A 72089-nucleotide genomic window follows, 5' to 3' on the forward strand; every position below is an offset into this window, starting at 1 on the left:
TTAATAAATTAGAGAATTTATATAAATAATGATAAAATAGTTTTATTATTATTTATTTCTACTACCGGCTTAATATTGAACCTACAGGGTCACACCATAAAAAGAGAATGATTTTATGGTGGAGGAATTAATTAATAATGGCTAATAATTATTTATTTTTGAAATAAATAATTAATTGGCAAATTTAATAATTGATTAAATGATATTTAATTGATTATAAATTAATTAAAAAAAGTTCTTAATATTATTAATTAAGGATTTAATTTTTGGAAATTAAATCAAGAGAGAGAATTATTTCTAAAGTATTTAGAAAAAGGATTAATAATTAAAAGGTGTTTTAATTATTAATGAGAATAATAAATGGGATAATAATAATATTTATGGTAAAATTTTAGCTGAAAATTTTGCCTATAAATACACTATTATAGACCCTATTTTTATTCGAACCGACGAACCCCAAAAACCCAAAAAGTTTGGAAAACCCAATTCTCTCCACCTCCTTCCTTCTCCTTAACATCGTTTTCTTGGTGAATACCGGTGGAGTGCTTGACACTTGAGGAGCAACTGCTAAGGATCTCTGATCGTTGTCTCCAAATTATTTTAAAGGTTAGATTCGATCCCTATGTTTTTACCACGATTTATATGCTTTTATTTGGATTTTATATGTGTAAAAGTGTTTTGTCATGCCCCCGCTGCGATTAAAATCCAACAGAACGGTGGTAGTTCAAGTAGTATTTGGGAAAGATATAAGTATATTGGGGTATCTTGTTACTTCATCTTTTCAACTTATATCTGGTTATTGATTATCTTATGCATGATAAAGATTTTCAGAAAAACGTTGAGACAAGGTTAGATGTATGTGATCACCTTGCAACAATATTTTATACAGTTATAAACTGGAACTCTGTGTATATTATACAGGTCAGAGGATTTCAAAGATTGTGAAAAGTATATATGTATATATACTGAATATTTTGCGACTTGGTCGCATAAGAGATCAAACTTGGTTCATTTCTTTCGACCAAGACTTTCATGAGTACTATGAGCATGCTCATATATTGTTAATTATTCTACATATTATTTTGGTGGGTTTGTTGCTCACCCTTGCTTTCTTTTTTCATCACACAACAACAGATAGACAAGATGAACAGGACCAAGCTCCCAATTCGTGAGCAGATAGGAAATGTTCCGCAGTTTCCTGTAGGCGTTGATGTCGTTGTAGCTGAGGTAGGATCTACCAATAGGCTAGGTTTTCAACTATTGATGTACCAGACTTATGTATATTATGAATTGTAATAATGGCAAAGAATATGTAAATTTATTCAGAAACCCTTTTGAGGTGTAATGACTTATAATTGTGGAATAAAATGACTTGTGTTATTTTTGGTATTCATCTCTGAGACTATAACTTGTGGTGTGTGTATAGTGGGGTCACAGTATGCAGTAGTTGGTTGATTATTAAGATTATGTATTATTAAGGGAAATGGAACTCGTGACAATCCGGATCCCTGACCCCGGATTTGGGGGTGTTACATATAGTCTAACCTTCATGATGAATAAAAGACGTATGAAAGCATAATATTGAGGAGGGAAATGCCATAACTCGTAAAGATGGACTACTTGACAGAGACATTGCCAATACGTAAGGAGGATTACGACAAGAGGGAGACGACACCTCCTAAACGACTCCCCCACCTTCGCACTAAAAAATTCTACGTCTCCATAGATGAAGATGTTTGTGTTCACTTCGTCATATCATCGGGGCCAAAGAGTGCAAAAAAATCATTTCGATGACTTGTTGTGTTAATGACAACATGACACTACAAGAAACAGAGCAAAAGACATCACCCTTTTAACAAGGTCCACCGATGTTAAAAGGTTTTTTAACATCGCTTCATTTTAAAACAATGTTAAAGTGTATCCAGACATCGATTTAAAATATTTCCGTTGTCTAATCTTTATTTATTAAAATTAAAAAAAATTGGTTACATCAGTTTAAAGTGTCACCGTTGTCTAATCTCATTTAAAAAAAATTAAAAAAATGGCTCAGTACAACTATCGTATTATATCGATATTCTATTTCGTCTGTTATAACAAAAATCCCCCTAACCAAAGTTCTAATTCCCCCCTTTATCCCCAATAATGTTCCTCATTTCCCCCTTTCTCCTCGATCTCCGCTCTCTTCCTCTCTAACTTCACTGACTCTCCACTCTCCACCCCCTCTCTCTCTCTACCACTGTCTCTCTCACACCGCTCTCTCCCTCTTCAAGATTTAACCATAATTTTAACCCTAATTCCACTATACAACGATCATTTAAAGAATATATAAACCCTAATTTCAATTAAGTTCAAATCAAATTTGATTCAACATTAGTTTTTTCATTTTATTTTATCTCTACACAATTTCAGAGTATGGATTTTTAACGATTAATGTTCTTTGGCATTATAGAGCTTCGATTTGTATCTTAGGGTTCATTTAGATTCGAGTTCGTGTTTGTTTGCTTCGAGTTTGGAGTTCAAGGATGGAGTTCTTTGATTTCAGTTTTTTGTTTACTAAGGTATTTGGTTTGGATTTACAACTTTTTTCATTATTTTCAAGGATGTATTTATATGTGTATTTGTATGTCCATATGTATGTGTAGTATGTTTAAAAGTGTTTTTTTATAGTTCTAGGAGAGATATGTATTGTATGTGTTTGTTTATAGTCCCTTGAGAACTATGTGTTGTATATATGTACTTGAACAAGAAAGAATCTTTATTCACTAGGAAGAATCAAATAAACTTGTAATTCATATGTATGTTACTTTGTCGACTTCGTCTCAATTAAAGGTGAGATGCTGGTTGGACCATTAAGGGCTCTTTTATGGGTTATATATCTATTGTTTTGGACTGTTCAACAACTTTTCAGATTGTGAATCACTAAAGCACAATGTTCATATTATGCAAGGAACTGCTCTATAATCTCTCTCCTGCAGCCTGCCCCTGAAACTTTTGATATGTTTGACGAAATCATTTTCCTTACAGATGGCCATATAGTGTATCAATATCCTCAGGAACGTGTTCTTGCGTGTTTTGAATTTATGGTTTTTGTAATAACCCCAATTTTTGGAATTTTTGAAACACGGATGAATAGTAACTTTTGTTGATGATGCTGATTAAGGAAAATTATCAGACCACGCTATATAGGAGTACTGTTATGGAAATTCTAAGATCGTATTAGTATTCCATAAAGTAAATAAGTGTATGTAAAGATCGTCAGAATCCAAATTCGAACACTTTGATTTTTCCCGAAAATCCACCAGATACCGAAAGAATTGAGTATAAGGTAACATGATTAAAAGGAGTTAATTCAAGGATTATAAGAGAGGATCATAAAAGAAATATAAAATATTGAGAAAGGTTTAGGGGAACCCAAGTAATAAGATCCCGGGTATGATCCCTCAAACGATAAAAGAGAACGAAAGTTAAGCGAACCGTATAACTAATCAGTGGTCAATAGCCAAGTAATTAGGGGTTAATCAAAGAGGTTAATGGACGATGATGTCATCACACCAACAAGAGGAAGACAAGTGTAACAAGATGACATAAGCAGATGACATGAGCATGACAAAGTGGGAAGGATTGGTTGGTTGATTGTGAGCCACACAATTTTTACCATGGTAACAATTTAATTAACAAACAAAAGGTAGCAACCAAGCCAAGGCAAAATAAATCACAAAACACAAATTAGAAGTTGACTTTTGCTTTCCAAGACCAAAAGCTCTCGGCCAAAACCAGAGCAGCAACTTCAAACTACCATATCTCCTTCAATACTCACTCAAATAGTATGTTCTATAGCTCTTTGGAAAGGTATTGAGATGGCCTACAACTCTTGTTCACAAGTCTCGTCCAAATAAGTAAGGTAAGACCCTCGTTTTGATAGTTCTTTCAATCTGACTTTTAGAAACTTCAAAACCTAACTTTGTGTTCTTGATTTCTTTGGAAAGATCAAGCTTGTAGGAGGCTCCCTAAGACTTCCTAGCTACTCTAATCACTCCAAGGAAGGTATAACACCTCCAAACCCTAACTTTACTTTGAGTATTATGATGGTTTTGATGGTTATAGTAAATGAGAAATATGATGCTTGTGTGTTTAGAGTTTGGATTGGATTTGTAGTGATTTGGATGTTGAAATCTTATTTATAGTTAATGAAACTTAAGTATAGCTAGTAGTTCATGTGTGGGGTTGTATAAATTGGAAAATCTTGAGGTTTGGGGACTGGTGTAGTAAGGTTTGGATGAGGGTTGGTTGTATTGTTGGTTGTGAGTTGAATGGTTGTTATTTGGAGTGGTTTAAAACTTGGTAATCGCGTAAACATAGTCGTCGTAATGCCCAATTTCATACAACTGCTTGTTCTTAGTATTCGGGATAGAGAGCTAACTATTGAATCTGTGACTTTGCCATGTTTAGTTAGATTATGTCGTAAGCTTCGTTTTGATATGTGGTTCGCTTGAATCCGATGTACGGTTTAGGAGAAACGACCGTTTTAAGTAACGGCATTTCACGAACGAATCATTACCCCTCGTCTTACTTTGAAACCTTGGTTAAGGTCCTTAAATGACTAATTGGAGTATGAAACAATTATGTAAAGTGCAGTTGGTAGGGTACTCGTGAAAGAATCGCCTTAAAATTTTTAATGGTTAATTTATTAAAAATGGTGGAGCCGAGGGTACTCGAACGACTAATGTGATTTGTTAAGCGTAGAAATGATCATAAGCGAACGTTAGGGTTCAATTGGTTAAAGTCTAGTTTCTTAAGCGACCGAGGTTTAATTCCGACTTATATTGTTGTTCATAGGTTATCGGATCCACTCTAAGCTTAAGTCTATCCGGGAACACTCAGGCAAGTTTTCTACCCGTTATACTGTTGTTGTGATGTAAATATATGTATATGCATTATCTTGTGATAAATGCATGATTATTATTAGCAAAGTCTTGCGATATATTGGAGCATATGATATGATATTTATATGCATGCCTGTTTCGTAATCTTGATATCTAATTGTTGATTCAAATGCTTATAAGTTGCATAATACCTATGCTAGAGATAAGCAGTAGTTGCGTATACCCTTAGCATAGGGGACCCAAAGGTGAACATTTTCTAAACCGGGAGTCGATGTTCCCGAGTATAATATATATATATATATATATTTATTTATATATATATTGATATAGTTTTCAAAACTATTAATCGAATAAGGTTTATTCGATAACTTTATTTTATTTAATGAATATTATTTTGAATATTCATTCGAGGACTTATGACTCTCCTTACTTAATTTAATGAATATTATTTTGAATATTCATTCGAGGGATTATGACTCCGCTCCTTTTATTAAATATTATTCTTTATTTTATTAAAGAATAATATTTCGATAATCAAACTTATTTTCGATTATTCAAATAAAGATCGTACTGTCATATAAGTATATCTTTGGTTATTTATTAGTCATTTCAAGTATGAGTCTTAAAACTTCTACTTCAATTATTTTTATAAAGATTATCCTCTATGAGAATATTATTTAAATAATAATATTCAGATATTCTCCAACATATCGGGACTGAATTATTTTATTAAATCAGCATTACTCCAAACATTCTCAAAAATGTTTTCGAGTCTTCAAAATAATTTTGAAAGTTAGAGCGGATCCCAAAACTCATTTTTATATTTAAGATCTTCCTTTCAATCGGGATTTAAATACTCGCTCAAAACCCGAGGGATCCGGCTCTGTGGTGTATTTTATATTCACAACAAGGTTGCTGTTTTGAGAAAATATTTTGATTACTTGCCCAACGTTCGGGAAGTAAGTCCATCTATTTGAGTCGGCATAAGCAACATGGGCTCAGTGGGCGTCCATGAAAGTGTAAGTGGCTCAGTGGGAGTCCATCAATGCGTAAGTGGCTGAGTGGCAGTCCATCATAGGTCCTAATGCGGCCAGGGTGATGACCAGTGGGGAATTCGTCCATCTACTAGTAGAAAAGGTTACTTATTGGTATCTTTGCCTGATCAGCAAGATATCAGGTTTATGCCAAGGTTTTCTTCTTTCCAAATTCATTGGATATTATAACTCTATTTATATTTTTAATAACAGAGGTTTCCAAGGAAAGTATGAGATATATATAGGTGTATATATATCGGGACTTAATGAAGTATCTCGTAACTTCATTATTTATAATGATATATCAAAGATTGAATCTATTCAAGTCTTTTCTTGTAGTCTCATCTATGTGATGAACTTTTGAAACTGATGATACCTTGAACGGTGGTAGTTCAAGTAGTATCCGGAAATGATATAAGTATATTGGAGTATCTTGTAACTTCATCTTTTTAACTTATATCTGGTTAATGATTATCTTATGCATGATAAAGATTTTCACAAAAAACGTTGAGACAAGGTTAGATATATGAGATCACCTTGCAACGATATTTTTATACAGTTATAAACTGGAACTTTATGTATATTATGCATGGAAGAGGACTTCCAATATTTTGAAAAGTATATATACATATATACTGAATATTTTGCGACTTGGTCGCAATAAGATATCAAACTTGGTTCATTTTTTTACTTGACCAAGACTTTCATGAGTACTATGAGAATGCTCATATATTGTTAATCATTATACATTATTTCAGTGAGCTTGTTGCTCACCCTTGCTTTCTTCTTTCATCACACAACAACAGATAGACAAGATGAACAGGATCAAGCTCCCAATTTGCGAGCGGATAGGAAACGTTCCACAGTTTCCTGTAGGCGTTGATGCCGTTGTAGCTGAGGTAGGGTCTACCAATAGGCTAGGCTTTTAACTTTTGATGTACCAGACTTATGTATATTTATGAATTGTAATAATGGCAAAGAATATGTAAATTTATTCAAAAACCCTTTGAGGTGTAATGACTTATAATTGTGGAATAAAATGACTTGTGTTATTGTTTGGTATTAATCTCTGAGACTATAACTTGTGGTGTGTGTGTATATTGTGGGGTCACCGTACGCAGTAGTTGGTTGATTATTAAGATTAAGTATTATTAAGGGAAATGGAACTCGTGACAACCCGGATCCCCGACCCCAGAGTTGGGGGTGTTATAGAAATGGTATCGGAGCTAAGAGTTATAAACCTCAGAGATGATGCGACGTTAAGATAAGAAGTTTAATAAGATAATAAGAACTCTTGCCAAGTTCATAGTCAGACTACCTAACGTAGTCCTGACAGTTAAAACCCTCATGAGAACCCTTATAAATATCGTGATAGAAGCGTAGTTCATTATCGTATATGGTAGCGGGACTCAGAACCCTGAGGTTGAGGAGCAACAACGCGATGATGTTTTATTAATTATTGGATATCAGATTGTGGATCTGATAGAGCGTCCTAACACGGGACCGGATGATGTTCATATTGAGGATGTTGCGGTTGAGGATGTTGTCCTAGAAGGGATTATTGCTGAGAAGGATCCCGTGGAGGATCCTGACAAGAATGAATAAAGGACCACTGAGGAATTGATAACCATAGTTAGGGCGACTACCAGAGGTAGGATTGGCCGGTCACTACCGGAGGTTCGTTCAAGTTTGTAAAGATAGTAGCCCCTTTAACGTGGCTTACTCGTAAGACTGAGAAGTTCGAATGGACAGAGAAATGCGAGAACGACTTTTAAGAACTGAAGCAAAGATTGGTGACGACCCCTATGTTGGCGTTGCCAGATTGAAAATGAGATGTTGTGATGTGTAGTGACGCTTCGCATAAGGAATTAGGGTGCTTCTTATACAGCACAGCAAGGTAATCGTGTACGCGTCAAGATAATTAAGGGAATATAAAATTCGATATCCCCACCCATGAGCTTGGGCTCGTGGCAATAGTTTTGCCCTAAAGATTGGAGGTACTACTTGTATGGAGAGAAGTGCGAGATTTACACAAGCCATAAGTGCTCTAGTACATTTTTCACGCAAAAAGAGCTCAACATGCGCTAGAGGAGGTGGTTAGAGCTAATCAAGGATTACGATTATGAGATTCTTTATCATCCAGGGAAAGCCAAAATGGTGGCTAATGCCCTTAGTATAAAGGAGAGACTCAAGATGAAAATGTCTTTGGAAAAGTTGATAAGAGATTTTGAGAAAATGGAAATAGAAGTGAAGGTAATCGGAGTTGGTACCGAAACGCTGTTTGAGATTGCAATACAACCCGAATTATCGAAAAAAATCATATTGTGCCAAGAAAAAGTGATGAATGAAGGCAGAGAGTCAATGACTGGAGAAGAGATTAATACCAAGAAAGATGATAAGGGAATAACGAGGTATTCCTATAGAATTTGGGTTCCAAACGTTTAAGAGCGTAAGGACTGGATCTTAGATGAAATCCATAGCTCGAGGAATAAGGTTTAGGGCAAACCCCGAATGTGATAGTCAGGGAGGTTGCCATTAAGAAAGAAGGAGCCCATAACATAATGAAGTGGAAAACAAGGATTTTAACGTATAAGATAACCCCAAGTATGGGAGAAGGATGAAACATTTCATACTAAGGAAACAGAAAGTCGAGTAAGGAAAGGAGACCCGAGACGGTACTCCTATACGGCAATTCATGGACCTGTCTAAAAAGAACTTAGACTATTATCCCCAACCACCACCCTGAGGAGACAGTGCGGTGGGAAATTCTTTCAGGACCTTTAAGTCGCTAAGCTCTCAGAGTTCCAAGGAACAAGCAAACCCAGTAGAGGAGAGAGCCTGGCTAAAGGAAATATAGGAATCATTTAAGATTCTAAATGATGGACGAATCACAAAAGACTGTTTTTGTCACTTACCCTCGTAAGAGAGAGGCCACCCACTGGTGAAAGACCAAGAAAGGCACGGAGCCAGAGGTTATAATATACTGATTAAAGTTCAGTCAATTGTTTCGGGAAAGTACTTCCCAAGGTTATGGAAATAGTGTAGAAGCTTTAGAGCCGAAACAAAGGCGGACGAGTATGATAAATTATGAATCTAAGATTGTAAAAGTTGTCAAGATTTGTTCTGAGGACTAGAATCCCAGAACGACGTGATGTTTGAAGTCAATGATTAGTGGGTTCATGAAATGATTGCAAGAGAGAGGTAGATAAAAAGAAAAGGAATATAAAGGCAATAGAGTTGGAGGAATGATAAGGGAGTTGGATATGAGGAAACCCTAAAGACTCGTAGAAATAGAAATAGAAAAGTATGTAATCATCAGGATGAGAGTGATTCACCATGAGTTAAAATTGATGGTTGAAGGCATAAGAGATACATATATTTTATCCCCTTTAAGTTGGGAGGATTCGAGGAAACCTTGAGATAGTTCGAAGGATAAATAATGAGACGCGGATAGACTGAGGAGACAAGAAAGTAAGAAATTAGGAAATTGGATGAATGAAGTGACCTTCAAGAATGTGAAGTGTGAGTAACACATGTGAATTGATACCCAAAAAGGGGGACGCCAGGCATAAAAGATATCCCAGCGTTGAGATGACTGTTGAGATAAATAAAAGAGGTAAATGAGTAGTTAAAACTAAAAGGTTCACGTTGAACACGACCAATATCTTCTAGAACATCGCTGTTATCATTACTGAATCAGGCCAGAAAAGCGGATAACCGTTGTTATCTTTTGGAGGCCATATTGATTAACCTCATTTTGAATACAGATGTTATTGTCAAATTAGGCATATACTATCGAGGTGGGAATGATTGAATAAGATACCCTTATCAGGGATATATGACTTGATTTATCCATGAAAGGATGCATGTACCTTTTGATAGATGGAATTAATAATAGAACCTCGGTAATTTAAAATGAATCCTAGGGGAATGCATAAAGGTTGGCATTTCACCCTTAATAGGGATAGTATGAGTTTTGATAGTATGAATTGGAAAGGATTAAGGTAACAACAACCTTTAAGGATCAGTGGAGAAATTTTTTCAGAACTATATGGACAATGATTCTGGTATTAGTAAATGGTATCTTGATATGCCATGTACCTAGGGTGTACTTGATGAAGGATTTAAGGATAACCTTAGAGGTTTTACAAGGAGAAAGGTAGTATTCAAAGTTCTCAAGCATAGAAATTTTGGTAAAGGAAATATGACGTAATTATAATAATGCCAGGAGGGGCACGTGTTGAACCATAAGAAAGTATAGATCGATCCAATGAGGGTCGAGATTGGTGAAAACAAGAAGGACCCAAGATAAGAGACATCCTAAGTATGATCGAGAGTCAGTCGTGACAATGTTAACCTCAAAAAGACCGAGGCAATAACTTATGGAAAAAAAATGGTGATATTTTTTTTTTCTCACCAAAGCGTAAGGAAGAGCATTTTCAGACAAGCAATGATTGGAAATGAGGTAGAAAATTTAGTTGAAGATCATTTAAAATGACATTGATTGTAAGGAAATTTTACTATTAGGAAAGGCCAAAGAGGTGGCCGACACTCTAAGTATAAGAGAGGAATTATAGGCGCTCGTGCCAGAGGAATACAATGATGATGGTTGAAGCCGTGAAGGTTGTATTATGGTTTGGAAGATTGACATTCCTTCTGATGAATGTGCAATACCCAACCGTAATAGTAGTTTGGTAAAGGTTTAATTCGTGTAAACGCCATGAGCGGGCTATCCATCTTAGAAGGTACTATCTTGAGAATAAGCCAGGACCATATTTCAAAAGGACTAAACAAACCTTTGAGTTAAGTCTTCTATTGAAGGCATATGATTAAGAATGGTATTAACCTGCTATAGTTGCTTTTATTAAAACTCTTCTGCAATTTTATCTGCTTCATGTCATATGTACGTCAAGTTTAGGAGTGTTCTTCATGAATCATGACGGTGATCATGTTACCTCCTTAGAAGAATTCGATACGATATGTATGGACTCCATATGGTTAGCTATTAAGACTTCATGGAAAACGAATGACTACAGTAGGTCAACGGTGGACCATAGTAATGCAGGAATGATTCTACGAGTAATGAGCCGATTACTTACAACCGTGAGAGTTGTATTGGAATGTATGTTGAGATTGAGTACCACTAATCGGGTCATGGTGGTGTATAAGTTATCATTGATAGACTAATTAAGTCGATTATTTACCTATTGAATACATATTCCTTCTTATCAATAGAGAGTCGTATTACTATACGAGGAAGGTTGCGGTGCAAGCATAGAATTCTAGTAACGATGATGTCTAGAATAAGATCCCAGATTCGATTTTCGATGTCGAGGAAGTTTCAAAGGTGATTGTGTATAAGCTCGCGCAAGAGCATGGGTCCATAGAATGATGGACGGAATAGCAAAAATATTTAGGCATGTGAAATACGATGCGATAATGCTTGATGTTGAGATATATACATATATATGTTTTGTTCTCCTATGACAAACCTCTATAGTTCAGAGGTAGATTCCAAGTCAGATATTTTGTGGCAGTATATTTTTTTTCATATATACAATTCTCTTCAATTCACTCTTTTCTCTTCTTTTTATTTCATGTAAGCTGAGAAGAACAACCCTTCCAGAAGGGGAGGTATTGCCGAATGACTACCTATCTGTGTGATAGAAGCCTAGTAGGATACCACATGTTGTTTAATTGCTTGTCAAGTACTAAAGGCTGACCACCTTCTGTACTAACTATGCAATAGAACAAGTGTTCATGATCATAGTGATCACTCAATAAATTCTTTTACTTCTATACGAAGGACCAAGCTTTCGAAGATGGAGGCAGCTAGAGATGAAGTGGTACCAAGTACAGTGGTATTCCGATTCTAACGTGTTCGTGATACTAAGGTTGACGCGATTATTAAAAGGTTATAAAACTCTAGCGAGTAAAGGTATATCTAGAATAGTATTTTGTACGGAAGATAATACCGATTGCGAAACAGAAAAGAAGGAGTATTGAGAAGCAAAAGCTATAATGCTAGAACTATGATGAGAGTCTGTGCAATAGACTTGAAAAAATTTGGAATGATCACTTAATGCGGATTGAATTTTCTTACGACAATAGATTATATGTCATTATCGAGATGTCGCCTTATGAAATCCTTGAGGGAAGACAATGTCGATCTCCCTTATGTTTGGATGAAGTTGCAGAGCGCAAGAGGCTCGGACCAGCAGTGGTCCAAAGGACCAGGGATATAATAGATCTAATCAGAAAACGGCTGGTAGTAGCCCAAGATGGACATGAGAAGTATGTTGAATTGACACGAAAGGACAAGGAATAGGAAGTAGGGGACCTAGTGATGTTATGGGTATTCCCTTGGAAAAGATGGATGTGGTTCGGAAAGAAAGGAAAGCTAAGCCCACGAAGTGTTGGACCCTTAGAGATATTAAGATGTATTGGGAAGTTAGCATATGAGCTAGCCCTACCCCCAAACCTGTAGCAAGTTCATAACGTGTTCCACGTATGAATGTTAAGGAAGTGTAATTCGGATGCCAGACAAATAGGGGCATATGAGCGCATATACATGCAACCAGACGTAACCTATATGGAGCAACCAGGAAGGTTTATAGATTGAAAAAAAATAAGTGCTTAGGAGAAGGGTTATCAAACTAGTCAGAGTTTGATGGTAGAACCACAATATAGGAAAATTTACTTGAGAGTTAGAAAGTGCAATGCTAATAGAATCCCTATTCATTTTCTATCCGATTCCGGGACGGAATCCTTTTAAGGAGGGGAGACTATAATAACCCCAATTTTTGGAATTTTTGAAACACGAATGAATAGTAACTTTTGCTGATGATGCTGATTAAGGAAAATTATCAGACCACGCTATATAGGAGTACTGTTATGGAAATTCTAAGATCGTATTAGTATTCTATAAAGTAAATAAGTGTATGTAAAGATCGTCAGAATCCAAATTCGAACACTTTGATTTTTCCCGAAAATCCACCAGATACCGAAAGAATTGAGTATAAGGTAACATGATTAAAAGGATTTAATTCAAGGATTATAAGAGAGGATCATAAAAGGAATATAAAATATTGAGAAAGTTTTAGGGGAACCCAAGTAATAAGATCCCAGGTATGATCCCTCAAACGATAAACGAGAACGAAAGTTAAGCGAACCGTATAACTAATCAGCGGTCAATAGCCAAGTAATTAGGGGTTAATCAAAGAGGTTAATGGACGATGATGTCATCACACCAACAAGAGGAAGACAAGTGTAACAAGATGACATAAGCAGATGACATGAGCATGACAAAGTGAGAAGGATTGGTTGGTTGATTGTGAGCCACACAATTTTTACCATGGTAACAATTTAATTAACAAACAAAAGGTAGCAACCAAGCCAAGGCAAAACAAATCACAAAACACAAATTAGAAGTTGACTTTTGCTTTCCAAGAACAAAAGCTCTCGGCCAAAACCAGAGCAGCAACTGCAAACTACCATATCTCCTTCAATACTCACTCAAATAGTATGTTCTATAGCTCTTTGGAAAGGTATTGAGATGGCCTAAACTCTTGTTCACAAGTCTCATCCAAATAAGTATGTCAAGACCCTCGTTTTGACAGTTCTTTTAATCTGACTTTTAAAAACTTCAAAACCTAACTTTGCGTTCTTGATTTCTTTGGAAATATCAAGCTTGTAGGTTGCTCCCTAAGACTTCCTAGCTACTCTAATCACTCCAAAGAAGGTATAACACCTCCAAAACCTAACTTTACTTTGAGTATTACGATGGTTTTGATGATTATAGTAAATGAGAAGCATGATGCTTGTGTGTTTAGAGTTTGGATTGGATTTGTAGTGATTTGGATGTTGAAATCTTATTTATAGTTATTGAAACTTAAATATAGCTAGTAGTTCATGTGTGGGGTTGTATAAATTGGAAAATCTTGAGGTTTGGGGACTGATGTAGTAAGGTTTGGATGAGGGTTGGTTGTATTGTTGGTTGTGAGTTGAATGGTTGTTATTTGGAGTGGTTTAAAACTTGGTAATCGCGTAAACATAGTCGTCGTAATGCCCAATTTCATACAACTGCTTGTTCTTAGTATTCGGGATAGAGAGCTAACTATTGAATCTGTGACATTGCCATGTTTAGTTAGATTATGTCGTAAGCTTCATTTTGATATGTGGTTCGCTTGAATCCGATGTACGGTTTAGGAGAAACGACCGTTTTAAGTAACGGCATTTCGCGAACGAATCATTACCCCTCGCCTTACTTTGAAACCTTGGTTAAGGTCCTTAAATGACTAATTAGAGTATGAAACAATTATGTAAAGTGCAGTTGGTAGGGTACTCGCGAAAGAATCACCTTAAAATTCTTAATGGTTAATTTATTAAAAATGGTGGAGCCGAGGGTACTCGAACGACTAATGTGATTTGTTAAGCATATAAATGATCATAAGCGAACGTTAGGGTTCAATTGGTTAAAGTCTAGTTTCTTAAGCGACCGGGGTTTAATTCCGACTTATATTTTTGTTCATAGGTTATCAGACCCACTCTAAGCTTAAGTCTATCCGGGAACACTCGGGCGAGTTTTCTACCCGTTATACTGTTGTTGTGATGTAAATATATGTATATGCATTATCTTGTGATAAGTGCATGATTATTATTAGCAAAGTCTTGCGATATATTGGAGCATGTGATATGATATTTATATGCATGCCTGTTTCGTAATCTTAATATCTAATTGTTGATTCAAATGCTTATAAGTTGCATAATACCTATGCTAGAGATAAACAGTAGTTGCGTATACCCTTAGCATAGGGGACCCAAAGGTGAACATTTTCTAAACCGGGCGTCGATGTTCCCGAGTATAATATATATATATATATTTATTTATTTATATATATATTGATATAGTTTTCAAAACTATTAATCGAATAAGGTTTATTCGATAACTTTATTTTATTTAATGAATATTATATTTTGAATATTCATTCGAGGACTTATGACTCCGCTTACTTTATTTAATGAATATTATTTTGAATATTCATTCGAGGGCTTATGACTCCGCTCCTTTTATTAAATATTATTCTTTATTTTATTAAAGAATAATGTTTCGATAATCAAACTTATTTTCGATTATTCAAATAAAGATCGTACTTTCATATAAGTATATCTTTGGTTATTTATTAGTCATTTCAAGTATGAGTCTTAAAACTTCTACTTCAATTATTTTTATAAAGATTATCCTTTATGGGAATATTATTTAAATAATAATATTCAGATATTCTCCAACATATCGGGACTGAATTATTTTATTAAATCAGCATTACTCCAAACATTCTTAAAAATCTTTTCGAGTCTTCAAAATGATTTTGAAAGTTAGAGCGGATCCCAAAACTCATTTTTATATTTAAGATCTTCCTTTCAATCGGGATTTAAATACTCGCTCAAAACCCGAGGGATCCGGCTCTGTGGTGTATTTAATATTCGCAACAAGGTTGCTGTTTTGAGAAAACATTTTGATTACTTGCCCAACGTTCGGGAAGTAAGTCCATCTATTTGAGTCGGCATAAGCAACATGGGCTCAGTGGGCGTCCATGAAAGTGTAAGTGGCTCAGTGGGAGTCCATCAATGCGTAAGTGGCTGAGTGGCAGTCCAGCATAGGTCCTAATGCGGCCAGGGTGATGACCAGTGGGGAATTCGTCCATCTACTAGTAGAAAATGTTACTTATTGGTATCTTTGCCTGATCAGCAAGATATCAGGTTTATGCCAAGGTTTTCTTCTTTCCAAATTCATTGGATATTATAACTCTGTTTATATTTTTCATAACAGAGGTTTTCAAGGAAAGTATGAGATATATATATAGGTGTATATATATCGGGACTTAATGAAGTATCTCGTAACTTCATTATTTATAATGATATTTCAAAGATTGAATTTATTCAAGTCTTTTCTTGTAGTATCATCTATGTGATGAACTTTTGAAACTGATGATACCTTGAACGGTGGTAGTTCAAGTAGTATCCGGAAATGATATAAGTATATTGGAGTATCTTGTAACTTCATCTTTTCAACTTATATCTGGTTAATGATTATCTTATGCATGACAAAGATTTTCACAAAAATGTTGAGACAAAGTTAAATATATGAGATCATCTTGCAACGATATTTTATACAGTTATAAACTGGAACTCTGTGTATATTATGCATGGAAGAGGACTTCCAAGATTTTGAAAAGTATATATACATATATACTGAATATTTTGCGACTTGGTCGCGATAAGATATCAAACTTGGTTCATTTTTTTATTTGACCAAGACTTTCATGATTACTATGAGAATGCTCATATATTGTTAATCATTATACATATTATTTCGGTGAGCTTGTTGGTCACCCTTTCTTTCTTCTTTCATCACACAACAACAGATAAACAAGATGAACAGGATCAAGCTCCCAATTCGCGAGCGGATAGGAAATGTTCCGCAGTTTGCTGTAGGCGTTGATGCCGTTGTAGCTGAGGTAGGGTCTACCAATAGGCTAGGCTTTCAACTTTTGATGTACCAGACTTATGTATATTTATGAATTGTAATAATGGCAAAAAATATGTAAATTTATTCAGAAACCCTTTTGAGGTGTAATGACTTATAATTGTGGAATAAAATGACTTGTGTTATTGTTTGGTATTAGTCTCTGAGACTATAACTTGTGGTGTGTGTATATTGTGGGGTCACAGTACGCAGTATTTGGTTGATTATTAAGATTAAGTATTATTAAGGGAAATGAAACTCGTGACAACCCGGATCCCTGACCCCAGATTTTGGGGTGTTACAGTTTTCAAATGTCTTCAAAGAAAAGGTGTTTCTGAGTATAAGTCAAAACAGTAATTACAAGTATAAGTCAAAACACCGGTTGACTGTTAAAATAACAAATCAAATACATTTATTTTTTTCTAAAACTTTTGTCATGTCACTAAAATATATAGATCTTAACATCCGTACGGTTGGATCATCTATAAATATTTTTAAAAAAATCAAAATATCAATACGAGACTAAACACTAGTTACAAGTATTGTTCAAACAAGTGGTTGATTGTCAAAATAACAAACAAAATAAATTTATTTTTTTCTAAAATTTTTATCATGTCACTAAAATATATAGATATTAACATCCGTACGGTTGGATCATCTATAAATATTTTTAAAAAAATCAAAACATTAATACGAGACTAAACACTAGTTACAAGTAAAGGTCAAAACACCGGTTGACTGTTAAAATAACAAACCAAATGCATTTATTTTTTTCTAAAACTTTTGTCATGTCACTAAAATATATAGATCTTAACATCCGTACGGTTGGATCATTCATAAATATTTTTAAAAAAATTGAAACATTAATATGAGACTAAACACTAGTTCTAACAACTATTCAAACAATTGGTCGATTGTCAAAATAATAAACAAAATAAATTTATTTTTTTCTAAATTTTTTATCATGTCACTAAAATATATAGATATTAACATCCGTACGGTTGGATCATTCATAAATATTTTTTAAAAATTGAAACATTAATATGAGACTAAACACTAGTTACAAGTAAAGGTCAAAACACCTGTTGATTGTGAAAATAACAAATCAAATACATTTATTTTTTCTAAAAATTTTGTCATATTACTAAATAATATAGATATTAACATCCGTACGGCTGGATCATTCATAAATATTTTTTAAAAAATCGAAACATTAATATGGGAGAAGTACTAGTCAAACTACTAGTTTACCGTTAAAATAGCAAACCAAATATATTTATTTTTTCTAAATTTTTTATTATATCACTTAAATATATAGATCTTGACATCCGTACGGTTGGATCATTTATAAATAATTTCAAAAAATCGAAACACCGATCAGGAAATAAATACTAGTTACAAGTAATAGTCAAATCACTTGTTAATTATTAAAATATCAAATTAAAAAATTAATTTTTAATATCTGAATTTTTTCAAATTACTAAAATATATATTTTGACATTCGTATAGTTCAATAATTTAAAAATATTTATAAAAAATCTGAATAAAATTCATAATAATTAAATATATAAAAAATAATTTTTTTTTAAATTTTTTTTCGAGCCGAACGGAGCCGAGCTCGAGCCGAATCGAGCCGAGCCGAGCTCGAGCCGAGCTCGAGCCGAACATGCCAAAAGCTCGGCTCGAGCTCGTTTTCTTAACGAACACATTTTTGTGTTCGAGCTCGAGCTCGAGCCCTTAACGAACCGAGCCGAACCGAGCCCTTAACGAGCCGAGCTCGAGCTTGTTCGCGAACGGCTCGGTTCGCGAACAGCTCTATTTCTGACTTTTTGCAAGAGGTAAAGCTTTGACTACAAGAGATATTTTTCTAATAAAGAGAAACTCATTTTTTACTTATTCAGATTGTGTCAAGTGAGTGCGCAGTAGACACACAATACACTTTGATATCTTGTGTAGGTTTTATGTTAAATCTTGGTCTACTATCATTATAATTAATAATCATCTTATGTCAATTTTTTCATCTTAGTGCAATGGCTATGCTTTACATGACAGTGTTTTTAAGAACAGAGTTAGACCACGACAAAATTATCGATGGAGGATATACATGGGTGCTCTATTTTTTGCTGTGATGATTAGTGTTTTAAATTGAATGGTCGAGCTAACTGTGGTAATATCAACTAGCATGAAGTTTTAAACATATATGATATATTGACAAAGCAGTGCTGCTTCTAATTTGAAATTGTTCTACAAGGGAAATAGGATACTGATGGATATGGGCTTACAATTTTCACTGGGCATATGCAATGAATACAATTATAGTAAATAAATTTCTAGGGCATCAGTGGAACCACGTAACTTTCCTACTATGTTTCTTTGCTAATCATTTATCTTATGTATCTGATATATACTTTCTAGATATAGGCTGGAGTTTTCTATCATATTCATGTTATATTTAACTGTCAATGGTATTGAGACGCTAAGAGTTACATTCCTAAAGTCTAAAGGCCGAATTACTTAATCCATTACAAAGACCGATAATTAAGTGTCAATTAGTTATACGTCTTTATAATTATTTTGAGTTGTTAAGCATATTGTGCTTGATGAAATTATGCAGTGTTGGAAATGGATACCTCTTTCTTTGTAACTAAAATTTTGAACATGACCATCTCATCTTTAATCTCTATCATGACTTTATAGAGCTATATATATATATAACCTTGAAAACACTTCCTGTTTCTTTAACCTCAAAATGCAGAACAATCTGGTAGCTCGATTGATGTTTCTTCTTCTGCTGGTTGCTCTTATCATCCGGACCATAGCTCTTCAGAAATGCCCACAACTAATCATGCCTCTAACAAAACGGGTATCGAAGAATCTACAGAGAATAAAACATTAACCACTAATGGTATTGTGGCAGAAGATGATATACTTTCCAATTGCTTTGGTAAATCAGAAAAAATATTGCAGGTTGCTGATGTTTGTAGTAGTGATGGAACTATAGTACCTACAAAAAGTTTAGGTGATCTAAGATTCTCCTCATCAGAAAATCATCAGGATAAGGCAGAGCCTCTAAAAGAAGACTTTCCTCCCTCACCTTCGGACAATCAAAGCATCCTGATGTCTTTATCAACACGTTGTGTGTGGAAAGGAACTGTCTGTGAGCGTGCACAACTCTTTCGGATTAAGTACTATGGAAATTGTGATCGGCCATTGGGGCGGTTTTTGCGAGACCATCTGTTCGATCAAGTACTCTTTCACTCTCTCTCTCTCTCACACACACACAATACTATTTTCTGAGCCTTTTTACCTATTTGTACAACTTAAGATTAAAATTGAATATTATACCTTTAAAACAGAATTACCAATGCCGCTCATGTCAAATGCCTTCAGAAGCACATGTGCATTGCTATACACATCGGCAATGCAGCCTTACAATCTCCATGAAGAAGCTTCCGAAGTTTCTCTTGCAGGGAGAACGAGAAGGCAAGATCTGGATGTGGCATAGATGCCTGCGATGTCCTCGAATTAATAAATTTCCTCCAGCCACCCGGAGAGTACTAATGTCTGAGGCTGCATGGGGTTTATCATTTGGAAAATTTTCAGAGCTCAGCTTTTCAAACCATGCAGCTGCAAGCCGAGTTGCAAGTTGTGGGAACTCACTTCATAGAGATTGTCTGTGGTATTACGGGTATGCTTATTTCAAATTAAAGTTTAGAAAATTATAGTACCTATGATACAATATCCATTAGATAAACAGTGTGTTCTATGAGAGAATAGAATCTAAACATATATTAGATTAAAGTGATTTATACTGAGGTTATTTGTCTGGGAAACTGAAAACTATCTTACGTGAGATGTTAGATGCAAGGAGACCTCTAGCAATAGATTACAAGAGATTCTGTTTGGAGAAGTTAACAACAGTTTATTGGAGTTGGCATAAACTGGATAAGTATGTGTATTATGATTTTCAAAAGTCAGCCAAGTAATGTAATTGTACTACCTAATGTAATTGTCCACTAACCCACCTCCTCTATCAAATGGATTCTGTTATAGCCAAAATTTGGTATTGGATCATCTCGGGTCAAATACGGGTCAATTGAAATTGAATTGGGGCAAGAAGATGAATAATTAGGTTTTGGTCTACATTGTATGAAGCGAAGACGCGCCCTGTATATGTAGGATGCATCCATGATTGTGTAGGCTGTATTTTGGGTTGTCATGTAAAGAGATGAGGAGGAAGATATTGAAAGGAGGAGGACGCGCCCAAGGCGCATGACGCGCCCTGATAAGTGAAAATAATGAGATGAGCTGTACAGGTAATAAGGTTGTCATGCAAGGAGAATATGTGTATTTTACAAGGGGAGGACGTGTCCTGCCTCCTGGAGATGCACACTTTGGGATGGTTGAGCTTGTTCTCATTCAAGACAAAGCAAATAGAGATACTTGGAAGATATAGCAATATGTGGAGTTCGTAGGGTCAGGACACGCCCAATCGTTCAGGACGCGTACTATGTGTGAAGAATGCATGATCAAGAGTAAGTTTAAAGCAAGACAAGCGTGGAAGGAGCAATGGAGGATTATTTTCACTAACATATTTGTTGCAGGTACTCTTTGAAGAATTCCCTCCTTGAGACGGTCAAGGAGGGGGATGTCCGTCCGTGAAAAGCTTGAAGGCCTCCAGGGGTATGTGTGATGATTGAAGGCCTCCTCCTGTATTCAACGGGTGTCCTCGTTGGGGGTGTGCTTTGAGAACTCTGTTCTTGTATTCAACGGGTGTCCTCGTTAGAGAACTTTGGAGTCATCCTGCACTTTGCACCCAAGAGCTTGGGATCACCTGTCCTGCTATCTGGTGGGTTATCCTCATTCGGGGGACAGGGACGTGTCTGGCATTTGGGGTGAACCGTGGCTATACCTGCGTTCGTAATTCAAGGGAGATAGCTGTAGCGGAATGTTATCCTTGCACAGGGAGATGCATTATCCGTGAAGTCCTGCGATTACAAACGAGCCTTGGGCCTTCGCGGTTGGGCCTCATAGTTGGACATTCCTAAAACTAGCGGAAGATGGATTCTGGATCGGGCCTGGGAATAAGAAGTCTAAGCCCATTAGATTTCTTATTCCCCAAGAACTACGTGGGCTTGATTCCCTATAAATAGGGATACGTAGGCAAATTGTGAGGGGTGGGAAGCGAGAGCCATAAGGAGCCACCACCAACCCTAAGCAATCTCAGCCCCCAATTTATCACAACCACCATACTCCGCTCACTTCAGGCGAAGAACCACCATCATAGATCTTGATTCCGGCGACGAACCTCAAATTTTGTTGATACCAAATTCCTCCGTCAACAAATTGGCGCTAGAAGGAGGGGTGCTCATCAAGATCATAATCTCAGGAGGAAGAGATGTCTCGTCATGATGAAGGTTCTTTGACGCAAGAATTGAAGGATAGCCACGGAGGAGTTGCATACAACGGCCACGAAGGAGATCTGTAAAATAAATATTTTTGGCCAGGGGGGTCGAAGGAGATTTGAATGTAGTATCCATGGCCACGAGGGAGATCCATGGATGATGATTTCCAGCCATGAGGGTTGAAGTTTACAACCATGGCCACAAAGGAGCAAAGTTAGATGAAAAATTCGGATTTGGTGGGTTAAGCGATTTGCTTACACTGTTTGGGCCGTATCTCGAGTTCCGTAAGTCAGATTTGAACGATCTTACAGCCTACGCGAAGCTTATTGAATTCTCTTTAATTCAGAGATGATATGGATAGGACAATCCAAGTTGAGAAGCCCGGAAACAGAGGAAAACAGCAGCTACGAATTTTTACCTAAAAATCCTATTTGGCTTAGAAGATTGCAAGAAACCCATTCCATTAAGAAGATTGGGAGAAACCTATTTGGTATAGAAGATTGAAAAATCCTATTCTAATTAGAAGATTGAAGAATTCTATTCTATCTAGAAGATAGGAGGATCATGTTCTAATTAGAAGATTGGAGAATCCTATTCCATTTAGAAGATTGGAAAATCCTATTCCAACGAGAAGACTGAACAATTCTATTTGATTTAGAAGATTTGAGAACACTATTCAGTTCAGAAGACTTAATCAGGCGCAAATCTGAGGACGATCGGGAGGAGAACACTCCAAGAAGAAGGCATTACTATCATGAGCTAGTCATCGCCTTTAACAAGATCCCTCAAGGTAACACTCAACTAGTTTCGTTGTATTTTCCATTACTTATTTTTGGGAATTGTGCAGGAAGAGGATTGAGAAAGAGATTTGGCATGGTGAAAATCCCCAAAAACTCTTAGGACGCGCCTTGATTAAAAAATTTGGGGCCTAGATGACTTTCAGCAAATTCCAGGAAAATTCACCGACTGGACACGTCCGTCCCTCTAGGACGCGTCCTCCAGGTAACATTCCAAGCTCCATATTAATTGTGTTTATTGTAGGTAGGAAATCTTATCAGGAAAAAATCTCATGAATTACCAAGTGCGGCGTCACAATATATTAAGGTGCGCCCTCTGCATGTGAAACATTCAGTGGAGAATTGCCCTCCCAGGGCGCGCCCTCAGAAGAAAAAGTCTATGAAAGTTTTCAATGAAGATGTCATGATAATCAGATGAGTTATAGTCACTACTTGAAGAATGGCTCGACTGGAACTAATTCCTCATCTTTCAAGACGCGCCCTTTCTTTAAGGCGCGCCCTCGAAAAAAAAAATATTGATGGTGAGGTGAACTTTATTGACCACAAGGAGAATCTTAATATTGGAACTTCAAGAGAAAAGAATCTATCAGATTAGAGGTACCATGAATCCTAGGACGCGCCCCTTGATTGTCAAGATGAGGCCCCAGGACATGAATGAGCTCCTCCATCTAAGGATATAATGTTATATCCTCAACAGTTATAAGTAAACTCTCCAAGGCTATCTCTCTCATGGCGCGCCTTCATTGAAATACCCATGTGATCTTCCTCGGCATTACATACATGATTTATAAAGAAACGAATGAAGTACAATGATCTTCCTAGTATGTCGAGAGTTTAGTTTCAGCGAACGCGGCCTCACATCCTCAATAATCTGAGTGAGTTTTCAGGACGCGCCCTGAGCATATCTGGCTCATATGTTAAGGCTTCTTCTTTCGATATGACTACCAAGGTCATCTGGTTGTCTTTAGCAAAAAGGGAATGTGGGAGTTGTATTAGTTCAGATGAGGAAGATGAGGCTACAAAGTACTTTTGACAAGGTGCACGCTCGGGGGGTAGGTTACCTCTCATTAGATCTGTGGTGTTACATATTGCCACATGAGTAAGGTACATGGCTTTTCCTAAAAAGAAGAGAGATGCTTAAGGTCGTAAAAATACTCATGTTTAAGGAAACGCTCAACTTCAAGAAAATATCTCTGAGAGGGAGATGCCGTTTATCAGATGCCACTTCGTGAGATGCCTCGTTGGGAGATGTTTCAACAAGAGATAGTTTCTGCATCGCTTGAGCTTTGTTGAAGATAAAAGCCTTCTAAAAATACTGATCTTTGATTTAGTTTTGTTATATGGAGATTTTGTAGAAGACCCTTGTCGAGGTAGATGCTCCTCTTACAGAGGACGCGCCCTCCAAGGATATTAGCTTGTCGAGGTAGACGCGCCTCTTACAGAGGTAGCTCCCTCCATAGATGATTTCCCTTGTCGAGGTGGATGCGTCTCTGACAGAGGACGCGCCCTACAAGGATGAATACCCTTGTCGAGATAAGACGCTCCTCTTAGAGAGGAGGCACCCTCCAAGGATGAAGACCTTGTCGAGATAAGACACACCTCTTGGAGAGGACGCGCCCTCCAAGGATGAAGACCTTATCGAGATAAGACGCTCCTCTTGGAGAGGACGCGCCCTCCAAGGATGAAGACCTTGTCGAGATACGCCGCTCCTCTTAAAGAGGACGCGCCCTCCAAGGATGTTAGCTTGTCGAGGTAGACGCGCCTCTTACAGAGGTAGCTCCCTCAAAGAATGATTTCCCTTGTCGAGGTGGATGCGTCTCTAACAGAGGATGCGCCCTCCATGGATGATTTCCCTTGTCAAGGTGGATGCGTCTCTGACAGAGGACACGCCCTACAAGGATGAATACCCTTGTCGAGATAAGACGCTCCTCTTAGAGAGGACGCGCCCTCCTAGGACGAAGACCTTGTCGAGATACGCTGCTCCTCTTAAAGAGGACGCGCCCTCTAAGGATGTTAGCTTGTCGAGGTAGACGCGCCTCTTACAGAGGTAGCTCCCTCAAAGAATGATTTCCCTTGTCGAGGTGGATGCGTCTCTGACAGAGGATGCGCCCTCCATGGATGATTTCCCTTGTCAAGGTGGATGCGTCTCTGACAGAGGACACGCCCTAGAAGGATGAATACCCTTGTCGAGATAAGACACTCCTCTTAGAGAGGACGCGCCCTCCTAGGACGAAGACCTTGTCGAGATAAGCCGCTCCTCTTAGAGAGGACGCGCCCTCCAAGGATGTTAGCTTGTCGAAGTAGACGCGCCTCTTACAGAGGTAGCTCCCTGAAAGAATGATTTCCCTTGTCGAGGTGGATACGTCTCTGACAGAGGACGCGCCCTCCAAGGATGATTTCCCTTGTCGAGGTGGATGTGTCTCTGACAGAGGGCGCGCCCTCCAAGGATGAATACCCTTGTCGAGGAGGATGCGCCTCTGACAGAGGACGCGCCCTCCAAGGATAAAGACCTTGTCGAGATAAGCCGCTCCTCTTAGAGAGGACGCGCCCTCCAAAGATGAAGACCTTGTCGAGATAAGCCGCTCCTCTTAGAGATGACGCGCCCTCCAAGGATGTTAGCTTATCGAAGTAGACGCTCCTCTTAGAGAAAACGCGCCTTCCAAGGGTGATTCCCCTTGTGGAGGTGGATGCTCCTCTCATAGAGGACGCGCCCTCCAATAATGATACCCTTGTCGACGTGGACGCTCCTCTCATCGAGCAAGACGCTCCTCGTAAAGAGGACGCGCCCTCTAATGATATTAATTATTTGAGGAAGACGTCGCCTCTTTAAAGGCGCGCCCTCTAAAAATAGTTGATTGAAGAAGATTGTAAAAGTTTTGACTTTGATTTGAATAAATGAATCATGCTATTTGTGGAAAAGATGAGATCAGCGGTTTGGAGTCATGATTTGGAAAGAAGCAGGAAATCAAATATAAAATGGTATTATGTCATCGGTGGAAGGATCACTATCACCAACAAGGCACGTCCTCCTTGCGTCAAAGATTATTTATTACTTGAAGATCAGAGAGCTAGTGTTTTATTCTGGTCGCGCTTTCCTTAGAGTGCGCCCTCATATGATGACCCTTTCAGTTTAAGGCGTGCTCATGGGAGACCAATATTGGGATGAAAAAGTTAGAGAATCCTCAAACCTTTGTTAATGGATTGTGCTTTTCCAAGGTATGTGAGGTGCACGCTTTTGTACAAATTCTCTTATTTCTTACGCAGAGTTAGCTCATGTAAGCTTAGATATATGGTACATAAGTGGTAAACCTGTCTAGACAAACCAAGGTTAAAGTTATCAAAAAGAGAAGGGGTATTCATAGGTGAAGGCAGGAAGAAATGTGAATGACAATTATGAACGCGGCAAAGAGTGAGAGCGCACCGTCATGGTCAATAAGGAGGATAAGATTCTGAAGACGCAGCCTTAATTGAGAATGCGCCTTCATAGAGGAAGATGCAGAAGACGCATACTCATACAAGTGGAGGATGACATAAATTTTTGCTTGGATGTAGATATTAGAATTCCAATTTTGTTTCCAACTTCATATGGAATTCGGGGGGTAGTTGTTATAGCCAAAATTTGGTATTGGATCATCTCGGGTCAAATACGGGTCAATTGGAATTGAATTGGGGCAAGAAGATGAATAATTAGGTTTTGGTCTACATTGTATGAAGCGAAGACGCGCCCTGTATATGTAGGATGCATCCATGATTGTGTAGGCTGTATTTTGGGTTGTCATGTAAAGAGATGAGGAGGAAGATATTGAAAGGAGGAGGACGCGCCCAAGGCGCAGGACGCGCCCTGATAAGTAAAAATAATGAGATGAGCTGTACAGGTAATAAGGTTGTCATGCAAGGAGAATATGTGTATTTTACAAGGGGAGGACGCGTCCTGCCTCCTGGAGATGCACGCTTTGGGATGGTTGAGCTTGTTCTCATTTAAGATAAAGCAAATAGAGATACTTGGAAGATATAGCAATATGTGGAGTTCGTAGCGCCAGGACGCGCCCAATCGTTCAGGACACGTCCTATGTGTGAAGAATGCATGATCAAGAGTAAGTTTAAAGCAAGACAAGCGTGGAAGGAGCAATGGAGGATTATTTTCACTAACATATTTGTTACAGGTACTCTTTGAAGAATTCCCTCCTTGAGACGGTCAAGGAGGGGGATGTCCGTCCGTGAAAAGCTTGAAGGCCTCCAGGGGTATGCCTGATGATTGAAGGCCTCCTCCTGTATTCAACGGGTGTCCTCGTTGGGGATGCGGGGTTAACTTTGGTGTGTGCTTCGGGAACTCTGTTCTTGTATTCAACGGGTGTCCTCGTTGGAGAACTTTGGAGTCATCCTGCACTTTGCACCCAAGAGCTTGGGATCACCTGTCCTGCTATCTGGTGGGTTATCCTCATTCGGGGGACAGGGACGCGTCTGGCATTTGGGGTGAACCGTGGCTATACCTGCGTTCGTAATTCAAGGGAGATAGCTGTAGCGGAATGTTATCCTTGCGCAGGGAGATGCATTATCCGTGAAGTCCTGCGATTACAAACGAGCCTTGGGCCTTCGCGGTTGGGCCTCATAGTTGGACATTCCTAAAGCTAGCGGAAGATGGATTCTGGATCGGGCCTGGGAATAAGAAGTCTAAGCCCATTAGATTTCTTATTCCCCAAGAACTACGTGGGCTTGATTCCCTATAAATAGAGATACGTAGGCAAATTGTGAGGGGTGGGAAGCGAGAGCCATAAGGAGCCACCACCAACCCTAAGCAATCTCAGCCCCCAATTTATAACAACCACCATACTCCGCTCACTTCAGGCGAAGAACCACCATCATAGATCTTGATTCCGGCGACGAACCTCAAATTTTGTTGATACCAAATTCCTCCGTCAACAGATTCTAGTTAGTTGATAATCACATACGCTTTTAAGCAACAGTTCTGTTGTTAGTTGATGTATGTTAATGGTCTAGAGGTAGAAGAAAATATAGGCATAAGAGTCATGGTACAGAGAAGTGGTAAAGGAAGCCTTGTCCGGCCCGTGTAATCTAAAATTTAGAATCAGGACAATAGTGCTTATATCCTCCTTTCACACCCAGACCCCACATATATCATGCAATTTCCCAAAATTTTACAAAATATAGATTTTAAATAATTGTCATTCTAGTTGTCTTATTTGCGTGAATTTATGCTGAGATATTTGAATATAAATGGTGTTAATTGGTTTTATGGAAATAAAAATTAGAGACCAGGTGTATGATATAAAAAATAGCAAAGTCACCATCAAGGTCTTGTGCTGCAATCCTGAGAAGATCCGCGACAAGATTTGCTGCAAAGGTGGAAAGGATATTAAAAGTATTCAGATTGTAGATGATGCTCCCGAAAAGCCTAAGAAAGCTGAGAAACCTAAAGAGGAAGAGAAACCTAAAGCCCCTGAGAATCCCGAAGAAGCAGAAAAACCCAAGCCACCAACTGAAGAAGCAAATGTCCCGCAGGCTCCTGAACATGTTCAAGGTTATCCACTTATGCCTATGTATCCAAATAGGGCATGTTGTGGGCCTTGTTCCCAGGGCTATGGTGGGGGGCCCATGTTATTAAGGGTACAGACGGCCTATTCCACCACGTATCCTACATGGACCTGTTTAAATTTATATTGTATTGTATAAATCATGAAGTTGTCGGTTACAAGCAACCAGAGCTACAAAGTGTTCGTATATTTAACTGCTTGCAAATGCACTTTTTAGAAAGTACGAGTATTGATTTTAACTTGTACATTTTAGTTCTATGTTTGGATGTAAGTAGTACGTACTAGTGCTGTTAGATGTTAAAAGATTGTCTTTTGGTATTGTTGTCATTGTTTTGGTTTATTTTTATACAAACACCGATATTCATATACCAATTACATGACACCAGGTTTAAAATTTACAAACAAAAACTGATGTTGGTAATGATAAAAGACAACGGTTAATTAATAAAATGGCATGTTTAAATTCTAAATATACATCAGTTTTTTAGAAATTAACTGATGTCTTTTGACCTGTTTAACATCAGGTAAATATAAGATAACTGATGTGATCTTACTTAAATAACAACGATACATATTGAGCATGCCTACAAAACCTATGTCTAAGAGAGTTATTAACATCACTCACAGAAAGAAATGATGTCAAAGGTGCCTACTTACAACGTTTAATTTTTTAATTTAAGAAAATGTTGTCTTTATATTTTTTCCCTTGTGTGTCACATGCTTAAAGTGATATAAACTGCAATATATTACTATATTGAACTGGTGATCATGAGTAAAAATGTAAGATAATAAGAAAATGACATCAGTTAGTTATCCAGAACCGTTGTCTACAGGTATCTTAGACATAGGTCCATAACCGATGTCTAAAACTCTGGACCTTTCTCTACAAATGCAAAGACATCGCTTGTAAAAACTTTTAACATCGGTTTGTAACCGATGTCTTTTGACCTGTTTCTTTTAGTGTGAACTCTGGGAAGACGGTTGATCACGATGAACACTTGACTGAAGCTCTTGTGTTGACACTTCCAATATCATTCAAAGATGTCTGAATATTCACATGAAGAATAACTTCAAGAAATAAAATCATTTCAAAGTCGTTAAATAAATGTGAACTATTTTGCGATGTACTAAAAAGGCACAAAGACTTCTATTTGATGGTGCAAAATGAAGAAGTTTTCACACAAATAAAAGCATGCCATAACAACAAAAAATCACAAGAATTAGATGATTTTGTGGTTGATTTCAGTCCAAGTCTTTTGATACAAGTTGAAGAAAAAGTTACATGCTTCACACAAATTTTCTGGTTCGGTGATTCTTCAAAAATTCCAGTCAAAGGGAAAGGTACAATTATGAAAGTAATTCATGACGGATACAATATCAATGAGATATGATTGAGACTTTTCCTAAAATTGCCACAAGGGGACATATTCTATTTGTTGTGATTTTAAGGCGACGAACGATAAGGTTGTGTACGAAGTGTTGAATATTGGCTTGACAACTTCAAGAGGGTTGAAAATTGACACGATGCAATTGTGATTCTTTATTTTAATCTGAATCATATTAAATAATATGAATAATAAATGACAGGAAGATGCTACCGTACTTGGAACTTTTCAACTTCTACAAGTTGAATTCCAAATATCTGATAGACGACACGTTCTAAGTGAGTCCGACATACAAGTTGAAGTCTATGCTAGAATGAGAGCAATATTTAGACATCTTAAATCGTCCAACATCCCAATCAAAGATGTATTTAAACCAACCATTAAGAGAGATGACACATTGGAATAAATTATGAAAATCATAACACATGACACTAACACGACAGCTTGAATACAACAATTCAAAAATTACTTAACAAATAAAATCCAACCTATCGACAAAGACAAAATAAGTATGCTAAGAAAGAAATCAACTACACCATTTTTGGAAAGATGTTTGGAAACTAAACAAGCTTAATACTATGAACGATTGATAGAAGATGACAACAGTAAGAAACTCATCCATAACTTGGACACAATCGATATATATCGTGACATGACAAAAATACTAGCAACTTTGTACCTACAACAAGTGTCGAAGGGTTACAACAATAACGTGCGAATTAGAAATTCCAACAAGATGGCCTCATCCTAAAAAATAATTCCCGAATACACTCGACACAAGTGCTAGAAAATTTATAACCACATAGAGCATGCGATTGTCAACATATATGAGCGAGAAGCTTACTATCTTAGGATAAAAGACGGAAAATGACTTTATGGAAGTTGAATTTCAATCCACTTGAAGACTAGTCAGGTGTAACTTTCTAATTATTTCTTAACTTGAAAACTTTCTTGAACTATGCATCAAATAATATGCAACTTATTTGCTTTTTAATGCTTTCTTTTCGAGCTATTTATCCATGTATGTGAACATATTTTATCATCTACATGCCAACTATATTTTACGTGTAGTTTATTTGATTCGAACATATGCCCTTGGTTATTATATGATGACATGTGCAAATTATGAATAACATGCATAAGTTTAATTGTCATGATAATGTTGTCTTTTTTATTTATAAACTGTGAGCCTGAATGTGAATATTTAAAATATAATGCATGTAAAATGATTATTACGAATACTACAACAGATGAGGGGCATAGTATCCCGACTCTATTACTTTGAGAGGACTCATCATCATATGACATGACAAGGGTCTGCCTTATTTCTACAAATTAAATATATACACGACGGACAATGGGCATAGTATCCCAAGTTCGTCAATATAAGATTCACAATAATAAGTTCATTTCAAGAGGGAAAGGACTTTTAACGACATACTACAGTGATTCCACCAACGTAAAATGATGAAAATTACACATGAAAGACATTGTTTGTTGGCACACTTACAAAAACTTCAAGGGGCAACACTCAGTGACATTTATGAACCTCGTCGTTATATTACGAAAATGGCATATTACTAAGTTTATTTCAAGAGGGAAAGGCCTTTTAACAACTTAACATTGTGCCGACACTTACAAACAAATATACATATACGATTGAAGTTTGATCAAGATTCTGCATCATCATATACTATTAAACAGAAGTCATGGAACTGACGATAATGAAAAAGCTACTCAGCATCATCATCATCATCCTTAGACAACTATTGACCACTGTTGTCGTTATCGACATTTCCTGGCGAAAAAACATCGTTCGGACCTCAAGTGTAAGCGTGCTTCATCTTGAATTAGTTACACGCATTCAATATGTGATTCCAGAATATCAACAACTTCCTTCAAGCGAGATTAATGAACATGGCGAGCAAGTAAAGTATCTTGAATATCATACTCATATGAGACGAAAATGAGTACAATTAATCAACAACATCACGAAGACTACAAAAGTAAGGCAACAAGTATAAAGATTGGAAATTTGTCACAAAGATTGAGCCTAAAAGCATATACACATACAGTATTATTCTGAAAACATGCAATTTGACAACGATTTGGATGCAACTCCCGATAACTGACAACAATAACATCATGGCAAGATATATGATGGCTGCATAATTCATCAATGATGAACTAGATAACAACAAGAATATCAACCTAGAAGTTTACTTGGAAAGATTCGATTACTTCGTCAAGATAACAAGTCAAATAGAGGGTATAGACTTATTAAAAAAACCAATGCACGTTAGTTTCGCACTGGGCCCTGAAAACCTTTATCCCGCCCATGTGAGTGATGGTGTTAGTTTAGAATATGATGTTTGTGATTATCTTGAAGATAACATTGTTAATGCTGAAAACGTGGTTGATATAATTAACTCACCTACAAGAGATAGTTAAGGTCCTGCTAAAAATTTTTGATGTTGAAAATTGTGGGCCTGTGAGCGAGTCATAACTCCACATTAGTATGATAGTGTTCTCTCTAGGTTGAGCCTGCACGAATTTGTTATTAGGCACATATCAAAAGGCCTCATACTAATAGAGTTAATTGGTTGCTCTATATACAAGAGAATTATCTCTATTCTCATCGATGTGATACTTGGGTTGACACTACCCAATAATCCTCCCTTAAACCAAGAACCATAAATTCCATAATCTTTCTCGCGATTAATCTGTCAACATCTTGCACCACCGCAAGAAACCGATAGATTTCTAAATCGCCGTGAATAATATGTCTACATCATGCTTCACCACAAGGAACCGACAGATTTTCCCAATGGCCACCAAGAGGAACCACCCACATCGAAATACCGCATCCCATTACTCCCCCAAGATCCAACTGAACCATGGGTTCTGATACCACTTGTTGGCCGCGAGCGAGCCATAACTCCACATTATTATGATATTGTCTGCTTCGGTCTGAGCTCGTACAGATGTGTTTTTGAGCATATCCCAAAAGGCCTCATACTAATGGAGTGAACTGGCTGCTCTATATACCAGATAATTTTCTATTATCTCCTCGATGTGGTACTTGGGTTGACACTACCCAACAATCCCCACCTCAAACCAAGAACCATATAAGTTGTGTTCTTATCCCCACGATAAATTTGTCTACATCTTGCACTGCCACGATTCACCTCATAGAACCTGCCGCTTGAACATCATCAAGAAGACTTTCGACACAAGGTACCTGATAGATCTCCAATCACCATATAGGGGAACCCCCACATCAAACTACCGCATCCCGTCACTCCCCCCAAGATCCAACTGAACCATGGGCTCTGATACCACTTGTTGGGTCGCGATCAAGCCATAACTTCACAATAGTATAATATTATCCGCTTTGGACCCGACCCATACAAATTTATATTGGGAATATCCCAAAAGACCTCATACTAATGGAGTTAATTGGCTGCTCTATATACAAGAGAATTATATTTATTCTCATCGTTGGGGTACTTGGGTTGACACCACCCAAAAATCCTTCCCTTAAACCAAGAACCACAAATTCCGTGTTCTTGCACTACCGAGAGAAATCGGTAGATTTCCCAGTCGAGACGATTAATATGTCTATATCTTGCATCACCGAAAGGAACCGACATATTTTTCCAATCCCCACCAAGGGGAACCACCCATATCGAAATACCGTAACCCATTACTCCCCCAAGATCTAGTTGAACCACGGGCTCTATATATCTTGTTGGGCCGCGAGTGATCCCTAACTCCACATTAGTATGATATTGTCCGCTTTGGGCCGAGCCCGCACGGATATGTTATTGGGCAAATCCGAAAAGGCCACATACTAATGGAGTTAATTGGTTGCTCTATATACAAGAGAATTATCTTTATTCTCATCAATTTGGTACTTGGGTCGACACTACCCAACAACTTTCCCCTCAAACTAAGAACCACAAACTCTGTGATCTTGCCCGCGCTTAATCTGTCTACATCTTGTAACACCGCAAGGAACAGACAAAATTTTCAATTACCACGATTAATTTATCTACATCTTATTACACTGTAAGGAATCGATAGATTTCCCAACCGCGTTCACACTGAGGTGAACCACCCACATCGAATTATCGCAACCCAATACTCCCGCGGAGATCCAACTGAACCATGGGTCTAGCTACCACTTGTTGGGCCGTGAGCAAGCCATAACTCCATAATAGTATGATATTATCCGTTTTGGACTGAGCCCGCACGGATTTATATTGGGCATATCCCAAAAGGCCTCTTACTAATGGAATGAACTGGCTGCTCTATATACTAGATAACTTTTTATTATCTCCTCGATTTGGTACTTGGGTTGACACTACCCAACAAAAATCATGGGAGTGATGGTGAAAGTTCAGAAGTTTCTTACGAGGATGCTTCTGATTATCTTGAAGATGAAATTGCTGATAGAGCTAATGATGGAGATGATGATCCCGAGAAGACTTGACGCAAACAACTGGTGGTGATAACTGAAGACTTTACTGCTAAAAAATGAATGCTTAATTCTTTTTTTTTCTGAAGACTTTGTTGTTGAAACTAAATGCTTTTTTTGTTTAGTTAAATGTTTGTCTCTTGCTTAGTTCTTCTGATTTTTCGACTTGTTCTAGTATTCTGTGTTGGTAACAAAGAACAGAACATATACTTCAAGCATCGTGTTCCATTTAGATTTCATAGTTGGGGGAATGAAGCGTGATACGAGATCATTCAGATGTTGCACAATCAATATTCAAAACAAATGATCTCGAACTAACCGACATTACCCTATACCATTATCAAGCAAAACTATACTCCTATAAGAGATAGATTGTGCATTAATGATTAACATGGCGATGCTTATTCTTATTATGTACATTTTTAGTAATATTAGCAATAGCAATCCTGGATGAATGAACAAAATTTAAAAAAACAAAAAGCTACGATTAAGGGAAAAGATTATTAATATACCAATAGGCATTGGTTGACATTTATGTCACAAACAAGAAACTCTTGCGGGTAGCAAATATTGTGATCATCACAGTAGGTGGTTGACTCAACCGGACATCATCCCCAATCAAATCAGTGGTTACTAAATTCGTTGACACAACAACATATGGCCAACTCAAGACAACTATAGTGTTCATCACAAACTTGTTTGAATTCTTATGAGGGTTGCATTACAATTCTACACCTTCCTGTATTCGTACTAGCAACGTTCCACTATGATCTAATGTAACCATTCTTTCCACAGTTGAGACCTCATGAGTTTTTGATTGTCCAAAAATCTTTACCATATTTTGTTTCATATCCAACATCCACTACAACATGATCTAACTTTATCCCACACATCTTTCAGTAAAAATACCATGAATAAGAAGAAAAATAAAGTTAATAAGAAATGACCAATTAATCATGTAAAACAAAAATGGAATACTTATTGTAACATGGAATATTACGTATTACAATATTTTTGGTGGTTTCTGGAATCACAGAGCAAAATATATAAATTTAAAGTTATTTTTACGAAGAATGGGAAGAACGCGGGATGAATTTTGATGGATGTTTGTGACTGACCTTGCTTGATAATTCGTAGAGTGCCTTGAGGCATTGAGAGAATTTTTGTATTCTCCCTTGGAGAAAAACTAGGAATTTCTTATATAAAAGGCCTACGTACCCTATTATAGTGGTTCAAGCCACACATAATTTTTTGACGTCAAGTTACCTCTAGACCCGATAACCGTGGAGACCATTCGTGAGAAGCCCATATTGACCATGGTTCGAGCCTATGAGGCCACGATATAGTCATAGAACGGGTGGGATCCTCTCATGAGGAGGTACGAGGGCACCTTTAGACCTCACATGTGACCCCTTGGGTCTTAGCATTCGTCATGGCCTCATGATTGATGACACCTATCAACCTCACATGCGAATCCTAGGGATCTTAGCATGCGTTGCGGCCTCGTGGTGGTTGTACGTGCGATTGTTAATAACCTGGTAACCATAGTGATCCTACCCATACGACCCTTTTAAGAGCTTGACAATGGGCCTCCATGTAGATATGATGTAAATATGATAATTGAGGGCCCCTTGAGAGGTGAGACTCGTCGGTCTTCAATAATGCGAGGTGACCTCAAAGAGTTAACCTGCAAGTCTTCAAGTAATAATTGGGAGATGCTGGAACAACTATTTATGGAGAAGGCGCGACTATAACCTTTACAGTAAAAAAGACAACACCATATTTCGATATAGAGAGACGCTGGACACCCCAACAATCCCCCAACATCTGCCAGCACTACCAAGTCCCCGTTTGAGAAATGGCTGTCCCCGTCTGAGACCATGAATGAACAGGATGCCTTTGGCATAAATCTTATATATATGCGCGACAGTGGAAATTGAACCCATGACCTGATCTGTTACCACTTGTTAGGATCAAACGCTTAACAATACGTCAAAAGTAGCTCTTGGGTAAGATGACCATGGAGACCGCCTAGAACACACGTAAGTTAGAGGAGGTAGGGGGATGTGTATTACGCGGGAGTGTAGACACCTAATAAAAAATATAACTGGCGGGTAAAGGCGGGAGTAGAAACCTAACATAAAAAATTTTGGCGGGTCATATTACGTGATCACTTAAAACTAATCTCTAGTTTATTAACTTATCTCTAAAATGTTGGGGATATTTTAGTCAACTTAAGTAAATAAATATATAAATATATAAATTAATTATATGTATATGAGTTATATAAGAGTTAGAATTTAATCTTGAGACATTTTTCTAATTATTAAACCAAAAGGGATACATCTGTAAAGTAACATATTAATTTAAAATATATTACACAAATCTCCTTAAAAATATGATATTTTGATAATTAACCGACATAATACCTCTGCCAGTAAATTCAGTTTTCGTGTTTTAGAACATAAACAACAAGTTAAGAAAACAAATTTTTCAAGTCAAAACAAAAATATGCTTTTGAGATTATTCATCACATGAAGAAATCAAATTTAAGAGGGGATGGTGATGTGGCCCTGAAGCTGGATATTTCAAAAGCTTACGATAGAGTGAATTGGGTGTATTTGAAGCAGAGGATGCAAGATATGGGATTTTGCTCTAAATGGATAAGTTGGATGATGTTGTGCGTAACGATAGTAGCTTACGATTTCTGTTTTAATGGTGATACTATTGGTCCAATCAAATCTTCACGAGGGATAAGACAGAGAGATCCTATCTCTCCCTATCTCTTTCTTTTTTGTGTGGAGGGACTGTCACTAGCTCTCTCAAAGGCTATTTCTGAGGAAGTGATCCATTGTGTTAAAGTTGCGAGTCAGCTCCAGTTATCTCTCATCTGCTATTTGCAGATAATTCATTCCTTTTCTTTCGAGCAACCACCTTTGAAACAGGGGCTGTGAAGGCTATCTTGAATGAGTATGCTAGTATGTCGGGACAATCCATCAGTTACCAAAAATCTGGGATTTTTTTCAGTTCCCAGGTCAAACAAGTGAAGCAGCATGAAATATCTTCCATCCTGGGGGTTTCCGCCACATTACAGGATACTATGTATCTAGGCTTACCATCTTTAGTAGGTTGTTCGAAGAAATGGGTGTTTGGATTTATCAAAGATAGATTATGGAAGCGTTTGCAAGGATGGATGACAAAGAAAATTTTACGTGCGGGCAAGTCTATTCTGATCAGAAATGTGGCTACGACCGTCCCGTCATATTACATGTCTTCATTTCTATTGCCTAAGTCTATGTATAATGAAATGAAGGTGATGATGAATAAATATTGGTGGCAATCGGGGTCTACAGACAGGAGAGGGATTAATTAGGTGGCGTGGGATGGTCTCAGTATGCCTAAATGTCAGGGAGGTCTAGCTTTTCGAAATCTTTATGGTTACAATATTGCACTTATGGATAAACATGTTTGGATCTTCATTCACAACCCTCAATTTCTGGTCTCAAGGGTATATAAAGCTAAGTATTTCTCAGACTCTAATATTCTGCAGGCAGTAGCAAGACCGGGATCAAGCTTTATTTGGCAAGGTATAATTACGGCCAAGAATGAGTTTAGGGAGGGCTATAGATGGATTCTAGGGGATGGGGAATTAATCAACTGTTTCAAGGATCCTTGGTTGGTTGGTAAGGAGAACTTCAAGGTTGATCAGTCTCAAATTTATAATGGCAGCATTTCAACGGTAGCTCAGCTGTTTCATTCTAACAGTAGAATGTGGGATGACAATAAAGTAATGACTACTTTCTCTCTTGATGACGCGAACCTGATATTATCAACTGGTATCCCGGCTATACCAGCTGTAGATCACCTAGCATGGGCCCTGACAACAAATGGTAATTACTCTGTTAAATCAGGCTATCAAATGTGGCATGCCCGACATGTTGGCACAGGTTCTGTCTTGCAGACAAATGGTTGGAGTAAACTCTGGAAGTTGGATCTTCCTCATAAGGTTAAAATATTTCTCTAGCGTTTCTGTAGGAACAATATTCCGGTGAAGAGTAGATTAAGTAGCAAAGGAGTCCAGCTCCTACCGCACTGCTCTATGTGCAATGATTGTGTTGAAGATCTTCTACACACTTTCTTCTCCTGTGAGTTTGTTGTAGCTTGCTGGAAATACATTGATATATATTACGACATGTCCACCGTGGAGTATGTCCCATCATGGTTAATTTCTAAACCGGATTCAGTATCCGCGTTGGAAGCGATAAGAATTGCTCGAGTCATGTGGGGAATATGGTTTGTCGGAATAAGAAAGTACGGGAGAACAAGAGTGTCACACCCATTATAGCTATGGATTGGAGTGCTAAGACGATATCCGATTGGAGGGAAGCCAAAGCTGAGCGATATAAACTTAACATGGTCCAGTGTGTTCGAGTGCAAGTCCAAGGTGGGTGGAAAATGCCGGAGTCTGGTGTTCTGAAGCTAAATGTGGATGTAGCAGTGAAGTTGGGATCACCCTCTTTCTCAATGAAACTAATAATCAGGGATCATACGGGTTCTTTTGTGGCTGCCAAAACAGTCTGCACGTCTATGGTGTCCACCGTTTTTGAAGCTGAAGCCTTGGCTATTTTGGAAGGTCTTCAATGGCTACTTTCTATGAACCATACTAGGGTGACTATCGAATCAGACTCCATGCTTGCTGTTCGTGCCCTGCAAGGTGTTCAGGAAAACCTCTTGGAAGTTGGTCATGTGTTGAATGCCTGTCGTACTATTCTAGATTCCAATTCAGGTTATTCCATATCTTGGGTTAAAAGACAAGCGAATAGGGTGGCTCATTTACTAGCCAAAATGCCTTGTTCCCTGCATTGTCAAAACATTGTTACGGTTCCTTCAGATTTGTTGTTGGAATCTCTTGTGTGTGATGTTTCTTAGTAATGAAATTTGTCTTTTATTCAAAAAAAAGTCAAAACAAAAATACATTTCTCTCATGAATTAGTATCATCATAAATTATCATTTTAACAGATCACAGTAAAAATTTAAGTCCACGTTAGAGCATCTCCAACCATGTGGAACCCTTAGCTAAAAATTATTAATACATACTATAAATAAAAAAATAGAGATTATGTAAAAAAAATTCATCTCCAATGGTACATTTCCCTTATCTATAAATATAGCCAACCTCGTGATGTTGACTATATTTGTTGAACCACTACAAACCTGTAAGGGGTCGTTTGGTTGGAGGTATTCTGGTATCAGGTATGAGTTTCCTTCATTCCAACCCTATACCTGATGTTTGGTTCAGAATTTTTTTCCTCCAAACCTATTCCTCGTACCCCCAAGGTATGAGTTTTTGATACCCAGGGGAATAGGTGGGTATGAGTAAGGGGTATGGGGAATCAATTTTATTTATAGTATTTCAACTTTATTTAAGCAATCAAATGTAAATGTTTAATACAAAAATATTTAATGAACTAAAATTTATTAAAATGATAATTAAAATAATATTTAAATTATTAAAATTTATAACTTAAAAAATATTTTAAATCTAAAATATTCATTCCAGCACTCAACCAAACACATGATATCATAATGATACCTCAACCCGATACCACCTTAAGCCGATTCCTGATTCCAACCCCATGCCACTTCTCGAACCAAATGACCCCTAAGAAATCTGTAAAAAAAAATTCTAATCATTTATTACCATATTGAAATAATATATTCTATTTATAACAACATAAAATTTTAATAACATACTATTTTTAAAATATAACTAACCAATATAGTTAATACCATCGAACTGCAATGTATTTCAAATTCTAACAAATTTTACATATTTAAGTCCGTTTATAACAAGACCATTATAACCACATCACGGTAAAAACTCACCAGCTACAAAAAGAAGTCTCCTCTTCGTCTTCACTCAAACCAAAGACCTGTAGTTAAAAACACACACAGTCGCACACACACGTTGCAGAGAGCTTGAATTGGTCGTCAATGGCGGCCGTTGAGACCGCGAATGACAAAGCTCTCCGTTACGCTTTCGGAAATGTGTTGTGCTTCTTCATCCTCCTCCTCATCGGCGTTCTCGCTTTCTCGATCCGTCTCTTCTCCGTAAATAATCATCTAAATTCTAATTTTACAACATTTTAGTACATTTTTTAATATTTTAATACATTTTTTGTAATAGACATTGTTTTTAATTAGATCGGATTGATTTTATTTGTGAATTGATTTGATTAGATTTTGTGATTGTGATTGTAGGTTATTAAGTACGAGAGTGTTATTCACGAGTTTGATCCTTATTTCAATTACCGAGTTACTCAGGTTCGTGTTTTCGGCTTTTCGTAAACTGTTTTACTGATTAATTGTTTTGCGGAATGTTAGTGAAGTTGTAGTTGTTATTTGAGTGCTGTTTTACGTTTGTTATCTGTGCAGTATAATGTTTTTACGAAGTGTTTATCAGCTGTTTCGTGTAAGGTTTTTAGAGAGCTAGGGCATAAAACGTATGAAGACTTAACGTATATATACAATGACTAAATGCTCGATGTTAGTGATTAGCTAGTTACTATTTGAGTGTGCTGTTATATTTGTTATCTGTAGTGTAATCAGTAATGTTTTTACGAAGTTGTTTTAGTAATAAAACCGTAAGGTCATCCGAGGGTGGAAGCATAAAATGTAAAATGCAGAGCGAATGAGTAAATGAAGAATCAAGGTATATGTACGATGACTTAATACTAAATGTTAACATAATTGGGAATAATGTAACATTGTATAAGGCAAACAAGATCGAGTTGTCAGAAGTCAACAATGCGTAACTTGATTTCATTGATAATTAAAGAAACTAGAGTACTAATGAAGTTAAATTATATGATAGCTTTTTAGCCGTTGCAGCGGAACAATATTGGCGATTTCAGCGATGTAAGTGGCAGAGTGTAGTAATATACTTGTGGTACTTCATACTTGTATTAATTCATTATCTCTTTTATCTCTAGTTAATAATTTAGGTTGATATGTTTAGCTCATAGCCTACTAAGCTTGATAGACAGTGCCCCAGTTGATAGTTCTAAGTGGCTCCGCATAGCGGAGTACTTAGGTAAGTCACTACAAATTCTCAAATTTCGCATGCAAGAAAGTTATAAAATTTTATTCTATATTGAGTTTTAAAAATCTAAATAATATTGATATCAATGGTGCTTGTTTCACTTACGAATTTACCACGGTATTGTCTTGTTCCGTGTGTGATTAGTGGGGTTTTACAATTTACATGTATCCGCACACCCTCATGACAGGCTACCATATTTTACGGGCAGAAGTTAAAGTATAAATTGGATCTTCCTCTCCAATTTATGCTACTTGATTTTTGTGCATCAGTAAGGGAAAGAACACAAAACCACATTGCTATAACCATCAGTTGTTTTTCGACTACAAGGTGCTGAGCTGTTGGTATATTTGAAACAGCTTGATACTGGGTTTCATGCTTCATTGATCTTCATAACCAATTTATAGATGCAAAAATTCATAAAGTAAAGAAAACCTAATGTAGTTTAAATACGAGATCTTAGCAGATACCGAGAAATTACTATCCTATTGTTTGATTACCTTTTTGACGTTTTGAATATCTTTGATATTATGAATGCATGTTTATTGATTTTTTTTTGAATTTACTAATAATATGTTGATGGTAACAATGTTTTGTGCTTATATCAGTTTCTTATAAAGAACGGAATATATGACTTCTGGAACTGGTTTGATGATAGGACCTGGTAAGTATTATTAGTCTTAAAGAGATTTTAGTATTTTTGACCTTTTAAGATTATTTTGTAATTATAAATTGACAATGTACCTGTCCCTGTCTTAAAGGTATCCTCTTGGTCGTGTAATTGGTGGAACTGTTTACCCTGGATTAACGTTAACAGCAGGAACTATATGGCGGTGTGTATTTATATCAATCTAAATTTAGCTAATATTCATGCTAATGGTGTACTTTATACCAGTTAATAATTGTGGTGTCCAACTGTCTGGCAGCTAATTGTTAAGCCTATGGTTTCCAGGATATTGAATTCCTTGAATATTCCTCTGTCCGTGGAGACTGTTTGTGTCTTCACTGCACCCATATTCTCTGCTTTTGCTGCCTGGGCAACCTATTTTTTGACGAAGGTTTTTTTTTTTCTCTCTAGATTTATTTAATTCTATATGTTGTAGCTATATACTTTGGTATGTTATCTACCAGTGTTTTATAAAACTTCATTCCATGACCTTTCTGTAGGAGGTTAAGGGCACTGGTGCTGGACTAACTGCAGCAGCTCTATTGGCCATGGTAAATCTACTGACCAAAAAAGGATGTTTTGTTTTAATTTTTTAGGTTCTATTATAGTTTTATTCTAAACCCCCCCATCCATCCTTTAACTGATTTGGCACTTAGACCAACTGAAAGACCGCATGTTAGATTAACCTAGGATTGGGAAAGAAAAATGAGGAATAAGTAAAAGAGAAGATGACTTTTCCTTGATATTGAAAATAGAAATCTAATAAAGTAAGTTTTGAAAGAGCCAGTTGTAGTTTGCAAAGTTCTTTATAAACTATATTTAACACAAGTAGTAAGTTTAATTTTTATTACAAGATCTTATCCAAAACAATTATTTAATAATGAATGATGGCGTGTCGCTGGTCCAAAAATAGGACAAGCTGTCATTGTCGCCAAATTTTAGAAATTCTGAGTTCGACCCATTGTACCCAAGTGCGAGGAACATTTACTAGTGGATTTTAATTCTGGATTGCATTTTGCAGGATCGAACTAGTTATTCCTGCCCAACTAGCCTACAAAATTTCAACCTTTAGTTCTTTATTATTGTATTTCAACTATTTACCTTAAAAATGTCACTTACAGTTGGCTTTGATATTGTGCTTTGCGAATTGATATCTACTTCTCTTGATTCAGAAATTGAAACAACTAAAACCAAATAATCAATTGTACAGTTAAACAAATTTATGTTCTTAATGTTATCTTGTTCACAAACATTTATGGTTATAGTAATAAGTTTTCTTAAAATAACTTTATCCTTGTTACATTGTGTTTGCAGGTTCCATCGTATATATCGCGATCTGTTGCTGGTAGCTATGATAATGAAGCTGTAGCTATATTTGCTTTAATATTCACTTTCTATCTTTATATAAAGGTAAGGTTTAGATGAATTTATGCTCATCATCCTCCCCCATAGAAATTTCGATGGCTAATTGTATTGTTTTCCTTCATTTCTCCAAATCAATTTTATTGAGATTCTGGACATTCGTTATGGTCACTATGTCATGATATCTTCAACTTATTTTATGCAGACCTTGAATACAGGATCACTTTTCTATGCTACTTTAAATGCAATAGCATATTTTTACATGGTGAGCTCGGTTGTCTGATATTCGGGGTGCTGCTTAAACCTGTGCTCATACTTGTGTTCTAGCTCGCATATTAACATGCAACTAACGTACTCCATATCAGGTCTGTTCTTGGGGAGGATACACCTTCATAATTAACCTCATTCCAATGCATGCGCTTCTTTGCATCGTGACTGGTCGCTATTCTCCTCGGCTATACATAGCGTATTGTCCACTTGTAAGTTGTAGTTCCATGAATATTAAACTATATTCTAGTGTATATCTTCAAAACATTTCAGTAGTAGTGTAGAGCAATGAATTAACAAAATGGGTTTATTATCTGTAAATCTGTTGACTATCAGCAACTCGACAGCGCTTCTAAAATTTCTATAATGCTTCAAGTTCTGATTTATCATCATTCGATTCTCATTTCTAGCTCAAATGTGGCTTATATCATTCTTGTCTTGTCCAGATTGTTTTAGGCACATTGCTAGCTGCATTAGTTCCAGTTGTTGGTTTTAATGCTGTCCTGACATCAGAGCATTTTGCATCATTTTTGGTAAGAAAGTCAAATTGCTCATTTATTTCCAAACAGCTATTGTTCATATGCTGAGGAGTTAGTAATAGAACTATTTTGCAGTAGTTTTCATGATATATTGTGTACGCTCGTATCACTTGATTCTAAATGCCCCCGGAGAGTTATGTCTGGAAAAGAATTTCCGTTGAAGCATATCGGCTAAGCTAAGCATATGTTTCAGTAAATATAAAAGCTATTCAGGGATAAAAAATAGCCAAGTGTTCTGTAGAGCCTGAAATTTATAATCCATGATCTATTTGTTAGTTTGGCTGGCATCTGTTTAAAGTTACTATGGAATGAACATTAATGTCAATATATTTGTTAACATAATTGCTCCTTTGACATTGTAAATAAAACTGTTATGCTGTTTTATCTAACCGGGAAATTTCATATGCAGGTTTTCATTATCATCCACGTGGTGGCGCTAGCGTATTACATCAAAGGACTTCTCTCTCCAAAAATGTTTAAATTTGCAGTCACTCTTGTGGTGTCTGTTGGGCTGTAAGCTTTCTTCACCTTATAATCACAGTTTCTTAGAATGTGGCAATAATCAGTAGTTTATAATGATAAATAAAAGATGAAAGAAGAGTAGATACAGCTAACTAATGAATGTTCTGAACATTTTTGCTTATATTATTAATGTAGTTTGTACCAGATTATAAATGTAGATGGCTGGTTGCTTCTAAAGTTATTGACATGTATAACAATTCAATAAAACTTCTTCTCACTATTGTGTATTTGTGTTTATTATGCAGGGTTCTGTGTTTTGCTGTGATAGCTGTACTTGTTGCCCTGGTAGCGTCCAGTCCTACAAAAGGGTGGAGTGGACGCAGTTTAAGCTTGCTTGATCCGTAAGCTTCATATTCTCGATTCGTTTTAGTATAACTTGTGAAGTACTCGTGCGTTATCTAACCTAAAGTTCTTAATGTAATTTGATCAATAGTAAAAAACTCTCTTATCTAGCTAGATGATGAGACACCCTGTTATAAATTTTGTGTAATCGTGTTAATTATGTCCATTTTATATCATCTAATGCTCGTTTGTGTACATATTCCAATAGTTTTAGTTTCTAATTAGACCCTTTTAAGTCTTTTGACTATAATTAATTCTGGAAAACAATCTCTCTAACCTTCCTCAACGTTGTTTTCATATATCTTTTGTGTGTGCAGAACTTATGCAAGCAAGTACATACCAATTATTGCCAGTGTTAGTGAACATCAGCCACCTACTTGGCCGTCTTACTTTATGGACATTAATGTTTTAGCATTTCTGGTTCCAGCTGGCATTGTAGTAAGTTCTCAATGCTTAACCAGTTTACTTGGGAATGTTAATATGCCATCTTAAAGTTGGGAAAGATCATTATATACATTTCATTTTTTTTGTTTTGAATACATTTTTAATACTTTTCAGGCATGCTTTTTGCCACTATCTGATGCAAGCTCCTTTGTGATCCTCTACATTGTGACATCTGTATATTTCTCTGGTGTTATGGTAAGCACAAAGTAACAATAGCCATATGTATGTTGCTTCAACTGAATTGAACTCTTTCTTTAATTTTGTATATCACCGTGAACAGGTTCGCTTGATGCTCGTACTTGCTCCAGCAGCATGTATAATGTCGGGAATTGCTCTTTCTGAAGCATTCGGCGTGTTTACGCGATCAATCAAATTTCAGTTGCCTGGTGTGTCACAGAGTCAGCAAATCGATGTAAGTCTTCAAGTATATGATGTATAATTCATTTATTGAAGATGTACAAATTTCCCTATTCAGTTGATTGAGTAACATATCTTATATGCTATGAACAATTAAGGCAAAAGATAATGGTTCTGAACCATCTGGCGACGTTATCCGGAATGATATAGTGAAAACTGATAGACATGATGAGCCAGTAAAGGAACGACCCTTAAGGAGGAACAAGAAGAAGGATAAGGAGAATATGGAAAAGGCTTCTAAGCCTTCTATCAAGTCGAAGATTGAGAATAAGCTTTTGGTTCTGCCTCTGGAGACATCTATCATTGCCCTTTTTCTACTGGTGCTGCTGGGTGCCTTTTATGTTGTATGTACTCTTCTTCCTTGAATATCTGGAGTTTAACATTATTCCTTGCATTACTTGCCCAATGGATAAAATTTGTAACAATGTATTGTTTCATGTCATAGTTTTCTGATTTATCAAGCATTTATAACTTTTTTGTGGATTTACTTGGCATACTTTCATACTATAAGGTACCTAAAATGTGAAAATTTAAGCAACTTGATCAAAGATTATTTCTTAATATTGGAAGATGACTGTGGGAGGTATTTGTATTTTGTAATGCCAACTTTAGAGTCGCATAAACCCTTAAAGAGCATAGCACTGTATATACATTTCATTTATGTCAACTACTCTAAGCAACACTTTTAGCTAGCATAACCAGATAAATGTGGTATAATATTTTTGGTGAGAAGAATGTTTCTGTTGCAGTATAGTTGTTTCTATTTCTCTTGGCAAAAAATGATTTTTCCTGATCTTGATCTTGCCAACTTCAGTTACTGCTTTGGTAACAGTATATTTGTTGCTTGTTATCTCATTCTAAAAGTATTTTCAGGGGTCGTATGATCTTGGTTTTTATTTCTGTATTTCTTGCTATGACTTTGTATGCTGTCAAAAGGACCGGAAATCACCTGCCAGTCTGAAATTCTTATTACGAAAATCTGATAAAATAATTTAATTTTCATGGCATATCTTACAATGGCCTTTTCTCACTTGTATACAGCTGTGAATACCTAGTGAATGAAAATGTTTCAAACTTGGTCCAAGTTAGATCCCCTATGTTTTCTTTACTTCAGTACCCAAAACTTACATGCTTAAATTTTAAGTGTGAATTTTACTTAAATTAAATTTGGTTAATTTATTTATTTCCCTTTTTAATCCCAACTATAACTGGTGGTCATTCTTCATGTGCCTAATGTTGATATATCTAACAAATGTCCCTCCCCACAGGTTCACTGTGTCTGGGCAGCAGCAGAAGCGTATTCAGCACCTTCTATTGTGCTAACGTCTCATTCACATGATGGACTTCATGTGTTTGACGATTTTAGGGAGGCTTATGCATGGTTGAGCCACAATACAGATGTGGATGATAAAGTGAGTTGCATTAAATATTTTCATTGCATGCTGTCTTCTGGCTGTTGCTGCATTACCTTCGTTCATAGATAAAGAGTATCCTATTTTAAAATCGTTAAATCTTGTATGTTTCAATTATTCTTTTAGTACCAGATCTTTAGGCTCTATTTTATTTACATATTGAGTACTTATTTCGAAAGATAGCTAATCGAGTCTTTAACATATAGAGAACCACCTGACTTTTTTCAGGTTGCATCTTGGTGGGATTATGGTTATCAAACTACTGCTATGGCAAATCGAACTGTTATAGTTGATAATAACACCTGGAATAACACACATATTGCAACTGTTGGTACTGCCATGTCATCTCCTGAAAAGGCAGCTTGGGAAATTTTTAACTCTTTGGATGTGAAATATGTTCTCGTTGTTTTTGGAGGTTGGTTCTCCATCTCTAGTTTATGGATAAAAAGGAAATAAAAGAAAATGATAAAAATTGTAGAAGTAATGCTAAGTTCTAATCTGACCTCACACTGCAGGTCTTGTTGGCTATTCTAGTGACGATATAAATAAGTTTCTCTGGATGGTTCGTATAGGTGGAGGTGTATTCCCACACATCAAAGAACCTGATTATTTGGTAAGGAAGTTTTTCTTGATGTACGTTTTAAGGTTGTGTTAAATGGTTATTCAAAATAACATTCTTTTAATGTGGTGAGTGGAAGTTGGGCACATTTTATACAGTAGAAATTTTAGGGGTTGTGTGTACTATATCCGAGGTTCTATAATTTTCAGCAGATTTTTTAAAGTTTGTATTTGTACAATGAGAAATGATAATTGACTAGGTACCCATTATAGAAGTAAGATGACAAGTAATATGACATCGACTTGTCGTCTTTGGGGTAGAGATCGCAAAACTTCTTTTCAGAATTAATCTTAAAATATCATATTACTAACCTGATAGTGTTTCGTTATTTCTTACAGAGAGATGGTCAGTACCGAATTGACTCGCAGGCCACTCCCACCATGTTAAATTGCCTCATGTACAAACTGTCGTATTACAGGTATGAAGCTGTTTGTACATGAGAAAGCAATTGGTTATGTTTCAAGTTTTTGCTTCCTTTAGTTATCCACATTCTCAATCTATCTCCTCCCCCCTTTCTTTGCTGCAGGTTTGCTGACACAGATGGGGGTAAAGCATATGACAGAGTAAGGCGGACTGAAATTGGAAAGAAGAATATCAAATTGACCCATTTCGAGGAGGTAAGGCTAAATTTTTTTAAGTTGAAGACAATTTATTAGTTGCCATATTGCTTCCAACGGTTTTGTAGTATTTAATGTATGATCTCTACTACAAAGGTTTAACAGTAGATGTGTGGGATCAGTTTTTTTTAGTGATATGGTAGTTTATAAACCTCCTCCATTTCAACGTAGATGGCTTCTCAGCCTTGATAAAATACCAAAACAAAAGGGTTGCCTGTTCAATCAATGAACATAGGTAGGATGTAACTACACTTTGTAGTCGCATATGTTTTACAGGTTTCTCTGGATTCATGCCAAATGCAAGCGTAAATACATAACAGTGAAACTTAAAATAACCAAAGGTCTAGGATGTTTATTGCCAGGATCTAAACAGGAATTCACTTGGTCCGCTGAAGTGGAGAATTAACTTCAGAGGTGCCCCTTATTAGCTGATAGTGGAGCACTTCATGAATAACTCTGTTCATTTGCTACCCTATATTTTCTTATATTAACTCAAGTATATCCTATTTTTTTTCTTCAAAGTTTGCATATCTAATGTAATTGTTCTGATTCATTTATTGGCTTACAAAAATATGTAGGTATTCACAACTCACCACTGGATGGTCCGTTTGTACAAACTAAAACCTCCAAGAAACAGGATTAGATCTAAGACAAAGAAATCCAAATCGGTACAGTTTTCAAGAGTAAAGTACTTCATTATAGTTTGCAAGGAATAATTCTAAGTATTCAGCCATCTGACATTTACTTTGTTTTTGCTCTTTTTGAATGGCAGAAATCTAGCTCGACGTCAAACCAAAAAAGAAGGGGAACAGGAAAGAAAAACCCGTGGCACTAAATACATATTTATGGGTATTTGTCTCGGGTAGAACATATGAAAAAGAGAGAGGTTTGTAAGCACCAGCCGGTGGAATTTGAGGATCGTTAGTCACTAGTTACTACATCAGATTAGCAAATGATTAATCGAAGATTTTGAATTTTAGTCTTATACTGTATTCTCACTTGAGTTGTAACTTTTGATACAATATTAAAAAGAGAAATGTTTAGCACTTTTTTGATACAGTTTTTTTAAGAACCTTTGTACTAGATCCAGATACATTGTGAAATGCCCCAAATTCTGATATTTCGTTGTTCAGGTTCATTCTAATAATCGATTAATAGGGTGCTTGCGCTTTGTCTTTGGTCCTGTGTTTCTCAGATTACATGCTGTTATGATGTTCAATTCTTGATATATGAAATGTGATTGTTTTAAAGTAAGTTGTGGCATAATCTATCTATATTTGATTATTTGTGCTTTCTCGATGGCCTGGGCCTGTATGAGACAATATCCCGTAGTGCGTGAATTCAAATATTGTCAGACAAATACCTCTTACTAATCTAGAGCTGACAATTTGGTATACGACACGAGAACGAGACGATATAAATGAGTATGTATTCAGTTTTTTGGTACATAAATACAAAAGTATACGACACGAAAGAACACGAAATCTAAATGAGTACGAATATATGTTTATCCTCGGATAAATGAATATCTCGTACAAATGGGATGATAAATGAATTAGTACACTCTTTAACAGTAATTGATGGAAGTTTGAAGCAAAAACAGAACTATAAATTGTGCATGTGGTATGTAACAACAATAATATTATATACAGTGGTTATTTACTGTTTTCTAGCAGGGAGCTTTTACAACAGCTTATATGAAGTTAGTAAAGTATCTTTCGAGATCATCTGAAGTTGGTCACAGTTCTTTTGGCAAGTTGTAGGCCTTTTTAAGAAAGTTTGTTGCCAATTTGTCACTTCGATGACACAAAACTCGCAAAATTGTATTAGATTCATTGGGATCCCACTGACCAGAGGTTGGAGGTAGAGGAAGCCTGGATTTGGCAGTGTTGCCATACTCGTCCATTATAGAAGACTTAAATTCTTCTATAAGACTTTCTGTCTCGGTGCGAAATAAAGGAAGAACAAATCTCACCGTGCTTGCAAACTTTTCTATCAAGTCAGTTGGCAATCCATCCCCGCCAGACCAAAATAGATCTGTAAGAAGTCTAAAATCATCCTCTATTATTGCAGAATCATGTAGGTTAAAAACACGAGAGGGCCCTCCGGCAAGCAACACCAATAAAAAACCGTCAAAAGCAGCTTTCATCACGTCAGTAATTAGGCGTGTCCGGACTCTGTCGTGGACTGTTGATGATATAATTTCTAAATATTGCTCTAGCTCCTTTAGAAACGGTTGTATTCTTGAAGAAGAAACTTCCCCTATATATAGCCCATCCCAGAGGGCATGGCTTAAATCTTGAAATACAATTTTGTATGCAGCTGCCACACAGAGTGACTGGACCCCTTCCACACCTGTAGCTCGTGAAAGATCAAACTTTGTTACTAAAACATTATCCAAATGAGTGGATCCATTATTTCTCAAATGATCTACTGTCTTCTTCTCCAGAGCATCTACACATTTACGGATATGGTGAAAACTATTAATGCGTACACATAGTTCTGGTATTCCAAAAAAATCATTTCCATCTGTACTCCCCCCTTGGGATTTCTTCCTCGGTATCAATTTATCTTTCTTTCTAAATATACCAGGAAGTTTAGAGCCGGCTGTACTTCTAGTCAAAGCCGGCAATGCTGGGATGAAATCACTTCGAGATCCTGCAGAGTATAAAAGAGTCCTGTGAGAGAAGTCACTTGATCAGAATTGCATGCATGTTTGCTTTTAAAGTAAATGTTTACCGCAGCCAAATTTTGCAGTCAATATATATTGCTGAAGGCATCTATCAAGACCATTTATTAAGTCAGATAATGACGCAGAATGCTGTGGTATCGGCAACATAAAGAACCCCTCCAACGTTTCATTTACTGTCCGTAGAACCACTGCTGTTGATGAAGCAATTTGCTCTTTGTTTGCTTGTAGGTTCCAGGTCTACATTATTTAAATTAGAAAAAAATTGAATTTGCTTAATCAATGAACGACTGAGTTGAACTAGTGCAACTCATATATCAACAATACAATTATCAATTACGTTTGCATAAATAAGTGCCAGAAAAGGGAATGAGATTCAGTGTTCGACAGTTTGACATTAACAAGAGAAAGATTGCCTCAAATTTGCAAAAAATAAGTCAGTTCCACACGACTCCCAACGAACATTATCTTCTTATGTCTGACACAATTTTCTTCCATATAAGGGTATCACCCAAATTGTTGCTAACATTTTAAGCTATTAACTAGTTCCTGATGTTCAGTCAACTAGAATCTCTTCATATTATAGCAACCCATCAACACTCATATAGTGGAATTCAACTGGATGCTCTATTAATAAACACAAGACGAATAAAATACCTCTTGCTGAAGATTTCTGTCAACCGATTCTTTAAGTCTTTCTATTCTTGTCCGTATCCATGATTTTATTAAGTTAGAGATCACACCTTCAGCCTCATAAGGAGTCATTTCCTGAATTATTGATTTCCCACCATCATCACTGTCAACCGAATCTTCAACTGCCATATGCACGAGATCTTTTTCTAGCTTGTCAGCAGAAATTAGGACTTGTAAGTTATCAGGAGTCATCTCACTATTAACAGAAACAAATTTCTTTAACTCATTTCCGTAGCAAGCATGTAAGGTTGCTACAGCTACACCAGTGGCAAGAGGATGCCATCTTTTCAGTATTGGACTATATATTTCCTTCTCATTGTAGGCCAGGTCAATAATTTCTTGAGCAAGAATGCAAAGGACAGGCGGAGAATTCTGCTGATGTTTAGCTGAACGTTTGCTTAAATATACACACTCTCTTGCCTGCTTCATTGTAGATGAACAGAATAAATATGCCACACTCATAACAATAGAAAGAACTAAGTTTAAACCTGTAGGCATAGTGTAACTGAAAATATTATCAACAAAAGGCACTGCACATAAAGACTCTTATATATTGATTGAGACTAGCACAAAGACATAACGAGAAATTATTTATGTATTCAAAATTTTACTGTATTTGGAAACTATTGGTCACCTGTCGGAATATCAATAAGAACACAATTCGAGGAAAACGAATTGTCGGAATATCAATAAGAACACAATTCGAGGAAAATTAATTATTGAATTGATCATGAAATTTATTTACGTATCGCATGAAAGCTGTATCATAATAATATATTCCTAATTATAAGATAGAATCACAATTCAAAAAGTAAGTCATAAATGGCATCGAATGTGGATAATTAGATAATTCTAATCCACACACAAAAAAAAGAAGATAAGGTTGCAGTGCAATTCGAGCAAAGACCTAGAAAGTATTCTCTATATAAAACATTTTTACATTTGAGTTGAAGGTATATGTCAGTAGTAATGGTTTTCTTGAATAGAGTAGTCTAGAAGACCCTACAATTATCTCACTATAATGTCATTGCTTAGTTCACATAGGCCATAGAGGCAGAGGGGCGAAAACTTGCCTGAGAAAAAGCTTTGCGCATGGATGACCTAATGTAAGTGTCAACTCTTTCAGGTGCTATGTCAATTTCATTTCTGTTCTTATAGTCATGGGAGATGTCTTCCAGTATATTGGCTGTCAACACACTGAAGGTTAAGACACTTTCCATTATATTAATGTTACCCCGGAAAAAAGTGTCATGGTAAAGGAGTAGTTTTTTCTCTGCCCAATTCAATATCTTAGTCATTGTGGATCTCAAGGTTTTGGAATAAGCAGGATCCTTTGTCACTCTTGCATCTTTTTCAACATCCAATAACAGGTTATTAGCGGCAAAAAGCAAGTCATTTTCAACTTCTCCAGTAGAAACATAACGATAAAAGAAAACCCAAGAGAAACAGAGATTATGAAATGTTTGGTTTATTCCAAGAACTACCCAAGTCTTTTTAATAAGCTCTAATACCTCGTCAACCTCTTCAATAACAGACGTTGCGTCATTAATATCAAAACAAGCCTCTAGAAGTATTTGGTAGAGTTGGAGATTTAGTGGAATTCCATCTGCCCAGTGGCAAATCTCAGAGAGATTCCCGTCATTTGATCTGCAAGCAAGTGACATGACAATGTCCCGGAGGACTCGCATTGATTCACTGTGCTTGCCAGTCTCAATCGGTTTCTTCAAGGACTTATGTACAAACCTCCTAAGTTGTTGAGCGGAAGTGTTGTTCTTATCCAGTGGCAGGCATGGGTGCTTGACAAGTCCAGCTTCTAGTACCTTTAAATTTCTTTGTTGCCATGCCACATATTCTTTTTCTGTAGGAAAGTCTGAAGAATTAAACTGCTGCATTAACTCCAACGGTAGAACAATTGACTCTATGCGTCTTCCAAGCTGAAAACATTAATTCCACAACAAATATGCTGTATAAAAATATGTACATGTACCACTAAAGAACTGTGTGGCAAATCTCGTACTCCAGTAAATGAGAATCTCCTAAGCAATTACACAGTACATCTACAAGTATCAAAATTGAACTGAAGGAATTTAAAATATAATAGAGCTTCACATGTTACGCATATTAGCTTTTAGGCTGTTAACTCGATTGCTTCGTATTTTATTGGAGCAACAAATTGAGCCAGAAACTAAGAATAAAGAAAATATCTACAACAAGCTACACAAATTTAAAATTCAATATTAGATCAAAAGAGAAAACACCCAAGAGCAAGTTGAAATTATACAACCGCCCTTCCCCTAAAAATAATGGAACATTAAAACCACCTAGTACCTAATAGTGTCCTAATGTATTTGGATAAATTAACAATCTAACAAAATAAGAATATATTACGAAGACAATATAACAAATTATTAAAGATATATGATCCGATTGAGCCCTCTGCTAACAAGTAACACCATGACGGCTTTGGGAGAATTCATAACTTAGCGTAGCATTAGAGTAAAGTTTTAGGAAAGATCTAGAGTTGACACCAATATTCTCAACAAACAAAACACAGGCTTGTGAGAGGTCTCAAATTGAAACCCTCCTCCTACCATATTCTCAAGAGAAACATATAATAAGTTTGATAAGGGTAGACCATAGCTCCAAACATCCAAACAACTGGGCTCCTAGTGATCTACGCTTGGAAACCCTATTCCCAAAACGAGCTTTGGCAATGTTTAATCCAATTAATCCCATCTTTTAACACCACAAGGATTTGGGAAGTTGGTGATATGCGTTGCATCTGAACCTCCTGCTCCAATATTCTCATCGAAAATAATAATATGATACTAAATTTGATACTAAATTGGACTATAGCTTCCACAAAGATGCCATATTAGTGGTCAACTCTCTCGAACCCAATCCCAATACCGCTTTCAATTGAATGACTATACAAAAGATATAAAATCTACTTAATCCCTTCTAATAAGCTTTTAAGAAAGTTAGTAACTTTACACAAATGTACTCTGACTTGACACTTCAAACAAGAATCTAAGCTTCGTACGCAAATTTGCAATACTCCCATCCTATTCTTTTATTTTTTTATCCCAATCAAGATTTAATTTTTACAGGAAAATCCCACAACCTAAACACGATATCACTACATTAAAAAACCCACAAAAACATAAAATTTGCTCAAGCAAATCAATACAAACACAAACAATTATGCATCAATATCCACCTGAGTAGCAGCAATTCTCAGCAAAGCACGACGAACCCGCGAATCAGTTGGTTCCGAAACCCTCATCTGAACTCTCATCAACTCCCCAATTGTCACTTCCCTAACCTCATCCTCCCTCAAAGACCTCTTCTTCAACCCCAATGCCTTCTTCATCTTACTCGCGGCAACCGAAGAAACAGACCTCTGCAGCGAAATTGAGGGCTGTTTTTCAACATTCTTCTTCACAGATGAAGAAACATAAGTTAAAGGCCTAGTTCCACCGGAGCTCCGGCAAGCTCCGATCAAGATCTCATAACACGTTTCCCGGAGCTCTAATTCAGATAATCCATGACCCATTTCACCAAATGGGCTAACAAGATTAGTATCATCATCAATATCATTATTTAGTTGCATAATTGTTGCTTAGTTTTTTCAAGTTTTTATAGAAAAAAGCAAGTAAAGATTGAATCTTTATGGATTTTTGATGTGTGTAAGTGTGAATTGGATTGATGGGGTGGTTTAGAAAATGAAAAAGTTTGAATCTTTGGCGCTTTTGAGGAGTGGTTTGGTGATCTCTATATATGTGGGAATTGGGGTTTAATGGAGCTGGACTTTTTTCTTTTTATATTCTTGGGTTTAATGGAGCTGGACTTTTTTCTTTTTATATTCTTGCTTCGGTTTAAAGGAATGAATTTGTCATGTTAAAAACTAAATATTAAGTGAATTTTGATGGGTTGAGAGCGTAGTTATAGAAATCGGTCTATTTTTAAAAAAATACCGATAAATTGGTCAAAAATATTTTGATTGATTCATTAAATTTTTGATAAATCATTCAATTTTTTAAAATTACCCGATAATCACAAATCAGTAGTTCAATCAATTAGTTTCGATTTTCGAAATTTATAAATGAGACTTGTTTAGGGGCAGAATTATTTGTTTTGTTGTCGATCTTCAGTTTAACAGATATTAAAAAGTGATTTTTCTTGATAATTGAATAATGTGTATAAATATATAATGAGAATGACATAGTAAATGGTATAGTTGACGTGCAAGTAAGGTAACAGTGGTCATATGTAAATTCCAATTATTATACTCTTAGATATAGATGTTATTTTCAAAAGATATTTTTATGAAATATTACAAGTGCACAAGTATTTATCATGTATGACGCACAAAATATGTGTGGACAAAAGAATTGGGTCATGCATCGAGTGATTTAAATATGATAGACTAGTTAACTAATTGATGGTCAATTCTTTCTTGTTTGTGGGAATATAAGGATGGAAATTACAGAGATTATGAAACTAGTTAACTAATTCGACTGGTTGTGACTTGCACTAGATTTTGTTGATTGTATCAGTACTCTAACTTAACACAACTAATTCAAACAAAAATCCTAGTTAATCCGTATCTAATTTATCTTGAATCAATAGACTCAGTACTGGAGTAGCGGATCTATACCGCAACCGCTTTTAAGTCTTTGTGGCTCGTCTTTTTGATTGTACATATTTCTGCTGGTGCAGATTCCTAATCTAATTTCTTTCACTCTAATGTTTAGGTCGGATTTCATGTTTACATTATTAACAGCAATATTGTTGTATGGTTCATAATCACAGTTAATTCATTTTTAGGATACACTATATCAGCCGAGCAGTCCCAAAATCTCCCGAAATCTGCTAGTTTGCACTTAATAAAAAATCTTATTATTACTTATTTAGTTGTACAAGAACATTATGTGAATAGTTGGCCGTAGAAATTTGTGGTTCATTTTGTGCACTCCTTTGTAAAAATAGATTATAAGTTTCACTTCTCTAAAAACTAAAGAAATTCACCGTCGATGTTCTATTGTACTTATTATTTATTATAGCATTAACTTTTATTATAGCCGTAGTTTCCACTTACAGACGTTCATACAAATGTCCTGCAATTTATAAGTGTACATTACAAACACGAGCGCACTTCTATTACATATGATATAATGTAAAACAGGTAGTAAAAGAAAAAATGGAAATAGAAATATCAATTACAGCAAACTGCCATCCGACTGTTTTAGTGTGGACAGCTCAAAGTCCTCCTCAATGTTCCCCGTTTCTCTTTTGCTTTTTTCTGAGCTTCATTTTTTTGTTTCCAATTGCGCAAATTGTTCACAAGGAACATCTCTAGTTAATATACAAATACTGAATGAAAGTATATTCCTAAAGTTTAATCACGAGTCACTTGATTATTGAGTACAAAAACATTTTATTCGGTGAACAAGTACGTACTAATATTTATGGCACCCACCTCCTCATGGAGTAGCATAATAGTTGGTGAATAAAAATTTATGTAAATAGATGATAACATTGACACGTACATGAACAGATGACTAACAAATACGTATAGAAACAGATAAATGACCTGTGTATTAATAGATTTTTCTCCATGAAGTTTTGTTATTTTTCAATCTACTCACGTTTACCTTGTTTGTGAGTTAAAAAAAACTATGTAAACCTGACACATACTGACCGACTCACTTGTTGATTAATAGACTCTTCTGCATACTTTTTTGTTTTTTTTTTTCAATGTTTACCAGCTTTTCAAACAAATGAACATGCTTAATGGCAAACACTAACTTATGCGTTAATAGATTTTTATGCATGCCATTTTGTTTTTTTTTATTTGCTCATGTTTACATTCGATCAAGATCTAAAGACCATAAATACTTTTTTATGTATTTACTTACATTTGTGTTAATAGATTTTTATGGATGACATTTTGTTATTTTGTTATTTTACTTAGGTTTATCTTCTATCAAGATTTTAAGATCATCAATTCTTCATATTATTTTCTTATTTTTTCAACCTAAGACCACTTCTTCTAAGATGGACTCCTCTGATAATATTATTATTCATTCATTTCTTCTAATCTTATATTATACAATTAATGAAGTCTAACTTAAGTTAACTTTTTTAATTTATAAGTTTAATTTGAGTTTAGCTTATAAAGTAGCATGCCTTCTTAAGTAGATAAGTAGATGTGAGCCAGATAGAGAATTGAAACTAGTAAACTATTTTCTTGAATTTTTGTTAACACTAATTTAAACAATTTAAAAAAAAATTGAGAAAGCATCAATTAAATAAGTAACTTGATCATCAAAATAAAAAATCAATATTTTCCTGAAATTTTAATGTTTTAAAAAAAACATTAAGAAAAAATAGTTTTAAATTACTCATTATTATTTTTCTAATAGATTTACAATTATTATAGGAAAACACATTATTATTATTATTAGTATCAAAATAAAAAATCAATATTTTCCTGAAATTTTAATGTTTAAAAAAAAATATTAAGAAAAAATAGTTTTAAATTACTCAATATTATTATATCTTTTCTAATAGATTTACAATTATTATAGGAAAACACATTATTATTATTATTAGTAAAATTATTATAAATTTTATCTTAAATTTGATTCTATTGTTATTTGTAAGATTATTTAGTACTATCTCCCCTATGTGTAATTTTCAACAACAACATAAATTCATCTTTGATTTGTGATGGTAATTTGTACTTATTTTGATATATTTTATTTTTTATACAAAATTAACTTGTCTAAATATTAATCATAAAATTTAACAATACTTAAATTTAATATATAGAATCTAGTATGAAATCATATATGAATTTTAAAAATAATATAACATAGATCCAAATCTTAATTTATATTTTTGCAACAATAATATTATATGTAATCATGTAGAATATATTATACTTTTATTTTAATAAAAAAATTTGCTGCTAAATTATAAATTATATTTATTACTCAATACATTTACATATTTAATTAAACAACATAATTTCTTTGACTAAAAAACTCAACCAACTTGAAATTTTCTAAATAAAATCTTGAGTTTTTTATCCATACTCAATTTTAAATATTGTTCATATTTTTTTTTAAATCTTTAGTGCATTAAAAAATGAAATAAAAAATTTGGATATAAATAGTGACGTGTAGAGGGAGTACTTCAAATTTTATTTATATTTTTTTGATTTGGTTTAATCAGATTAAGAGCAGGATTATATTAACTAGCATTTTGGAAAAAAAGTAGTTCTCTTTTTTATTAGAGTCCACCTTTGTTTTTAGATCTAGGATTGTAATCACCCTTTCTATTTTCCATCAGGCACATCTAGAATCCAGTCAGTCTCACACTTTAATTCTTTTCACTCTTTCATCTTCTCTTCTCTTTTATTGTTTTTCAAAAATTTTGAATAAACGTCTTTTTTGGGTGGGATCTAATCTTTTTGGGTGAGATCTTGTTTGTACTTGTTCTCAAGGTTGTCCCAAATCTTTTTGGGTGTGGGTATATTTTGTTTAAAATATTTGTGTCTTTTGATGTTGGTTTGGTCGGAAAGTATTTATGTGATTTTTTTGGAGATCTAGATTTATTGCATCAAAATTGAGAATATGGTGAATATCACAAGAGCTTACTTTTCACAAAAAAGATTATTCATAGTTTGAGGGCATTTGTTCCTCCGATTTTAGTTGATGTAACTAAAAAATCTGAATATTGGGTTACAAATGGCATTTATGTGAAGGTCAATTGTGATGCTTCTAGTTTCAGGATTGGCGTAGGTTGGATTGCTGTGAAAGCTATTATAATCTTATTTATTACAAATAATTTTATTCAATTTGTTAAGTAATCTGAAAATAAGACGGCTATTTGTTTAGTTCGTTTATTTATTTCCCAATCAGGTTGTATTGTCAAAGGTTTGTTCCGACTCTCTTCTGATATTATAATGAATACATTCTATTTTATTTGTCAAAAAAAGAGAAAACAAGGCTAAATACAACTGTACAAATACAACCGAAATCAAATTCAACCACTTTCGGTTGAATTTAAGGATAAGGCTAAATTCAACCGCATGAGGTCGTATTTAAGCGGTCACATTTAGCAACAAATTCGACCACAAATGGTTAAATTTAGTCGTACTCCTAAATTCAACCGCATCCGGTCGAATTTAGCCTTACCAAAAAAATGGGGGAAATTTGTTATGAATAAGTTGTAACCAAGATGATAATTCACCAAAACACCTTAAGTAAATTTATTAAGTGTATTTTTGTAGCTTTCAACGGATAACCTCAGTTAGTCTATCGGTTGAAGGAGTAGCTTATGTTAATAAGTTTGTAACACATTCTGTACACTAGAATAGGTTGGGAGTTTGGCATATTCTGTTGTTATATTGTTAGGGAATAACATTTGGTATCAGAGTAAGCTCTTAACATACAAAAGTTTAAAGATCAAACAATCAAACAACATGAGCAGGAAGGATGTTGGTGTGAAGATTCCACTTCTGGATAAAGACAACTATCATCACTGGAAAGTGAAGATGCACCTTCATCTACTCTCTTAAGATGAAAGCTATGTCAAGTGTAACGACTGAGATTTTAGCGATGTATTTATATGAATAAAATATAGTTTTGTGATACAATTGTGGACTATGGGGATTTGTGTGTGAATAAATATAAAGTTATTTAATTTTGTGGCTTATGTGTAATTTCTGTATAATAGTGAAAGGGAACGTAAGATGTCTTGTTCCAATTTGATGAGTCAGCTAAAGACATATTTGTCGGGCCGTCAGTTAGAACGGGACTCGTTATTTGATAGAAGGATTTAAAGAAAAAGGATTAAAAATAAGATAATTTATGGATTGTGTTGAGTTATGGTATTAATGTGTAATTAGTGTACCTATGATTTATTGGATTCATATTAGAAAAGAGTTATACCGTTATTTGAATTATCAAGTAATTATTATTCGCGTAATCAACTATTAAAAAGGGGAATGATGTGTTAAGGTGTACAAATATGGAATGTGTTTGATGTTATTGTATGAATATATGTTATTTTAAAGATACGAGTATGAATCTGTGATTTACGAGTTTTTAAATATTTTTCAAAAGGATTTATTGATCCTTATATATTTTTATAAAATTGTTAAAATATGATCAAGGCACGGAATTTATTTTATTATCTCTGAAATAGTCCTAGAGACTTTTTAAAAAAGGTAGTTGGATTTATTTTGATATTCAGGTATTTTAAAATGATTTTTCAGAGTTTATTTTTATTATCTGTGAGTTATCTATAAAATCCATAGAAATTAAACCGTTCGCTCAAATATTATTCTAAAATTATCCAAGGATAGATATTTTCATAAATCTTTTAAAAAAAATGAGTCTCACAATTAAACTCCATGTTTGCTATTTATTTAACAATTTATGATTTGATTTTCTTTGAATATTCAAAAATTATAAAATAGAATATAAAGTAAAAATGGAAAAGGACATTTCTGCCCCTGTCCTTTTCTATATAAAGAGCATACCCCCTTTTTTCAGGTGGCATCATCTCTCTTTCTCGGTTTCTTTCATCTCTCTCGGTATCTTCTCTCCTCATTTTGTCTCTTGTTTTTCATCCTTTGTTGAATCCGAGACCACTTGTGTGTTGGGTTTTACTTCTTCTCCATGAATCTATGAATGCATGTGTATATATCTCTGAGTTCTTTGAAATCCTCATTCGGGTTTGGTTCGGGTTCTATAAATTCCTATTTGAATTGGTTGGTTTTGCTGTCGATTATGGAGACCAGAGTGTTCATGCTATCTTTTAAGTGTATTGGTGAGGTTTCGTCGAAAAAACCCCAAAACGGGGCATCTCCGAGACCTTACCTGTGACGCCCTCAATCTCGGGGTTAGGAAATGATGACCCACACACCTTAAATCTAATAATTAAATAAGCATAAATCCCGATTAACTACTAACAGGATCAAACAGGATAAAGTATGAGACAAGATCACAACTACCAACCATAAAATATAACTTACAACCCCAAAATAATATTAAATAAACATAATCGATTCCGGCTTGGAACCGACAGATAACCCATTGTGTGACGCCCTCAATCTCGGGGTTAGGAAATGAGGACTCACACACCTCCAATCTAATAATTAAATATGCATAAACCCCGATTAAACTACTAACAGGATCAACAGGATAAAGTTTGAGACAAGATTACAACTACCAATCACAAAATATAACTTACAAACCCAAAATATTATTAAATAAACAATATCGATTCCGGCTGGGAACCGACAGATAACCCATTGTATCTTTAAACGCTTCATCCTAGGCGCGAGCTCACTTATAATTACCACTACCTGCTCTGGCAACCGGAAGCCCTCAACACGGTAGGGACCACCAGGTACGCTCTTACGAGCAGTGCGCCTAAGCCTGACCATCTTCTTGCTTAACTGCCATGGGTAGATTAAAACAAAACAAATGAGTATAAAACTCAGCAAGTAACTATGTAGCAGTTCTACAATATCAAATCACAATATGCTTTACCAAACTCAGGGCATTCTACTTTATTTGATCTAGGTGGCAGATTTCCATCTTTTGGGTTAAGGAAAGGTTTTGAAGGATAATGTGGGGCTTTCAAGGAACAAGGCTCAAAGCAGGACGAAAGCCGACATTCATCACAAATCATTAAAGGATCAGAATAGATCTTTCAAAAGAGGAAAGCAATAATATTTCAATATATGGAATCAATCATATGATCAACAAATTCAAGTATCAGGGTTCTCGAGCTTTAAGCTTCACAATAACATAATCAACTCTTTTCAGAGCAATATAAACCATTTTCTTTTTTTTGCTAAATTGATTTTATAGATAGAGAAACAGAATAAACAAGAGGGGTAGAACACCCTAAGATCTATGACACGCCATAGACAGGACTGTCTATAACCAATCTAGAAGAAGATTGGAGATAGAAAGCAAAAAAAGGAAAAACACTAAGCCACTACAAATTGATAAAAACAGAAGTATCCAAGTCTGGCCTAACACAAACAATGGACTGGTACCATTTAGAAGAAATAAGTCTTGCTTTAATATCAACAATAATGCCTTTAAGAAGCTTGCATGGGCCAAAGACACCTTCCCATGTGCGCGGGCATTTCTTTTTCTCCAAATGTGGTAGCAATAGACCTGGGCAAAACACAGAGCCAAGGTTCCTCGCGCCTGGTCTTCCATAGCAGTGAGGCTCACCAAAAAGTTCACCCAAGTGTCACAACTAACTGAGATATCAAGGGTTGAGAATAATCGATTTAGCACCCATCTGCTGTAGGAGCAATGCATGAACAGATGTGTAGTGGTTTCCCTTCCGAGAATGCATAAGTAGCATTGTTAGGTAGTAATTATGCCAAATCTGTTCAGTATGCTTAGAGTACTCAAACGGCCCCAACAAGTTAGCCATTGATGGTGAGCGTATCTCTGGATGCAAATTTTATTCCACACTGCTTTATGCCAAACAGGGGTGACTCCATGGTTGCGAATGGAGTTCCAGATATGCCAGGTTTTGATTCTTGCACAGTCAAAACCATCCCATAACATGTGGTCCGTTCCTCGAGAGGAAATTTGAGGAAAATGATGTCCCTCCATCCAGGTGTCAAGAACAGGGTCCCTCTGATGCGTTCTAGGGTTAATGCTAGGTAAACACCAAGTGCCAGAAGAAATGATTGAAGCCACCGTAGCATTGGCTGTGAGCATGCACTGGCTAATGATTGGAGAGGAATTTGATTTTGATAAACAACAGTTATGCCACCAAGGTTCAAACCACAGAGAAATTGAGTCCCCTTCCACAATGTGATAAGATATGAACTGTAAAGCTTTGTATCGCAGTCTCAAAACCTTTTTCCATATCCAAGAGCAATCCGTGGGGATTTCTAAAATCCAGAAGTGCTTATCCTTTAGAACAGTTTTGTTAACCCATGTTGCCCAAAGGGTCCTAGATTTTGTGACCACTCTAATGAGGTGATGGATAATTTGAGCTTGATTCCACTGAACCATATCTTTGAACCCAAGCCCCCCTTCAGCTTTGGGCAAACAAACCGAATTCCAAGCCACCTTTGCACCACCTTTATGATTAATATTTCCTTTCCACAAGAAATTTGTCAAGAGAGATTGGATGTTGTAGTGCACAGCCGTAGGCAATAAGAAATGATTACTCCAAAAAGATTGAACTGCATGGATAATGGACTTTATAAGCATGGCTCTTCCTGCCAACAAAAGAAGTAAATTGGCCCAGGAATTAAGTTTACCAGTAATCCTGTCAATAAGAGGAATACAATCGTTAATACTAAGTTGAGATGAGATAAGTGGCACCCCCAAGAATTTGACAGGAAGATCTCCACGAGGAATAGAAAAATTTTCATCAAACCATTGGCGAAAATCCGGGGCACAATTACTAAGGAAGGAGGTGCTTTTGTGGACACTAGGTTTCAAACCACTCCAGTCCGAAAAAATGGCCAGATTGCGCATAATGTGAAACACAGAGTCCCTTGATCCATTAGCAAAGAATAAAACATCATCCGCAAAAAAGAGATGCATAATACCCATCTCCTTGCACCTCTAATGAAATTTGTAGTGCATAGGGACCTTAGCAAGCAGGCTGGATAAAATATTCATACAAAGGGTGAAAATGTAAGGTGACATTGGGTCACCCTGGCGAACGCCCACAGAACCTTTGAAATAACCATGCACTGTCCCATTTATCTTGACTGAAAACCGTGGGGTGTAGATGCACGCCCTGATCTAAGAAATCATAATGTTAGGCACCTTGATTTTATTAAGCACTACGAGAATAAAATCCCATTTCAGGGTGTCAAAAGCCTTATGCAAATCGATCTTCAAAGCACAACGAGAGGGGCCTGTTTCTCTATCATATCCGCGAAATAACTCTTAGGCTAGCAGAATATTGTCTGAAATAGACCGACCCGGAATAAAAGCTGACTGAGCAGAGTCGACAACAGAGGGAAGGACCATCTTTAACCGAGAAGCAATAATCTTTGATATGCACTTATATAAAATAGTGCACAAGGAAATAGGCCTAAAATCCTGCATTTTAGTTGGGGTGATCACCTTTGGAATTAGGGATAAGAAAGTCGAATTGATTCCTGGAGACATGAGACTAGTCTCAAAGAAATATTTAACAGCTGAGCAAATACAGGGGCCTGTAGTTTCCCAGGTTGCTAAGAAAAATTCAACATTTACCCCATCAGGGCCCGGAGCCTTGTTGTGCTTCATAGACTTTAGGGTCCTGAATATGATCAAGTCTGTGATGGGTTCAACCAAAGCACTGGATTGAGCTTCATTTAAGGTCGTGCATACAATATTAGACAAGTCAATGGTAGTGCTGGTGCTTCGAGAATTTGCATTTGTCATTAATTTTTGGAAATAGTTAACAGCAACATCAGCACATTGTTGTTTTCCGTGCACCAAAACACCCTCTTCATTCTGCAATCTCAGCACTTTATTTTGATTCCAATGAGCCTTGCATTGCTGATGAAAGAAAGCATTGTTTCCATCCCCTTGGCCGAGCCATTTGACCCTAGATTTTTGAAGCAAGAAATGTTCCTCACGAAGCAAAGCAATATTGAGTTTATCAACTATAGTTTTTTTTTGAGTGAGCAGATCGCTATCATTATCTGTTAGCAAAGCAAGTTGAATGTCCTCTAATTGTGCTCGCAGAGAGAGAACAACACCATGGAGGTCACCATTACTTTTGTTGAGATCTCAAAGAGCAATTTTAACATTTTTTAACTTGAAATTAAATTGCACAAAAGGATTACCAATGCAATCCCTGACCCAAACAGAAGCCACGATAGAAGAGAACTCAGGAATATCAAGCATATAATTGAAAAATTAGAATGGCTTACCAACACGATTAATTTGCATTGGTTCCTCAAAGAAAATTGGGTTGTGATCCATGAGCCCCCGAGTTCTGACTTGAGCACTACCTTTAGTAAATTGCTGGAACCACACAACATTCCCTAACATTCAATCCAAACGCTTAAAAATAGGATTTTGGGGCCGCTTGTTAGTCCAGGTGAATGGGTCCCCAACAGTTCTAACAGTTCCCAGTCCTGAATTAACAATACAATCCTTGAAAGATTGCATATCCGGAGTCCAATGCTCCCTACCACCTGAAATCTCAGACAAGCTTAAGACACAGTTAAAGTCCCCCATCAAGCACCAAGGAGAAGAAGAGTGATTGAAGTGAGTGATGTAGTTCCATAGAGGGATTCGATCACAGACATCATTGTGAGCATAGACAAAAGAGACTGTGAAGGTGATGCTTTTTGATAAATAAGTAGCCATGCAGGTAATGACCTGATCAGTGCTAGAGTGTAAGGTGACAGACCAAATTCCAGGGTCCCAACCAACCCAGACCTTACCATTGTAGTGATGCTCATAATTAAACAACCAGTTCCATTTTTTGTTGATCTTCTTTGAGACAACTAAAGCATTAGAGGCCTTAACTTTAGTTTCTAAAATACCCATTAAACTAACATTATTAGTAGAAATAAAATGCTGAAGTTCCTTTTGATGGGGGTATTTGTTTAACCCCCTCACATTCCATGAGGCTAGCCTCATTATAATCTTCTAAGACTGACTGGCCTAGCAGCCAGTTTGGAACTTTTCTTATATGCAGGACTCTTCCTGTTAACTACCTTTGTAAAGCCATCCTCATCCACCAAATCTGAATTTACATATTTTAAAGTCGGGTGCTGTGAAGCTGCAGTCATTGTGGGTGTTGCAGTCGCTATGAGCATTGCAGGTGATGCAGGCGCTGCAGGCATTGCAGCCAAAAAATCGATTACAAGACCAGATTTTAAAGCATCCTGACTACGCCCCCGTCTCCTTTTCTGATTCACAGGGGATTTAGATATAACCTCTGCATTTGTAGTTTCAACTACAGCATTAGGCTCCTGAATAAGAACCTCCCCAACATTAGCAGTTTCCTGAAGTATCAAGTCATTGGTGCCAGTCACCTGATTAAAATTTTCTAAGTCATCACCAACCTGAGTTAAATCATTGTTCTCCTGTGTTTGAACATCCTCCACTATTTGATCACCATCAAGGACTAAATCGCATCCCAAGAATTCCCCAATCACCACTGGGTTTACATCTGTCATTTCTTCTAGATTTTCTGTTGCTTTGTCAACCTCACTTGGTGCCTTGTTGTGAATGCCCATTTTTGTAACCTTTGCGGCCCTTTGAGTTACTCCTCCAGGCCTAGGTCTTGGGTTCTGTTTAACTGCATCGGGGTTGTGAGTGCACCTCGAGAAGGAATGTCCAAAAGCCTTACAGTGGCTACATGAATAGGGTAGCTGAGGGTAAAAAATGTTAACTTTGACAAGCTCTTCCTCACCAAGCTCATCCATTACTGGCACCCAAACGAAATCAGGTCTAGGACTTGAATATGATAACATTACTTGAACTGATGCATATTTGGTGGGCTCAAACTTTGCTGTAAATTCATCAAACTTGAAGGGAATGCCCACAGCTTTAGCAATGTAGGTGAGACCATCCCTGGACCAATATGAGTGAGGCACTTCTTCTAACTTTATCCAACATGGGACCGATTCAATCATATTCTTCTTAAACTTGTTGGCTTCCATCCAGGGAAGCAAATAAAGGGTCTTGCCACCCATTTGAACCGAGTTCAAACTAAGAATCTCATTCCTGTCTTTTTCAGAATTAAACTTAAAAGTAAAATAACCTTTCGAACTATAAAACACTCGACATAAACCATGATTTTTCCAGAGTTTAAAAGCCTGTTCACGAACAAACTGAAATTCAAAACTTCCTCCTATGAAGTGACCAATAATGCTAGTATTCTAGTTTTTTCTAGCATTCAACAAAAAATCCCTAGGAGGTTGCAGAGTAGCCGAGCCATCCTCATTAAAAGTGATTTTAGCATTAGAACCACTCGTAGTTTCAATTGAAGGAATTCTTTTAGTGACAATCGAACTCCAAGTTTTATTTCTATCACAAACATCAGGCAAAGGCTCTGTAGGGGGATTTGGTTCAATTACATTTTCCTTCGGGACATAAACAGTTAAAATACCATTTTGCACTGCAAATTTATCTTGTAAATCTTCAAGGACTGGGGTTGAGGTGATAGAGTTACCTTTGTTAGCTGTGTTGCTCGAGGAGTTAGACTTAGTTGAACCCTTTTGAGAAGCTGCATTTCCTGGTCCAGAGTCGTTTCTAGTTGAGCCACCATCGAGTATGAGCCTTGTTTCATTATGAATCCTCTGTGCTGTGGTTGGAGACCAATCACTATTTCTTGCAGCTTCGTCCATAAAAACATGGTGGTCGACTGCAGGGAGAGCAAGTAAAGGTGGAGCTATGTAGTTATGCCCAATAAAGTTCGAAAATTCATCTGAATTCATGCTTCCTGAGTGTTCAGAGTTTCTAGACCCCATTATCAAGAGTAGAGAGGGAAAACAAAGCAATTAGAAAATATGATGTTAAAAAGAAGCTAGTAATGTAGGGAGTAAGAAGAATGTATGCGTGAGAAATGTGTATCAACGGTGAGAGCAAGAAATTGGCGAGAAGAAAGGTGGAAGGTGAAGGTTGGAGGAAATAGTGTGACGGACTGTTGGATAAAAGAAGGAGCTGGGTATTAGATCCGGGTAAAGCCATGCAGGGCACGGAAAAATGAACAGAGAAAAATATGAGTCATATTTTCGATATTATAATTTTAGCATATATTCTGATGCATTTCTTTCAAGAATCAATTTACTGAACAGAAAATTTCAGTTCCCTTTTTAAATAGTCATTTAGAACCCTTGATTGGATCACTTTATCTTTCCATTTCATTATATACGGGTGATCAGCCCGTATCGACCTCCATTCCGGTCTTTAAGGTACAAATCGGCATAATTTCAGCCTTAAGTTGGACTAGCCCCGCTAGCCTCTTACCATGACTATACTAGTCCCACTAGCCTCTTACGTCCCAATCCAATCCATCAGGAATTCATTTGGAAAACCTTGAGTTGGAAAAACAAATAGGTTTTCTAAAATTCATTTTATCATTACCAAGCATTTGAAATCATTCGAACTCTTTCAAGTCGAAACTCATTCTTAATTCAGATTTTAAGGAAACAAAGTTCAGGGAGTGATTCAAAGATACGCAAGGAACAATTCATAAAAATTCTGTATCAGGGATAACAAAACACTTAAGTTAGAAGGACCAACATTTGTTTAGGGATCAATAGGGTGATCAGGAAGAACAGGGTATCATTAGACAGGGTTAACAAGGATAATAAGCGGGTTGAATATATTTCATGGCTCAATACATAATTTGAACAGGAAGGACATATTATCAAATGGTGGAATCAATAAGCTTATCAATAACAGATTATCAAGAACAAGGGTACTTCAAATCAATATCAGGGTTTCATAATTAAACAGTTCAATACTCTACATGGTATGAACAACATTCTCTTTATAACCATTTACACAAGTAATCAGAGTTACTTGCCTGGATTTGCTTTCCTGAAGGTTGAACTACTGCCACCTAGTATACCCTTTCCTTTCCTAGCCTGAATGCCCTCACGCTCCGAATCTACAATAAAACCAAACCTTAATCAGATTCTCATCTCTCGTTCCCGGAATGATCACTCTATACGATAACTCAATTATATCCTTGACTCGAGTATACGAATATAGCTTATACACATAAGCACATAGCACATAGCATATAGCATAAACCTTTTCTCGCAACTTTTATATCCTTAACAACCAAAGCGTACTTGCTTAATCTTAGCTATTTCTCAAATCACACTAATATAACTTTACGAATACATGATTTATTCACAACCAAATATTTACGACCATAGCTATCACTTATAGCTCTTTTTTAATATCAAACGATTTAATTCCCTTTTTCTTTTACTCCTTAATTCGAACCAAACATACAAAACACATCCACATATATTCAATTTCAATCTCACACAATCATGCACAACTAATGCAATTTACAAGATTCATTTACTCACTTTAACCTTATCCTTTTTAATCAAAAATCCGAATCACAAACACATTAAGAGTCAAAATCAACAACTTCTTTTAATCATCCAAAATTCGAACATAAACACTACCCCATCTTTATCATGCAATCAAGTTCTCACTAGCCATTAATATAATTGACAAAAACCAACTTAATTCCTTTTTTTATTCCTTAGTACCCATTCGGGTTTTCCATAAATCAAACATGCAAGAATGGATTTTGATATGCAAGGTTATATATCACATTTCCCACTTGTTTTAGTCCTTAACTAGATCATTCCATTCACTTAAACACCAAAACCAAACATTACCTAGTGACTTTAGCTTTAATCAATTCATTCAATCAACAAACATCTACTTAATCACCAAATTATCCCCTTTAAAGTTTATTTTCCATTCGGCAAGAACATGATTTACAACTCAAGGACTAAACATTGACATGCACCACTTGATCTTCTTTAAAACTAACATGCAATCACTCTTTAGGCTATATAAGCTTAGTGTTCACCAAGATCAACTTACAAAAATCAAATTCCTCTTTTAATTAGCATATAGCCGAAGTAAAAACTCACATGCAAACCTTAATTTTTGATTTTTCCAAACAACAATCACTTACACATATCCATTTACTTCCTAAAATAATCAATGAAATCATTTTATCAATCACATATTCGAGTTTCAACACAAGAAACAAAACCCTTATTCAAGCTTTCAAGAAACCATAACATGCAAAGCTAAAATCAAATTATCATATCATAGAAACTCCACCGGCTCTCCTTTGGATCATGGCCGGTGGTGGTCGAACTTGAGAGAGCCCATAACGGGTCTCCTCTCGAGTTTATGACCCCAAAAGTGCTTGAATTCACTCTCATGGTTTTGCATCAAGAAATTATTTTCCTTGAACACCACCATAGTGATTAACCAACAAAACTTCTATAAACACTTACATGCAAATAGGAATCGAAGAGTATACCGAAAATAAAGTCTAAAGGTAGCAATATCTTTGAGTTTGGATGAGATTTGAGGGTTGCATGCAAGTGAAGGAGATGAGAGATGGAGAGAGCCGAGAGAGAGAGTGAGAGTGTTCGAGAGAAAGAAAATAAAAGAGAAGGGAAGGGGAGAGTGAGTGCACGGGAGGACAAAGAAAAAAAGGGGAGGGAAGTGGGTTTATATACCACTAAAAACAAGGGCAAATTTGTAATCTACTAATTCCATTTCATGCTCATAGTCCCTTTTCTTTTTACTCAAATGCAACAAAATTTAAATATAAAATGTATCTCTCTCGGGAAGTCGAGATTTATTGAAAATGACAATTTTAATATGTAGGCCTTGAAATTAGCTTTTTAACCATTACTCATAATAGATTTTTGAGCAAGCTCTAATAATAACATTTTCCACATAAAATTAATTTAAAAATGCAAAGACCAACAATTCAATTCACTCATCATTTTTAAAAAGTCTCTGGGACTACTAAGAAGATATCAGAACAAATCCCATGTTTTTATCTTACTCGAATGATTTTATAAAAATGCGCGAAGGTTAATTAAACCTTTATTTAAGTTACATAATCCCTTTAAAATTCATAAAATTGTCACAGAACATATAGTCATGCACACAGTCAACAATCTCACATATATAATCACGTAATGACTCAGGTTTGATCATAGAATTTATCATTCTTTAATCTTTATCATCTTTTACGCGTACCGGGTCAAGTTCAGCCTGACGGCCCGACGCTCAGCGTTTCGATTGCGCTTCTCATTATCATTATCAATCAACACATCACTTAGGACGAAATACTTTATTCAAACATTCAGTTCATTCAATCACACATACTTTACATTTTATATTATTTATCTCCCTATTAGGACAGGTTCCGTTCTACCTGATGGCCCGACACCACAGCTTAACTTCTAAGCTGACTCTTTAAATTGAAACGTTTTTATTTACGCTCCCATACTCTAATATACAGAAAAGACAATTAATCATCACTTAGTCACATAATTATAATCACATCACATAACACATACTTTATTGACTTAATTACGTCGCAAAATTCTCAGTCGTCACACATTGTATCTTTACAATCTTCTGGCTAAGCGCTTTCTCACTCAAAAACACCACTACCTGCTCTGGCAACCGGAAGCCCTCAATACGGTAGGGACCACCAGGTACGCTCTTACGAGCAGTGCGCCTAAGCCTGACCATCTTCTTGCTTAACTGCCATGGTTAGATTAAAATAAAACATATGAGTA

General features: G+C 36.2%; 4 protein-coding genes across 4 annotated transcripts; 3 read left to right on the plus strand and 1 right to left on the minus strand.

Moving 5' to 3' along the window:
- Window positions 1-18806: 18806 nt before the first annotated feature.
- On the plus strand, window positions 18807-38085 carry LOC141679266 (uncharacterized). The gene is made up of 4 exons (XM_074485770.1): window positions 18807-19688; window positions 19799-20130; window positions 27915-28269; window positions 37612-38085. Exons 1-4 carry the CDS (start codon window positions 19272-19274, stop codon window positions 38083-38085), a joined length of 1578 nt encoding a protein of 525 aa, XP_074341871.1. The 5' UTR covers window positions 18807-19271.
- A 266-nt stretch (window positions 38086-38351) lies between these two features.
- Window positions 38352-38990, plus strand: LOC141679267 (uncharacterized). Its single transcript, XM_074485771.1, has one exon. The coding sequence runs from the start codon at window positions 38352-38354 to the stop codon at window positions 38988-38990; it is 639 nt and encodes a 212-aa protein (XP_074341872.1).
- A 944-nt stretch (window positions 38991-39934) lies between these two features.
- LOC141677457 (dolichyl-diphosphooligosaccharide--protein glycosyltransferase subunit STT3A-like) lies at window positions 39935-49547 on the plus strand. The gene is made up of 23 exons (XM_074483401.1): window positions 39935-40173; window positions 40324-40386; window positions 41770-41825; window positions 41923-41994; window positions 42114-42219; window positions 42329-42379; window positions 43143-43238; window positions 43396-43455; window positions 43556-43669; window positions 43904-43990; window positions 44406-44509; window positions 44764-44859; window positions 45178-45298; window positions 45419-45499; window positions 45585-45716; window positions 45820-46065; window positions 46990-47133; window positions 47362-47548; window positions 47649-47746; window positions 48091-48170; window positions 48279-48369; window positions 48948-49037; window positions 49142-49547. The coding sequence occupies exons 1-23, from the start codon at window positions 40057-40059 to the stop codon at window positions 49202-49204; spliced, it is 2355 nt and encodes a 784-aa protein (XP_074339502.1). The 5' UTR covers window positions 39935-40056; the 3' UTR covers window positions 49205-49547.
- A 368-nt stretch (window positions 49548-49915) lies between these two features.
- On the minus strand, window positions 49916-55595 carry LOC141677546 (protein unc-13 homolog). Its single transcript, XM_074483532.1, has 5 exons — window positions 54972-55595; window positions 52825-53685; window positions 51716-52171; window positions 51109-51298; window positions 49916-51027 (listed from the first exon to the last, which is right to left on the minus strand). Exons 1-5 carry the CDS (start codon window positions 55362-55364, stop codon window positions 50108-50110), a joined length of 2820 nt encoding a protein of 939 aa, XP_074339633.1. The 5' UTR covers window positions 55365-55595; the 3' UTR covers window positions 49916-50107.
- Window positions 55596-72089: the final 16494 nt, after the last annotated feature.

Source organism: Apium graveolens, chromosome 8 (assembly GCF_009905375.1).
Source record: "Apium graveolens cultivar Ventura chromosome 8, ASM990537v1, whole genome shotgun sequence".
Taxonomy (NCBI): Eukaryota; Viridiplantae; Streptophyta; class Magnoliopsida; order Apiales; family Apiaceae; genus Apium; species Apium graveolens.

Excerpts from the sequence above, each read along its gene's own strand:
- LOC141677457 (XM_074483401.1), top strand. The coding sequence starts at position 40,057 with ATGGCGGCCGTTGAGACCGCGAATGACAAAGCTCTCCGTTACGCTTTC. Across the intron at positions 43,670-43,903 it reads ACATAGCGTATTGTCCACTT|ATTGTTTTAGGCACATTGCT; the intron begins GTAAGTTGTAGT and ends TGTCTTGTCCAG. Across the intron at positions 43,991-44,405 it reads AGCATTTTGCATCATTTTTG|GTTTTCATTATCATCCACGT; the intron begins GTAAGAAAGTCA and ends TTTCATATGCAG.
- LOC141679266 (XM_074485770.1), top strand. The coding sequence starts at position 19,272 with ATGCCCACAACTAATCATGCCTCTAACAAAACGGGTATCGAAGAATCT. Across the intron at positions 20,131-27,914 it reads GATTGTCTGTGGTATTACGG|AGACCAGGTGTATGATATAA; the intron begins GTATGCTTATTT and ends AATAAAAATTAG. Across the intron at positions 28,270-37,611 it reads GGGGGCCCATGTTATTAAGG|GCAGTAGCAAGACCGGGATC; the intron begins GTACAGACGGCC and ends AATATTCTGCAG.
- LOC141677546 (XM_074483532.1), bottom strand. The coding sequence starts at position 55,364 with ATGCAACTAAATAATGATATTGATGATGATACTAATCTTGTTAGCCCA. Across the intron at positions 53,686-54,971 it reads TGAGAATTGCTGCTACTCAG|CTTGGAAGACGCATAGAGTC; the intron begins GTGGATATTGAT and ends TAATGTTTTCAG. Across the intron at positions 51,299-51,715 it reads ACAGAAATCTTCAGCAAGAG|ACCTGGAACCTACAAGCAAA; the intron begins GTATTTTATTCG and ends TAAATAATGTAG.
- LOC141679267 (XM_074485771.1), top strand. The coding sequence starts at position 38,352 with ATGGTTTGTCGGAATAAGAAAGTACGGGAGAACAAGAGTGTCACACCC.